This window comes from Haliotis asinina, chromosome 1 (assembly GCF_037392515.1).
Source record: "Haliotis asinina isolate JCU_RB_2024 chromosome 1, JCU_Hal_asi_v2, whole genome shotgun sequence".
Lineage (NCBI taxonomy): Eukaryota > Metazoa > Mollusca > Gastropoda > Lepetellida > Haliotidae > Haliotis > Haliotis asinina.
In genome coordinates, this window is record NC_090280.1 from 73,322,876 (window position 1) to 73,391,503 (window position 68,628).

A 68,628-nucleotide genomic window follows, 5' to 3' on the forward strand; every position below is an offset into this window, starting at 1 on the left:
GTCATACACAATGTTTAAAGACGCTTGGACAGGTGCTTATACAGTAATGCACTATGTTTGAAGGTGTTCCACTAGTTATATATCTTGTCATATACAATGTTTGAAAATGTTTGGCTAGCTATGTATCCAGTCACACACAACGTTTGAAGGCGTTGTCCAGCTGGACGTCCAGTGAGACGTAGCGTCTTTGAGTCAAAGGATTTACCAGTACAATCGCTGATCGCCATTGTGAGTTAAGCAGCGAGATGGTTTCAAAGAAAACACCCTGCTGAAATATCGTCTGTGCTTGGTGAGACAAACCTTATCCCTGACCTTCATATATGTGACATAAAAGCTTTAGTATGTGTTTTCGTATCATTTTTCGTGATTTGCGTCATTTAAAAGATTACTTTCATATCAGAATTCCCTGTCTTTGTCGCACATAAACAGCTTAGGTGACAAAACCCACACAAGACAGTGGATCAAATGTTCAAAAATGTTATCCGAACGAAAATCAAAACGCTCTAGCTGTTTACAACCTGGCGTCGCTAAAGTTATCCCCCCTTATCGCGTTTGAAATCACGAAGATGGAAGTCTCGCGTTGATTTACGTCTTGATTTAAAGAGCTCTGTTCCACCTCCTATCGATGACTTGACTCTACAGTAGAGGGTCGTAACCTTTGAAACTAACAACCAATCAGATAATTACTGCGATCCCTAGAGGGCGCCCCTTCAGGCCCAACTGCGCACGTCCGGACTAATTACGGAAGTCCGTTGGCGATACAACACACGATTCTTTTTGTTGGTCATCATTAGGGATAATGTCTGACTAACGTAAATCATCAGACATACTCTGTGTTATTTATCACAGGCGGCTTCATGAAGTAATCATATTGGGTGTTACAAAAAGTATCCCTGCCTGTCGATAAAAACGGAACAAAGGATGCGAATAGTTGTAATGTTAAATGCTGATAGACTGATGCCGCGCGGACGTATAATTATGTATCTATTAGATTAGATTATCATCGATCTATTAAATTATATGGATGATGAGCAGCGTGCGGTGATTAAAAAAATGAAGCGGAAAATTATCTTCGTTCGTCATCAACAACAACTGACACTGCAACAGCGGAGACCATATACAGCGACATGCTACCAGCCACAGCCTCGATAAATGGGATGTGCGTAGTTGGATTACAAAAGCTGCCCGTAAAAATGGTCGCTTCTTTTCTTGTATTTCGTCTCTTATGGTTTCACGTTCGTTAATATCGTTGATGTTATGACGAATTGGGTGTAGTCATGTATGATGAATTTCATCTCGAAATATAGATTAATTGTCGCAGTTTGTATTATCCGACCACGCTGTATGCTACTTAGCATGCTGTATGCGATCTTTTTAATCAGAAACTTTATATTTTCCCAGATTTTACGCGACAAATAACTTTGTATCATAGCTGTCTATGTGAAACAAGCAACTTTCTGTTATAGCCAACTGAACGTTACAATCGAGTTTCTGCTGTAGCCAAAGACACGTTACTGCCAGTTTCATGTTGTATCCGACTATATGTAACGAGCAACTTTATGTCTCAACTAGCTGTTTGTATCAAGCAGCATAAAGTTTTTGTAAACGTACTGCTTTTCGCTTGGTGCAAAGTTGTAGACTGCATCATTCGCGCAATCAGTAATTGTCGGAACAGACACCTCTATGTTATGTAAAACTAAGTAACTATAATTTATTCGACTACACGTTACGAACAGCCTAATGTTATATCCAACTATACGTGACAAAAACTTTATGTTATAACTGAAAAACGTCTTTTTATGGCATTACTGACTCTAAGTTACAAGCAGTTTCATGCTGTATCAGACTATATGTTACAAGCAACTTTACGCCATATCAGACTATATGTTACAAGCAACTTTACGTTATATAAGACTACATGTTACAAGCATCTTTACGCTACATCAGACTCTACGTTACAAGCAGTTTCATGCTGTATCAGACTATATGTTACAAGCAACTTTACGCTATATCAGACTATATGTTACAAGCAACTTTATGCTGCATCAGAATACATGTCACAAGCAACTTTACGCTATATCAGACTACATGTCACAAGCAACTTTATGCTGTATCAGAATACATGTCACAAGCAACTTTACGCTATATCAGACTACATGTTACAAGCACCTTTACGTTATATCAGACTACATGTTACAAGCACCTTTACGCTATATTACATGCTACAAGCAACTTTACGCTACATCAGACTATATGTTACAAGCACCTTTACGCTATATCAGACTATATGTTACAAGCAACTTTACGCTATATCAGACTATATCTTACAAGCACCTTTACGCTATATCAGACTACATGTTACAAGCACCTTTACGCTATATCAGACTATATGTTACAACCAAATTTACGCTATATCAGACTATATTTTACAAGCACCTTTACGCTATATCAGACTACTTGTCACAAGCAACATCAGTCTGTTTGTTACAAGCAGCTATGTGCTACATCAGACAACTCGTTTCAATCAACTTTAAGCTATATCAGACTATATTCGAGCAACTCTATGCTATACAAGCACTATGTTACAAGCAACTTTACACTATGCTAAACACTGCGTTATAAGTACCTTTAGCTAAAAGCATTAGGTCTTGTTAAAAATGAAAGCAAAATGTCACTTTAAAAAATGTAAAACAACGAAATCAGATCCAACACGATAATTAAGAATCTATTTAATTGACGTCAGCCTTGGTTATGATCTATTACTGTCGTGAATATTGGTTTATTAATCACAATGCAATCCTCCTACACTACATTTGTGAAAATGACAATATCTAGCTCATTCTAGTCACCCCGAACCAAGTATTAGTACAATATATTAAGCAGAACACGACCAGTCGGTATGCAGAACATGTGATCTGTGTCATAATTACCATAAAGGTGTGGGATGAATTTATTTATCTGGGACAGCTTTTCACATTCATAAAACACTGATAAATCAGTGCACATAGCCAGCTAGATGCACTAACGCGTGACCTCCAACACTGAAACTGTTTTCTTGACATGTTTACGTACCAATTTTTCATCGGCAACAAGAGAGAGAGAGAGAGAGAGAGAGAGAGAGAGAGAGAGAAAGAGAGAGAGGGAGAGAGAGAGCGAGAGAGAGAGAGAAAGAGAGAGAGAGAGAGAAAGAGAGATATCACCAATAATTACGAATAAAGGAATACACGCACGTCCTTACTCCTTTGATGCTGGGGACTAGCTACATTGGTTTAAGTGAGTTAAATGCACCGCATATCGACTGTATGCCGTAAACCTACAAATTAATTTAATTAGAACAACAGCAATTAGAATTAGAAGCGACAAGAATTGTAACAGTTTTACCTAAATATACTCATCATAAACGTCTGTATTATAAAAATGGTTAGGAATCCTTAGCAGAGACGTTGGATACTCTTCGATAAAGCGCGATGGTGACGTTGAGCGCGATGGTGACGTTGAGCGCGATGGTGACGTTGAGCGCGATGGTGACGTTGAGCGCGATGGTGACAACGTAGCACGACACCGACGTCGGGTTTCCTGGTTCTCAGACCAATCTCTTTTAACCTGTTACGAATAGTTTGACCGGATATCCTCTGAAGTCCAGGCACTCTGGTTACAGTGTTTTCACCCGTTTCAGTACGATCACGCAAATGTAGTACCCGGGCGTACCGATCTTGAGCTGCAGTGGTTTGCCTGTACTGGGGCGGTCATGTGTTATTCCTGTTTGGTTGCATCGAGCTGCAAGCCATGATATCTTGCTCAGATAACAGACGCCTGGCAACAGAAGATTGGTAATCTCCAGCATGCATTCTTTCAATGGCGAAGTTCCTTGTAGCAGAATCGAGACGTGACGTAGTGATTTGACCTTGAAACTCCTTCAAAATGAATGCCACTTTCTGAAAGTAATCTGGATTTTTATTGCTGGACAGTGGAAGGTGGAACTGGAAGGTAATATCTGTTGCGTTATGGCGATGCCTTTCTAATCCTTGTAAGAAATCTCATCAAAATCAACATTTTCAGATAAAATCGATGTTTTACTTGTGCAAATGTGTAAGCTCATGTTATCAAGACATTTGTTATCTATTTGGGCGATTGTTTGAAGACGATAGATAATAAAAATGAATAGATTTTTAAAAATACAAACAACCTATGCGTTTCTTTGTCGGGATAGTATGTTTAAAATTGTTCAAACATATACTTGTCAGTCAAAAGATTTTCTTGTTCCACTCTTTCCCATCTTCCTGTTGTTGTCCCCCAGCGCTGGGGGGAAAACTGGTTTCAACAGTTGTGCTGCGCTGCGTCCATAACGCATGCGCAGTGAATAGGTTCGCGGACCTTGAAACAGTATGCATGCCCAGCGTCTGAGGTCGTGAGCAGTAGTCTAGTCTTGGTTGTGTACACAAACAAGTACATAATCTACTCGTTACGTAAAACAACTTGTTGATTGTGGTAAGCAGTCTCTGTCACAGAGAAAGCTCAGTGTCTGGTTTATTCACACCTATAAGCCTGTCTGCTAAAGACAACATGCAATACACAGCTTCAATCATTGACCACGTGCAATTTGGACTTAACACCTATCAGACTATACGACATAAAGAAAATATGATGATTTATGGCTCGTGCACCCGAGTCCCGTGTCTCCCACATTATGTAATTAGGCACGTGTGATATCCATGACATTTTTTTATATCTGTGGGTTGCAAACAAACTACATTCATTTTTTTCGGATGACTGGATCTGACGGAAACTGGTGCAAACTCTTGTCAGATTCAAGTCCTGTTTTGTACTTGGACGAATGACATATTCCAGCCACGCAGTAGTTTACCATCTCTACTGACATGATTTTTTACTGGATCGAGCGCAAATTCAGAGAACATGTATTTTCCAAACCCAACACCTCTATATACATTCTTCATGGATAACGACTTCTTTTCGTGTATATGATTTTGCTTGACAACAGTATATGAATCCATATTGAAACGACGCATCAAGACTGGCTATACTTCTAAAATGCCCATCAAACAGATCATCTTTCTGTACACACAATGAACCCTCAGCATGTCAGCAAATGGAACAGCCAATCGGAAGCCGTCGTTACACTTGAGTGCATATCTACCCGCTATGACTGGGTTCGGTCTCCCGAGGGCTTCGCTTCGGGGGAAGTAAGCCCAAGTACAAAATATTGCACTTTTGAATCGCGATTGTACGCTTATAATTGTGTTTATTTGTTTGTTTAAAAGCAGCAATGTATATTATATGTCATGAATAAGTGATAAATGTGTTTTAATTATGTTTGATTTTTTGGTTGCATGTGACCTTTAAGTTGTATAACCTGTACCCAATCCTTTTCTCATGAGAGAGAGAGAGAGAGAGAGAGAGAGACAGAGAGAGAGAGACACACACACACACACAGAGAGAGAGAGAGAGAGAGAGAGACAGAGAGACTTTATTCAGTGTCGGAGGCCATGTGGCCTAGAGTACAAATGCAAGCCATAAGCAAGATATTTTTTATTTATCGATCTTCCCATCGACACATCTATTTACATCTATCTATATCTACAAACATTGATATATATCCCTCTGTCACTCTTATATATATCTTCACTCTTTCGTTGCTGTTAGCAATATATCAGCAATATCACAAAGGGGCACACCAGAAATGGACTTCACGCGTAGTACCCATGTGTAAAATCGAACTCAGATCTGCGACGTGACGAGCGAACGCCTTAACCACTAGACTACCCCACCACACCCGATGATCTTGTAAACTGCAATTAGATGAAAACGATCTGCATAAGGTTACGTATACTTGCCGATACATACTGATATTGATCCCAGATAAGTGAACGTATTTTTACTTGCGACGAACATGTACTTTCATTTTGAATGTATAATTTGGAGTCAGACAATGAAACACTGACATATGGCAGATGTCAAAATGTTTTCCATGAATACAATTATCTTCTTCTGCTGCCTTGCTTAAATATTCACAAGTGGCAACCTACGAGCGTGTACTGTGATGGCATTTTTACATTATATTTTAATTGATATTTCCTCGATTTTAACACCATGTACCCACCACCAAGCTGATCAACAAAACTCGCATTGCGTAAACGAACAGTTGAAATGAGATTTACACTAAAAATTGGATTCGATGAAAATACAAACATTATCAGAAAGTTACTTGTCTAAGAACAGTCGCTAAATCATTGCTTAAGTTTCAACACGTATCTGTGATACTCGCTTCAAGCACCACTATTACATCCATGAAGACACGGGTTAGAACTGATCTCCAGCAGCCCACTTTGGCTTGAGTGGCACCCATGGGTCATGCCCGATGGTGTGGTTGACACATGTCATTGTATCCCAATTGCTTAGATCGATGTTCATGCCGAGTCCGGCTTTAAAAAACAAACAAACAAACAAACAAACAAACACCATTGGGTTTTTAAGTCACCATCAACCATGGATGTACAGGTTCTTTTGTCCGGTAGTGTAGTTGAGTCACAAGATGTTATCGGAGAATTATTAAAAAACAAAAGCACGCTCGATATGCACACTGTAAGTGTTGAACAGTGCACAGCACTCTGTTCAGAAATAGATTTAATGTGCATCGCCGTAGTTCTACATGTTAAATTCGTTGCTGTAGTGCTATTTGTGTTTACAACGTGAATGCGAACATTGCCTATTCCCCAATACCCCATCCGACAGGAAATGACGACAAAGTCATTCAGATGTTCTAAAAACCTGAGAATCCAATATCACATCCATATAGTTCCCCTGGATTTTTCAGCAGCATGCGATATAGCAGAGAAAGACAGTCGGAAGTTGTTGCTGTCAGCATTGATATTAAACCAAGTCTTTCAAATTACTGAGGGCTAAAAAATCTAATTTTAATTTGTAATGATTTCAACGAAGTATGATGTCATAATGAGGAGAAAAGAAACATACGAGCTCAGCTACATTTTGCATGTGGGGTTTGGGAGAAGACATGTACGCTGACAAATATGTCTTTTGAAAGAACCTCATACAGGACTAAACTTATTATTTACATAAAATGGACTATGTGCATTAGAACTAAACTAATTCTAGTCTGAAGAGGAATTTATTCATATTTATTTAGAAAATAGAAGGACCCATGTGCATCGTGAAAGTGGTGACGTCAAATTTACACTTTATAAGTCATCGGAACTGATGCGGCCACCTTGAAAAGCAGAATGGAACCTCTTGAACCGAGTTAGATGTCATCATGTGTGATAAGTAGCAAGCTCATTGGCTCGGGGAGAAGATGTTTAGGGAGGACAATCGTAGTGGATACAACATTACTTAAATGAAACTCAGGCGAATTACAACTATTTAAATGGTATTTAGTATCTTTGATCTCAGTGAAATGACACAAACACATGTCAATAGAATGCTACGCTCATATGCCTATACAGTCATACAAACATGTGACAATGCAATGTTACACATATATGGCAATACAATAATACATTCATATGCTGATACAATAATGCTAACACAATAACACGCGCACATATTCCAGTGCAGTAATACACATATATGACAATACAATAATAACACACACATAATTATATGCCAACACAATAATATATACATATGCCAATATAATAATAACACATGCCAATACAATAGTTAATTTACGTGTCAGTACACTAATATACACATATGGCAATATAATGTTGTACACCTATACACCAATACAATGTAACACACATATAACAAGACAATGTTGCACACATATGCAAACACAAAATACAGACACATGCCTATGCAATTTTACACTTGTATACCAATACATTGTTACACACATTTGCCAATACAATAACACACATGGCGATATAACATGTAGGTAGATACCATAGCGCACAGTAACAGCAAGAAGTGTCAGTTACGCACGTTTTCCTTAGTCTAACTCCAGTATAACATTGTCATGTGAGGTCGAGAGGTCGCCAAGAGTCGTGAACTGACTAGAAATGGAGATCGCTGCAGTTCTGCACGAGACTTTGAGAACGAAACCTGACTGATAGAAATAAGCACTCCAGATATATAAGCGTGGATGAGTTGACTTTATCTGTTCGCAGTGTTCACTCTCAGGACTTGTGAACACCGGTGATGGCTCAGACATTCGGAACATCGAACACCTTGGACACATGGAACTGTTCATATCAACGTCCATTTGACACCTGAACAACAACACCTGGTGGGCGTATTTTTTCTTTAATCCAATTCAAAATGGCTGAAAGCAAAAACTCCTAAAACTCTTGAAATACATTTTCCGTTTTGCAAATATTACAGTAAGATAGATAAAATTATTTTAGCCTATAAAGAAAGGTTTACACCCCTCCTTTCTCAATGCGTGTGTTTGTAGGAGTGTTTGTATCCTTGTATTGTATTTCTTTTAGCAAACGAAAACAATTTAAAGGAACATGCAAGTTGTATGGATAGCCATTGCAATACAGAAGATGACTATCGCTTGCTGATAACTGTGTCAGCAACCACACCGAAAGGTCGCGCCCATTGCAGTGACGAAGCTGATCATCCATAGACCGTGGGTTTTGCTTAACCTATACAACTTCTCAAAATACCTCTAGAATAAGGAACATAATGTAGTAACTAACCAGTATTATATAACCATTTAAGAGATTTGTAACATAGTGACACCATTAGTTAGTTATATATTTAATCATATTTGAATCAGGTTCTCACTGGTGTACTGCATGGCGCCAGTATAGATCCATGCTTGTTCTGGAATGCAAACGTTAACCGTTATACGTGACGGGTGATTCTATACATTACTCGTATTGCACCTTAATGACATCAGAGTGGACTGACGCTATATACACTTTGGAAATTTCAATACTGGCTCTGTATGTGTATCTGGCAGGAATTTTAAATTTTCACAGAACGCAGTGGACATTGAATTACCCGTTTCTTTTGAAGTATTTATTTATTAACTACAGAATCAGTGTCAATAACAATGCAACGCGAATAAATGGTACCCTGCTTTTTGATAATTAATAACGTATATGATTGTGTATACACAGTTAATGTTATCAACCAATATAAATATATCCATACCCACAGGTGATTCTAGAAACTCTAATGGCCGAACCTTAATAAAAACAAATCGTTTGTAGCTTTGAGACAAATAAAAAAAAAATAACAATCAATGTCTTGTAATTCATTTTTGTCGGCTACGTTTTTTCCCGACAAGCATGTATTCAAAACCTGTTTCTTTTATAAATAACTGTGACATTTCAGATACATCCACAATGCGATTGATGCCACTCGCTGAAGTGTTTTTCTGTTGAGGAACTATTTGAAAAATGTTAGCGATGGTAGTCACAATGATGTTGCACTTTCTTTTAACAAACCTCATGAGCCTGTCTAAACAAGCCCGCAGAATAGGAGTTGAGTTGTAGATACTTGTGTCATACTTGTAAAGCCTCTTAGGTTGCACTTATGTTTTCAGTGATGATGAGTATTCTGATTATCTCAGATTCTTTAATTATTTTGAATATTTTGTGTTTTTAATGCGTAATTGATTCTACATAACAGTGACAATTCGGATGCGTTTACTAGGTGTGAATGACACGCAACGGAAAACCACATACCTGGGTCATTTGCCTTGTATTCACATGCTTCCCGCAAGAAATAACTTTTAAATCAAAATGAGTTCTTAAAACCAAGCAAAATGAACTAAGTCATTAATCCTGATTCATCTTGTCCTGAGAATAAGTTCGGGGGATTTCCAAAGAATAAAATGATCGCCATTTGTATAATTGTGATGAGAATTAAAGACACAAACGACATCAATAGTACTGGTACAATTTTATAATTAACTATTCATCCAAGCTTCTAGCCAGATGGCTAGAAGAAGGAGAGTGCAGTGAATCAGCGACCGTTGCGTGTATGCGATGTTATTTATTATTGATTTAATATCACTTAAGTCTAGGGTAAGAAATCTCCGAGAGCGAACTTTCTCACCTTGGAGTAAAAAAGCTAAAATCGCCATTCCTGGGCAAAACGAGATGATTAATTTATCAAGCCATGGATCCAGAATGACGAACTGTTCTCAAGTCATTGTCGCAGCCCCCGTTAAAAGGTAGCACACAACACGCGCTTTGTAATCGAATATTGGATACGGTGGGGCTGTCACGTGACTATTCACAATAGGTTTGACCCGATGAAGCTCCACGGATCCTTATAGATGAGGAGCCTGTGCTTGATAATGCCGCTAAATTTGATGGGCGGGGTGAAGCGAGCTGTTTGTATACTGAATTGAGTGCGTGTCCCGAAACAGTCTTTTAACCATCGCTCGTCCATGTTGATTCTTAATTCCTTCAATAGATGCCGAGCGCGGAGTACTTGAAACTAATTTCTCGAGTTTATCTTCGGCGGTTGTTATTGATGCAGTCATTCGGAGGGGGAGGGGCTGCGGACTGGCTTGACATGGGGAAAACACTCATGCCTTGAGGCGCATTATGCGAGGAGTACTGATACACAGCTGAAGGGCTCTTATCGCACCAGGTTGTTAAACACGCCCAGCTCTTCTCAACGTATTTCAGTCGGCTGTGCGGTTCCGCCAATCACGAGCTTATGCGATAACAGAGTGCGGCGTGAAGAAGCGACATCAGTAAGACCTCATCAACGACGCCGAGGCTACGGCATTCCTTACCGCCGTTACACTCTACAACGTCAGAAGTTGACGACATATGAAGCGCACAAACTAATATTCGCGAGATAGGACTGAAAACGACCCTCGGATTTGGGGTATCTCGTAACACAAGTGTCTCGATGTTGACGCATGTAAAGACAGTGCTGCCTTTTAGTGCGGTTTAATTCGGTGGTTAAAGACAGCTTTCAAATATGGCATTCAATCCGTTTTTCCTACATCGTTCCATGGATTATTCCGTGGGGTCCCTCCTCGGACAGCACCCCCTGCTGCCGGGACTCTCCCCCCTTCACCACCCAGGAATATCAGCATCCATGGTGCCCAAACTACAGCAATCAATGGGTAGGTCCCCATTCATCCCTGGTGACTTTCTCCCCCACCCCCAACCGTTCCGTCCCCTCAGGAGTTTAGAACCCCCGGAACCCGAGGTTCAAGACGATCCTAAAGTTGAACTGGAGGGAAAGGAATTATGGGAAACTTTTCACAAGCTGGGAACGGAGATGGTGATTACCAAATCTGGACGGTGAGTTGAGAACTAAATTTATTTCAGAGTTACCCTGAATGTCTGTTTAGTCGTTGCAACAAAACACCTGTCATAGCATATATTATATAAGACGAATTTTAGGTATTTTATATAATTACCAGTTTCGCCCAAAACAAGATAATGAACAAATTATTTGACATAATAAGTCAAACGAGAATTTGTACATGCTGGCAATACTTATAGTCGTTTGTTTTTACAGAACCATTGCGTGGATATTCCATGACATTTCCGTGCTGAATATGGTAACATGTATAAATATGACTACACAGTTTTATCACACGGAAATGCATAGGATATACAGTGTCATAATCTACAATTTTACGTATGACAGATTATTTATTTAAACTTCTGTCAACGATAACTCGAGTTATGACAAAAACTGTACGAACAACACATACTTCTTGAAACGTAATGACCATAGATGAATAATTGTTGAAACGTAAGGCCGTTGATAAAATTCCCTGATCTGAAAATTAGCACCGAGAAATTATAGGCGACTGTGGATAAAATTATTATTAATTTATCATAACGGCGTGATTTTGGTTACGGAGAAATCAACACGACATGGGCTTCAAGGTTTGCGACAGAAATGTGATTTAATGTCTTCCGTAATGGTGATATGCGACTTTATCGGCCCATGGATTTGAATTCATGAGCCAAAAAACAGATATTAGGGCCATACTTTTGTAATATTAATATTCTTATGGTAGTCCGTGCAGCGTTCTCCACAGCTGTGTACAATATCTGTACTACCATACGTGACATTCATGTAAATAGGTGGCACGTGCTGGTTGTGTCCATTGAAAAGCGGAGTACACGAGCGGAATACTGGATTATAATAACCTCATTTCATATTTTAACTTTGAAAGGTGTCGATTGTATGTGGAACGAATTTCCTAAATATCTGTCACAATGGACTAAACCTAACCGAATATTTATCTCGGCTAACACAACCCTTTGCGCCTGAAATCATATTTCACGACTTTTGAACGTATTTTGATTTTATAATACGACTGTTCTTCGTGGAAAATTATTCATTGACGACAGGACTTCGGTAGAACGTCTTATATCTGCTCAGAAATACGCTTTACTTTCGTTAAGACATGGTAAAATCCGGTTGAGATTTTGGTTTTGATTGACAGGGTAAATATCAAATTCTTGTGTCACTGCTATTATTTACTATTTAACAGAATGATTCAAGATAGTCACTTAATATATTAACTGACAATTAACCTTTCACATTAGCCTTGCCGTAATGGTGAATTATCAATTTCAATATTCAAGCATGGAAAAAACACATCCAATAAATAATTCGCTATCTGTAATGTATTGCGCCAATTTACGATGCATTTCACATCCATAAAATAAAACTCTGCATTATGTTATATCTAAATTCAGGTTATGGTGTTTCTGTTATAAAGCTGTGGATGATACTGATGTGTACCACAGGGCTCAGGCTCGTCGTTGAGATATCAACTGAGCCCATAAACACGAGGTGGTCTGTTGGTGATATCGATATCATCTTTCATGAAATTTACATGTGCATTGTTGAAATAGACACTTGTCAATGTATGACATACGATCCGATAAAACGTAGTTTAATGTTCTACCCTTTGCTATGAGGACAGTCACTGAAACATAGGGAGAACCCACCCTCGTTCTGTATCATCACATGCCTTGTTCACCTTTAGTGTGCTATGATAATGATAATTGAATAATTGTTTATATACATGTTGTGAAATTATTCTGATGATATGAAAATGGTTACTTCATTATATTTAAAAATAACAACATATTAACTCATATATTCATGGTGTCGATTGCTTTTATAATCTTGAACATTTCTAAATTAATTCATGTCATCAAATATGATTTGGTAACATTTGTACAAATATTTACCTGTGATCAAGGTATGAAAACTTTGACATATTCTTATTCCTAATTGTAATCTTTTCTTTCAATAAGCACTCCAGAACTGGGACTCAATGAAAATAAATAAACAAAAGTGATGTATTAAAAATTGTATACAACAAATCAGTATCTCAAGAGAAACATACAATGCATTTTTGGAGAACAACAGTGACAACAGCCCTTCGTATACGAGGACTCGAACGGCAAACATAAGACCTATGGATAAAAAACAACGAACACACAAAACACATATATTTTAACTCGTATAGTGTTTCCAGGTGTAGTCAAAGGACATCAGATTGACGTTAAGTCGACTCTTATGGGTCCCTAACACAAATCGCGTGGACCCTTTCCCAGCCGTGAGATCGCATCTTTTGTCAATGTATTTATCCGCGCGGTATAGTCGGCATTCAGAAATTGACAACCGTCAATGACATTGAGTCTGTCAAGGATGACAGCATGATAGGGGGTCGCATTAACCGGGTAAAGTTTCTCAAGCTTTCAAATATGTATGTCAAAGTTGAATGGTCAACAAGAAGAATATAATGTGGTATTTAGGTCCGTGCTTTCATGCCGTACACTATAATCGGTGATAAAACAAACACGTGTATATTTCACAAGAAACGACGTGTATTTCCCATACACCCGCGACGATAACGCACGGAAGGAGATTCACTGAGCGATATTACAAACAGTTTAAGATCCTCTTTTGTGCTTGCAATATTTCAGCTGACACAACGACAGTTAAACCATTTTGCCTTCGAAACAGATCACAGTTGTCGGTGTTTTCATATGCATCCATGTATTTGTCAAGATGTGTTTTATAAACATAGTATAAAAAAATGAATACTAGAAAGGTTATAGATTCTCAAGAATTTGTATTTATCCGCGCTTGACCAAATCTCTAGGTAGTGAATTTGAGGAATAGTTTTCTATCTGTAATATTCAGGTCAGAAAATGTAAGTGTCTGGTAAAAATAAATCACAGCTATTGTTTCCCATTCACTGAAATGTTAAAAACTAAACTCAAAGATTTCACCAAACATGCATGATAAAGGGCGCAATTGCTCAAGATGGGTAGAAGAAAAAACACTTATTTATTTTTAAAACACCCAAGGACGCAGTCATAAAAACAACAGGAGTTGGATTGCATTTCACTAAACCAAGAAACAACACAACCAGAACTTCATAGAGGGTTACTACTGTAGTAATCAGAACACAACACAAACTGGCTGAAACGTGATGTGTTTACGTGTTCATAGCGCATTGGTGTCAGTTACACTCAGTAGGTTGTCGATTTCACTTGTTGTCTATTTCATTTGTTTCTTTTTGCACAGAGCACTCAACAATCTAAAGTAACATGGTGTTTTGAAGTCACCTTTTTCTTCCAATTACGAGAATCATTTTAAAAGCTAAAATTATGTTTCCAAAACTCTTCGCAATTCTAAGGAAAATCACGCAGAAATTTATAACCTTGGTCAATTTATAGACAAGTTATGGAGTCTATTTTGATGGGAAAATTCGACAAGAACTAATCTCTTTTGAAGATGCATCCTTATAAATTTTCAGTATCAAATTCTTTCTACATTAATATTGAATTATTGAGGCAAATGGTTAATGCACTCTGAAAAAATGGCGATAAGAAAGGATTTAAAAGACTAATGAATACTATTTGGAACGTGACTTATATTTCATGATAATCGTCACTAGTGATGTGTACTGAAAATTAGGAGTTAATATCCTAACTGACAGGTGAATTGTAAACAATGGTGCGTATGATGCGGTGAAATACTATATACTACTTTCAGATCCAAACTAATGACGTTACCACATTATGAAACGCTCTTCAGGGCTTACAAAGTGAGTTTACTGTAGAACATGGTCTTATGGTGCGAAAGTCATTTGCATTCAACAGAAATTATAGTATTTATCAAAATATGAAAAAAACCCCAATAATTTAGGTGAGTGTTTAGAATAAACTCAATTAGATACATTCCATTCCCCAGTAATGTTTAAAATATACACTATCTGTTTGATGTTTTTTTTTATCAGAGGAGTAAAAAAAATACTGCTATTAATTAGCAGACTGTGCCAGTTTCACACGATGTCTTATAAATTATGCAAACTGTTTTAGTGAATAAAGTGCCACGAGTCCAATGAATATGCCGATTAATGGGACACCTGTTTACTGGTTGATTGGGGAGTCTTCACAGTTGCGGCTTTCTACAAAACTAAATTTTCACAGCATGTAATTTTCAAACGATGTCAAAATTCAACCTTACTGCTTATTGAAAGGTATTTTCGTTATGAGTTTAGGCACTTCTAAAGGAAATACATTTGACTATTGACAGAAATTTCAGCAGTTTGTCATTGTTTCAAACACCTTTCTCATGCAGATTTACTTGAAGACTAACCTTTCAAAAGACAAACATTTATTCATTTATGAATCATGACGACGTTGTAAGCTTTGATATAGTGAAAACACCATGATCTAAATATAACAGAGCAAATAGGTTTTTCGAAATGGGAAAATGCCCAACATCAGTTTCGATGATAAAAGAAGAAATGTTGAAAGGCACGCGTTTCAAAGAACGAAATACACTCATGACATCTGCGGTTGTTAGAGTTGTTTCTCCCCCCACCCCACCCCCACCTCAAAAAAGACATGAGTGCCTTGATACCCTTTGTTTAATTATCTCGTCAAGAAACCAGGGTTATAAAACACAACACAAGGGTCTGTCGGTAAAGTATTATTCAGTGGAGTATTTATTCACAGTTTATTTTATTAGTGATGCAAACTATGCGACTATTTGTCAAATCGGGTGTATTTTAACAGTTTCGGACAAAACGCCCAACGGCTATGGCAAACCTTATTTAATGGTCATGGACGAGATGGTCGAATGGTCGAGATTTCAAGCTATTAGTTCGTATAAACTGTATCAAAATTATTGTATACGACCCCTTTAGACTGTATTAACTGACACGGATAGTGTTTTAAAAATTTTGTGAAAACGGTGATGAAGTTAATATGTCATGGCATGGCTTCATACTACATTTTCTTCACAATGTCAGTTACCGTAAATACTTAATCAACAGTTTTCTTACTGTACATATTTCTTCACCATTTCTGTTACCGTAAATACCTCTTCAATATTTCTGTTGCCACAAATACTTATTCTTCCTCTGTTACCGTCGATATTGGAGATGATTGCATATGAAACATTCAACCCATTATTTGAACACATAAGTAATTAAACATATATTTATTTAAACGTAAGAAATGTTATGATAACGTTACCCGAAGGGATTTTCTTGCGTTTGATATTTTGGCGAAAAACTTTCTCTTTATGCAGCTCCGCGAAGCAGCTGGATTTAAATGGATCGTACGTTAAAATATGCTTAGATAACATCTTAGGTATGGAAGTTCAGATACCTTTGTCCATAGCCACTAGCCCCGATCGAGTATGATTGATGTCCATCCAAACGTAATCGAGAGTTGATAATGGGGGCTGAATCATAAAGTGGGCTGTTGACGGGGCACGTGCCACTCACTTTGTTAAATCAAAGGTCAGAGGTTGTCAGGCTGCCGTGACACAACGTGCCTTCAAAGGGCAATACAATTGAACGAATTGTTATGGTGTGTTTCAATATAATGGCTGCATGTTTATGTATATGTGTAACCTGATAGAACGCTGAGAATCATAGAAAACTACCAGGACTGTATGGAGATGTTGGGAGTTAATTTGTAGCACAGTAGATTTATGCTTCCAACGCATTGTCATGGTGATTTATTTTGAAAAAAAAGTTTTGGATAACGCTTAAGATGTGTTCATGTTAAGTTCAGTTACAATTACAAATTATAATTTAAAACTGAATATTCTTGGAGGATCACATTGTGTAATTGCATAGCTCACCTGAATAAAAACTAACAGGGGCTCTTGATAATCAAGACTACAAGGAGCATTACATGCCAACATTATACATTTAAAAAAACTTCAATATGTCGTTTGGAGGAGATATGTCGTAGTCACTACATATATAAAAGTCATTTGTAATTAACAGTAATTAAAAGTAAACGTATGAACAAATCCAAGCGAAACAAAGGATACTGACGGCCAGTGCGCGAAATAGTTTCCGAATTTTGCTGGCGAGTCGGTCTAGCTGTGTCTGAAAGCTAATAGCCAACAAAATAGTTCACTAGCCCGAAATCTGAATGTAGACACTGGTTTCATCATTTATATAACCTACTAACATTTTATCCGACCATAATCATGCTTGATCTAAGTGTATTATAACTTATGAGTGGTCTGTTTACAAAACTACATATGAAAATTCATTATCCAGTCAGACTTGCGACTGGGGTTATTTACTGGCCTGACTGAATTTTTACTAGCCACCGACTAGCGGGCCAGTGGCTATCTCGCACACTGCTGATGGTTACATGTAGCAGGCAGCATCTGCAGCCGTGTGATGGGGAACGAAAGTGGTGTTTCAAAGCGGCATTGGAATAAGTATAAGCAGACAATACCCGGCTGTCAGTTCTAGTACAACCATTTAATACAGAGCCAAACAGTGCATCTTTGTGTGTTCAGTCAATGGGAATATTTGCACTCTCGCAAAAGGTTACAACAACTGCCTGAAACGTGCATGAAAGCCGCATCAATATCTGTGTAATGCCACGCTCTGATTAAGTATGATTATAAACTAATATTTGTTCGGCCCTTTATGAAAAAAACCAACAACTCCGTTTGAAACTCGATAGAAAAAGGAAATGAGGGATGTGAAGGGAGGGGTTGATGGGTGGTATGTGGAATATCCAAGTGAGTGAGATCAGTTTTACGCTGCTCTATGCCAGCAATATCAGGCGGGGGGACACCAGAAATGGGAAACATTTTACCTGTGGGGAATTGAACCCGGGTCTCCGATGTGACGAGCGAAAGCTTTATTCACAACGCTACCCCGCTGCGGATAACTCAAACAGGGGAGATAACTATTACGAAATATTACAAAAAGTAAATTACATATTTCATAACAATTACAGGACAACTCACTCTATTTCAATCATTGTCGGAAGTAAATTACAACATTGTATTGTTTATTTTACACACTTGAAGCAAACAGCCAAAATGTTGAAGATGAAACGCGATATTCACATTGGTCAAACGCACACATACACGCAACGCAGTTTGCAAAACTCTCTGCTTATTCCGACTGGAAAAAACGATATTATTGATGGCGGGATTGTCATCGTGTTGTGGCCGACACGTCGTGTGTACTGCGCATGTTTCATCATAGGTTATGAAATACTGTCTTTTAAGAATAACAGGCGATGAAACTATTTTTGTACACATTTTTCCTTGAAATGAATTGATGTTTCCGGGAAGGTTTCATTGTTGTATGGTCGCTTTTAGAACGTGACCTCCTTTATGTTGAAATTACAAGACAGTAATATTTTCAGTCATCAAAATTAAACTACACAAGCCTTGAGCAAGGCGCATTGTGGAGCACCTGGGGGCTTGAGGGTGACGTCATTCTAGGGAGTCGGTGTGTGTTTCTTTTTCAGAGAGTATTGCTAAATTTACTGTCGATAGAATTGAAACAGGCTTTTCTCATTGTTTTAGGCTGTATAAAAATTTAAATGTTTCTCGGGCACATTCTTTTTCAAAAGTGACAAGGGAGGTAGGACTTTTTAAACATTTATTATAGAAAAAATGGTGACGAGGGAGAAACATGTTTTTTTTTCACAGAAATATAGCTTGGAAAGTTAAGCACGTGCTACAATTGTAAATTGTAGATTCAGTCACACTCGTTCTTACAGACACCCATTCTTACAGTGGACAAATGGATTATCGGGACTCGGTAAAGTCAAAAATATTTTCTTCAAACGGCAATAAAAAATTGTTACGCGCACAAATAAAAGTGACGCACCGATGCCCGAGAAACATTTCACTTTTTTTGTGTAGCCCTAGGTTGTATTATTTGAATTTGCTTGTGCCTTTTACTATCAGTTTCAGGATTTGGTAATACTGACGCAAAGCATGAACACTCAGCACTGGAAATGATCGATTCTTTCGTAAATATTAAAATTCTAAAAATACATCTTTGTAAAATAAATTTCTTTTATGCGACAATTTTCCAAATGACCTTTTTTTCTCAAAAACCTCGTCGGACGGCTCTTTCAGCTGCTTCTGCCACTTTCATATGTTTTCATGTATAATTTAGGTTTCACTTTTCATATATGTATAAGGAGTCAGTTTCATTCGTATTTGCTTGAACATTTCCATAGAAAACCTTATCAATATACATATTTTCGATGCATCCTGATAACACGGTATAGAAAAAACAAGACATATCATGATACCAATATAAGTTTGTCGTATTTGGAATCGTAATGACTAATAATTGTTAACATTCTTAATACAAGTGCTCAATTGAGTGCCACACTGCAAACACAGAAGCGATCACATTGTCAATAATTACATTTCTACTTTGAATTTTATATGAAAACACCGTAAACTTTGCTGTCACCATAAATATTTACCGAAAGCTTTCGTCTTCTATGTTGACATGAACTTACAATATCGTATGGCGATACATCAAAATAATCTCACAACAATCTTCACATGACATTAAGGGGCCTATATAGGCTTTGTTTTATATGCTCGGCTGAAATCGATTACTGTGTTTATGCTGATATGACAATCGATGTCATTACCGGAACTGTCAATCACAAAGAATGTCAATATCACTGACGGCCGGCTATAAACAGCGGCTTGTGTATGCCGACACCAGATTATATGAAGACCCCAGTGCTTTCCTGAAGATGCAGGCAATATGGTTATAGATACCTTTATGTATATAAATGTATTAATATACATAAATTGTTTCACTTGTACTTAACATGCTGTGCAATGTCAGTGATTTATTATAGTTACCATCCGTGTAAGTTTAGGTGTGCATTGAAGGATTTACTTGCTTGGATAAATTTAATATTACGTAAAAACCTAACGTATTATATGCTTTTTGTTTGATAAACAATAACAAAATAAACAACACCAATACAACAATAAACAATCACGTTGTGATATTGACATTACTACTTACTACTACTACTACTACTACTACTACTACTACTACTACTACTACTACTACTACTACTACTACTATGCAGGTATCCAATATTTTGTTCAGGGTTACACTTTCAATACGTATATTTCAATTTGGGCGCATATGGAATACCAACAAAATAAAATCTGATAGTATGTAGGTGTGTTAAAAGGTTGTAGAATCTCTACACGCCAAATTCCTTCAATTTGACTGGCAACAAACACCCCTACTTTTGGCGTCGAAATGTACACCATAAGATTTCGATTCGAATTGAGAAATAACGTGAAGCAAATCACTTTAACGATTTTATCGTGCAAACATAAACATCAGCCCGATCATGGGGAGTTTATGTCGATGTTATCTGATAACAATTAACAAATGATTAGGTAATTAATAACGACCATGATATGTTCGTGTCATGCACACCCGCAGGTGATGAAATGAGACAGGTGACATTGATCCGTGTACATTGCATGCGTTTATCATATAGATTACAGGGATCACCTGTCAGCGACTTGACATGCACTGTCGTGGCTGGTTAAAGACAGTTGGTAATGTATTACTTCAATAAGCGGAACACACAGTAGGGTGTATCTTCCACCAGTAATACAATAGTATTTACTTCATCTTGTTTACACAGACATGTTAAGAAAATGACTTCTGGCGCTTTTATTTATAAGAGCTCATTTATGTAGATCAACTCGGGACAATGTAAATAAACATTTTTATTTTATAAATCGGGACAATGAAAATGAACATAGTTCCATTTTCCAAGCCTATCAATACATCTTTCAGTTCATTTTAAGACTTTTTCGTCAGTTTATATCGTATGGTTAATTTATTCTTCCGGGAAGTAATGACATGTCCTGTTGAAAAAATTTACAATACTTCTACAGATTTCTCTGTCTTCAGATCCGCTCTACCGTTTGTTTAATATGGTAAACTGACGATCTACAAGTTTGGTTTTTCCTTTTACCAAGAACTGACTGTAATTTGCTTCAAGAGATCAAATATTCCCCACCCCATATTTTATCCGACATGCGTACCAGACTCAAACTATAGTTCAGCTTCAGTACAACTTCAGAAATTGATCTTCAGGTTTAAACGATTAGCAAAGGCTTATTGAAGTATGTGTATATATGTTCTCATCCCTCATTTTGTCGTGTCATGTACCAGTAAATTATGTACTTATTGCTAGAATTATATCACATATTTGTATTTATTGCTAGACATGCATGGATAGTTAAACATGATATTTACAATAATTATCTAACACTTATTCTAAGATTATTTACTGACAGTAGGGTCATTGAAGATCGACATGGATAATCTTTTTTCAATATTTTATTTATGAACTTTCTTGTATGTAAGAAATGTAAATCTTAAAACATAAACATACCTTAACATTCAGATTTCACAAAATGAACATACGTAATGATATGCCCCTGTAAACATTAAACATGCATATGTAAGGTCAGATACATGTCATTACAAACAATAGCATCACCACTAGACTAAACCTCATTTTTGATCCATTATTTTACAACATGTTTTAGTTACTTACACCAGGCCACAAAATCTGTTAAATCAATAAAAGACAATCGTGGACACAGATAGTATTTAAAATGTACTGCATAACATCTTGTTATCTACAAATCATATCTAAATTACTTAGCACATAGATAATGGCGACACGAGTTTAGTCATAAGCGTTACCCCCGTGGTCCTATGACATAATCTCCAGAAGGTGATTAGTGTGTATGCTGCTGTTAGCTTCAAAGAACACAGACTGAGATTAAACCACAGTATATTTTCTTTCTTTCCAAAACATTCAGCGTGACAGATTCTTAAGTGGTATTGCCGTTTTCGTTTCTTGAAGAACAACGTTTTTAGTGAGATTTGTTAACAAGGAACATCGTTGATGTCTTGACTCTTGACCCAAACCTTTAGAATACAAACTGAACTCCAAAAATATTTTTGTGTTCTGTCTTCGATTGTATTCAATATCTGTAGACTATCGACGGGTTTATAACACTTTTTAGCATTTAAATCAGATACACTTTAGAAAGTCTGTTCATCATTTTATCTAGTCGCAAAGTGGCGAATATATGTTCCCTATCTCACTCCCTTCTTGTCTTACCCGACCACTGTCTCTCCACAAGATGAAATAGTATGTTTAACAATTGATTTCAAATGTAATGTACATAAATTCAATTTTGTACTTCCTACATGTCGTTTCCAATGTGCTGCTGACTTTTTTACGGTAAGGTTGTACATTACTGAACGCTTGGAACAAAGGTCCTATTATTCTTGTCAGAGACTATATCATGTGTATTTCAAGTTGTTGATTGCTGCCGTGTGTTGCATGCGACACACACGAGGAGGCAGGAAGACTACAATAATTCCTTACTTATATTCATTACCATTAATGATATTTGGAAACAATCAGAGTTACATTGTTGATCTGCTGTAAGTTTATCAATAACAAGGTGCATTGTGAGGAAATGTGTTTAATGACAGCGTCGTTTCAATAGGAAACTCATAACAGTATGTTGGGGTCATTGGCCAGAATGTGTCCCTCATGTTCTGACAGGTTGTGTGTTTGTTTGTTTGTTTGATGTTTACTGCTACACACTGTACTTTTCCTGGGCTTAGATTTTCGAAGCTCTCTTAGCTCTAAGACAGTCGTAATTCAATACCAATGCATGACACTTACTACTATCTTAACGCTAAGAGAGCTTCGAAAATTTAGGCCCAGGTATATGGCGGAGACAGGTACTGTTTAATGAACACATGTCGCCACAAAGGGTTGTGTGAGATCTGTTTTCACGAAGTCAGAGACTGTAGGATCCAATGGCATAGAAGGCTGTTTTCCGTCACTCTTCGTCGTCGTCATCGTCATCGTCATCGTCATCATCATCATCATCATCATCGTCAGCCCTCCCCAATCAGCATAATTATCAAAGTCATCAAGGCGTTCGAGTAGTTAATCAAGTTAACATTTTGTAACTCAGTCGTCACGTGATGCTGTCCTTAACGCGATGTATCTAAGAGGAAGTGTTACTATGGCTAACGTCAGTTCTCCGTAATTCAACTCTCGGTCAAAAACAGCCGCCTTTTTTCCCGTTTGGAGATTTCATTTCTGAGTAGGTCCATTGTCCGAGGCAGCCATGGTCAGCTCTCATGTTCCTAACATTGCGACTGTTGTCTGTTTAGTAATATGGCGGCGGTCGGCGATGCATCGTTTCTGATAACATTCATCTCCCGTTTAAAATTTAATATTTAATAACTACTCTCAACCAGGGGGCTCGTATTAGTCACGTGACCGTTTCTCCATTACTAACTATTGTCGGTGTCATGCAATTCTCTTTAATGAGAAATTTCAATCGTGTAATGTGATATTCAGTCATAATTTTAAACTTTAAGAGTTTAAATCAATTAATCATAAGAACTTACATCGCTTATAATCATGAAGATATGGAGAGGAATTAATTTTCGCGAAAGAAAACGACGTCATTTGACCAGGCTGATTGACAAAATTTAAACCGTCGCTAAAGGGGGGTTCTCCTGTCTCTGTCCAGTTTCATACGCACTACTACCGAGTTGTTAATGTCAAGCCGGCCGAGATCAGTGTTGCATTGTGGGAACTGACTGGTCACGTAAAATATTGCTGTGACACACGTCAGGGCAGTGATACTTCGTCATTTCCGTATAAAACTGAACAATCAGAAACAGGCTTAATTTTGGAAGTTCCGGGTTAAAAACTGGTGTTCACCAACCCATGCGCGTCGTTTAACGACAGCTAGCGGGGTCAGAAACGTTGACTTGGCCGCTGTATTTTACCATTTCCTTGCTGCGTAGATCGATACATGTGAACCAATCATTGAATTGTCTGGTCAAGACTCGACTACATAGTGCGGCGTTAAAGAACAAAAAAGGAAAAAGAAGCATACCTAACGTAACGTTTGTTCCAATGTGTATAACTATATACAGCGATATCAACAAATCAGTGGCGTGAGTGAGTTTAGTTTTATGCCACACTCAGCAATCAGTCTACGTAAACACCACTGAGTCTAACAAAACCTAGTATGTTTAAGTTTACCTCTGTACACCCAGCAGAAAATGGGTACCAGGTGGGATAACTTTCTGGCGCCTCGGAGGCAGCTTGGGTTATTCAGGGTAAAAATAAATCAGACTGTAGCGCTTCGAGCGTGGCCCTCCGTGGTGCGGATTTCAGCGCAATACAGACGCCCTGTTATTGACTGCTCGAAGGTATATGCTTACCGCGAAAAAATGCATCAAAACAAATGCAAATATATATTCAAGAAGTGTCTCAAACCAACGCGGTCTCCTAGCACTGATCCAGAATAAACTGTTGTTTTAGCATCCAAAACAACACGGATAGAGTGAGTGTATACGCGTTCATGTTCATGTGAGTGAGTGAGTGAGTATGGTTTTATGCCAAATTTAACAATATACCAACAATATCACACCGGGGGACACCAGAAATGGGCACATATGTTCAAGAGTATCATTTAGCGTAAAACATATTAGAAAAGGAGATGGAAATTTATCGTGAACACATTACAAGGGAACGCTCGTGTTATGTTCCTCATGATTTGTGATTTCAGTTACAGCCATTCTACACTAATCATCAAATGATTGTGACATAGTGTTAGACTGAATTTATCTATTTTCTATATAGTCTCAAATTCGCCACGGGGATCATCTGGAGGATACATAAACAAACAGTAACTGTTTCATCATCTCATGTTCGGAGAGGTATCGGATTTATAAGCTCATCCATTTCCAGCTCCTTGGACAAAATTGACACGTCTTGCTTTCAAATAGAACATAGATGTGTTTGGTCACTGTCACTTAACACGAGATTCTTCTAATAGTATCCAAGGCTGAAATATTTATCACACATAGGTGAGTAATTCTAGAGTCAAATATTATATCGCCGTCACCAGATTGTGTTCGTGAAAATGAGTTTTTGTAAAAATGACACTTTTCTGATAATGTAGAACACTATCCCACATTTCCGTCTCATCAACGATGTTGTTTGTGAAGCGAAACATATGAAATCTTATTTGAACTTTGCTTTTATTCTCAATTTAAATGAGAAATCTTTCTGAATGTCATTCGCTCGCATCTGCACTGATCGGCATCGAACACGTTCTTGTTCATTGCTTGTTAATTTCACTCTGCTTTTCACGGCTGAATAAAAGCAGTGTCCGTTTTAACAATGTTCGTATGAAAAAGAACAAGAACTATTTAGAAGACACGGGAGAAAAATGAACGCTATGCGTCTCATTTCATACGAAGCCGCGACGGCCGTAGCCAAGGACGTTCTTTCACCCCTAGTCAACTTGTCAATTTCATATGAAATGTAGTACAGCGTGAAATTGACATCGATTTCTTGTAAGACGAATTCGGATTGAATTTGACTACTTATTTTTATTCCGCACAGGTGATCCAATAAAAAGCTAGCCTCCGGTGCTGCTTAAATGTCCCGTGATTGAATATGAAACTTTAACTAGGATTTCAAAGGCATTAGTATCGGTTGTTATCAAGTTTGTTTTTCACCCCAAGGAAAATGAAAACAATTTATTCTTTCCTTTGTGATATTATTGATGGACAGTGTTCTTGGAACAGCTATGACAGTTAACGTCAAGCCGTTGTCTTATTCGCATAACCCTTGAAGCAAAAAAGGGAAGATTTATATTCCGGCTCTAATTCTGGGCAGTATGGATGGATATTTTGCTGGGGATTTGGATTCAAGGAAATAAACGGTCAGATTTAATCATGTTCCTGGAACGATTGAAGTAAGGAAATTAATAGAAATTACAGATGTTTATATGAAAGTGACAAATTATGATTCGGAAGGATCATACGAGTGACGAATTCGCTGATCACCAGAATTGATAGTTCGCTGATCACGTGGCTGAGTAACATTCAATGATCACATCTATGAGATGAATTTATTCAATCATTCCAATGAGACAAGCATGAATGAAAACATACCGAATGGGAAGTTGAGATTGCCTTTTTGTTGTCAGTGGAAACTGCTTCCACAGTCTTTGCAGGTGAATTTGTAGTAATAGCCATATACCGCGGAGACCTGTGAAGTTCCGGGTTAGAATTGGTCTCAAGAACCAAGGCTTGTCGTAACAGGCAACTAACGGGATGCATGGTCAGGAGCGTTGACTTGGCAGATGTATTTTCGGGTATCCCAGTTATGCTGGTCGCGAGGTGTCACTCACCTGATTGTCGTGTCCAGACCCGATTATTTACTGACCATAGTCAAACTACTGGAGAATTACGGAGTGCGGCGTTTACAACAAACGACCGTTAAATAGCTGAGAGCGACTCCCCGAACGTGCGTAATCGAAAAATGCAAAATATCAGCAAAAAGAAACACAAAAACATTAAGAACAAAAAAATCCCAAACCCCCAGAACAATCCAAAATACCCGGTATGTAAACGCACAAATTACAAAAGGAAAACCAAACAAAAAGGACAACAACAAACAAACAGCCAAAGAAAAGCCTAAATAAGTTTTTTCATCTTTTGTTTTGCCAAACATAGAAAATATCCACTGACGGAAAGACTGCTTAGTTAAATTTCGATGTAAAACGCTAGAGTACAGAGACGTAATCTGTCTGATTGACAAGACAGATATACGCTGTCCCCGAATAGCTTATAGAAATTGAAAATAAATGTTGAAGTTGTTCCATGCTAACAAGATATTCGATCTTTTATAGAGATTTCAATGTTCAATAACTGTTTTAATTATTACTTAGGGCCAATAAGAGGAAATTCTGACATTTGATTACGCGGAAACACGATGATGAAAATACTATTTTGGTTGCTTAAAAAGCTATTTCATTTGTTACCGTCAAGAAGATGGTGCTAGGTTCGTTATGATACCTGATAATGTTTGCTTTAATACGTCCAGGCTACGTAAACAAATTGCCTTTTTTTCGGGGGAAAATAGCTTTCGTTGTTGTAAATCAGTGATGACAAACGGCAAAACATTTTCTTCACAATTCATAACATGACTCTAAACACGATATAATTTCGTAAACAGGTTCACTGCTTCAAATTCTTTCTCGTCAACCTGTTTTTGTCCATACTGGATTAGGGCGGACGTTGGACTCGTCTTGAGATTGGCTCTTGGCATACTGTAGTTCATAAACCGTTTTCCCAACCGAGATGTTTTGAAAGAGCGCTTAAGTACATCAGACAGTACGTACTGCAGTTCTTGCATCTTCTGTCGAGGGCTACACCCTTCGTTTGGGACAAAGTCTAACCGACTAAAACTCTCGAAAGTATATATCTGGCTATTCCGCTTATCCTTGAAAGAGTCCGCCTTGGTCACGTGATGACTGTCAGTAAATAATAGAGTCTGAACCAGGCAACACCGTGATTAACATTCTCAGCGTTGATATACACATTTGAAATACGACCGACCAATTCTTCTTAGAGCAAGCACTGGGTGATTTCTGATCCAGATCTTAACGCGTCTCCGAACCTTAAGCACATTAACCTTGGGTCAAACGAATAGCACATATATATTGACAGCGGGTGTTGAAGCCAGTGAGAATGTAAGCAAGCCAGTAAGGACATGGGTTGTGAGGGGTTATCAAAAGAATGGAACCATATCCAGGGAGGAATAGGGGCAATAATCGAACTCAAATCCATCGGATGAATACATGGGCAGGAAAAGGACAACGCATTTATGTATGTTGTCTTGTTTGTAGTTTATTGTTTGCGAGAGCAGATTTAATTTATGTACTGGTCGTCAAGATACGAAAGAAGTTAGTATCAACATGAACGGCATTAAATAACCGTTGTTTCCCCTGTTCCTTACCTTAAGTTGGTAATCCCATTTATTCCTGAACGTCAGGACAGTAACTGCGTATTGGCCCTTCCGTTGATTTATACAAGAGAAAATATCACCATTTATTATTATGACGCCAGAATCTGGTTAAAAACGTTGTTTGGTTGGAACCAATTTGTTGAACTTGGCCCGGTCCATATGCTAGAAGTAACAAAACCTGTGAAAAGATTTTCGAACTAGCCCTGATCTCACTCATTAGTCGTTGGTAGCGCCCCATTTGTCGCACGTTTACGTTAAATTCGAAGACTTAAGACAGTTGCAACGCAAAAACATCTTCCTGGAACTAACCCATGACCCAATTCCTTAACACGATCGTATGTGCCAGTATATGGGAGTTACGACAGAATTAGCGCTAAGATGTAGTCTGGAATAGGCCCACAGTTCTGAAGACGAAACGATCCGTTTTCAGCTCTCAGACACCTTTTCCCTTTCTCCACCCAAACCCTTGACGCCGGAGATCAGGAATATCAAACAATCACCTCCTTACCCCCACCTTGTTCTTTGAATCACCCTCACGTATCCATGTATCTGGGGGCACTAATGGAAAACGGCGACCCATCACGACCCGAGCCACCTCGACTCAATGCCCCGTTTGAAGTTGGCCCCGGAGTGATCCAAACTCCTCTGCACCGTGTTCCCGACCCAGACAAAAAGGGTGTCCTTCCTCCGTAGCTATCGTACCACGTTCCGGCTATTTACACTTCCGAGTCATTAAAATCCGGACAGGCGGTTCTCTGTGACCCGGATTGGCCTCCGGGCTGCTTGTTGAGAGGATTATAGATCGTTGTTGCAGTGTTGACGAGCGATTGCCACAAGAGACGAAATATTGACTAGACAGCCTATGTACAAGTCTACTGAAGACTGGCGAGTAAGGAATGCGTATAGCTTCGTCTCACCGATTAAGCCCTCACGAAGACCTCGCGGTCTCTATCAGCACAAATAGGCCATCAAATTCCCATAAAGGTATTTAAGTGGTAATAGCGTCTCTACCGTTGAAAGCCGGGGAGTTTTCAGCGAAGATAACGCACTGTTATCATATGGCAATGCTGGATGAGTCTGTTATCGTTAATACTGGTTTTGTATACGATATAATATCACTGAGAAAGCGAATGAAACGAGATTAGTGAAGTCTGATATATATCATGTCTGCACTTGTAATGTGTGAATGGATGGGTAGGCATTGTATTCGAAACAAATTGGCTCCGACCAAAGTACGTTTTCAACCAGATTCTGATAATGTTTAAAGATGACATTTTCTCTTGTATCTTTGACAATGATTGGTTTATTCATTTCAGCGAGGACAATAGTTTTTAAAAATATAAATTACATATTGTATGGAGCTTTTGGAACTGATCCTTTCTTTGCAGCGGGCGAAATCGGGATTACTTGTGAACACTGAATTGAATATAAAGTGACATCTCTGATGTGTTACTGATGTGTCATATTAGATGATTTGTTGGGAGAGAGCGAGTTGAGTGAAGACTCCGTTGGAGTGAGTGAGTGAGTTGAATTAAACCCGATTAGGAAAACGGTTGTTGGGGTGAGGGATCGGGATGGGAACTCTACGTACAGATTGGGAAAATGGTTGTTGGGGTGAGTGGGTTGGGTGAGAACCCTACGTACAGATTTGTTGGGGGTGAGTTGGTTAAGTGAGAACTCTACGTACAGACTGGGAACATGTTTGTTTGGGGTGACTGGGTTGGGTGAGAACTCTGTGTCCAGGTGTGGAGTGAGTAAGAGAGTAAAGACCACAGATATGGTCACTGTTTGCGAAGGTCTCCCCAAAGTTGCTAGTCCTGCTATTTTCAACAGAGATCAGTGACGATATGTCTCCATTTCGCCATGCTGACTTAACTGGAATATTTACTCGGTTTTTCATCGTTTAACACTCCGTACAGTTTAAGAAGAGTTGAAAACGGGCGTATAACACTGCACAAGAGTTAAATGTTTTCCAGTTTCTGTAGGTTTCAGCCTTACGTTTGAAACGACAGATACAAGCAAAGGGTCGCTTCTGCTCACAGTACTACAGAGAGCATGATTATGTCACATGTCGTCTACACTTCCGCTATTATATCGACAGAACATTGCTAAACAGGCGTCAAACCATTATCACTCCCTCTGGACATCACGTCTATCAAATCTGTACATCAGTGATCTACTGCTTTCCGAGAATTCTTTACAGCACTGTACGGGCGGTAGGGTAGTCTAGTGGTTAAAGTGTTCGCTCGTCTCACTGAAGATCCGGGTTTGAGTAACTACGTGGATACTGTGAGTGAAGCCCATTCCTGGTGTGTCTTGCCCGGCTGTGATATTGCTGGTATATTGCTAAAAGCGGCGTAAAACTAAACGCATTCACTAAAAGATCTTTATAGAAGAATATGTATACACTGGTGGTTAAAAGGCTCGCTAATTACAGGATGAATGAATGAGTTTAGTTTTACGCCACACTCAGCAATATTCCAGCTGTGTGGCGGAATTACAGATGAGAAACCGGACAACCGGACAACCGGACATAGATAAACTGTCTCCTGCCCAGTCTCTACTCCAATCTAACATAATACAATCTAAGCTTGAAAACAGCGTGCACGTAGAGTATCTGACCATATTCTGTTTTCTGTGGCATTTTAGAAGGTTCAGTATGTTTATGGATCTGTAGCGACCCGTGACATCGCCTGAATGAAGAAGTTGTTCAACAATAAAGTTATCCTTTTAAAAAATTACATATATGTTACATTTTATAATTTCAGTTACCCTCTGTGACTGCTATGTGTTTTCTGTAAATCTAAATGCCAGACAAATATCTAAATATCACTTCATGGGCATCCAAAGCCGCTAATATGTTTTGCCAAATATATCTTTCAATGTTATTTTGTTTGGTATTGTACAAATACGATAGATCGGCGGCCATACAGATACGACAGATCGGTCATAAGGCTCTACCAAAGGCGTACGGCAGGTGGTTGTGTTCTACAGGCTCTCGAATGTCTTTGTATGGATGGGGTGACAATCAGTCGTATGCAGATCAAATGCACAAATACCGAGACAAGAAACAGCTGAAACATTAACGTTTCTTTAAACCAATAACACTGACGGTGCTGTGGTGACACTTTCTATTTTAACAACGAAATATAATTGTCAGTTTCATCATCATCATCATCATCATCATCATCATCATCATCATCATCACAGCCATATGAAACAAGCGCAACATATTACAGACAAGTAACTGTTCTGATGGTTTAGTCGTGTGAACGATAATATCAGAATTGAACAGATATACAATTAAGATCAACACTGATAACAGAAAGCAATAGAAAAAGAAATTGAAATTTCGAAAACAGCACTACTGAAATAGAACCAATGGTGGGGGAGATTTATTCAGAGATATGATAATAATGTTAGACACATTTAGCTCCACATGAAACGTAACGGCTTCTTGTTTCGTGTCAACGCACGCCATTCTCCTGTTACTTACATCAATATTTTATAATGTTCCTAGAGTTAACACAAACCGTGCTGTGATTAACGACAGTTTTTGCTTTTTACTGAGGTAGATTGACTGTTTTGTGGGAAGTTTTGTGCAGTTGTAACTGTAAGAAAAGACACATTACTGCTATTTCTCTCTGACAGAGGTTAGTAATTGATCAATTATTATTACGTTACATGAAGATATTGTCTCCGTATCTGTAGGTATCGTCAGATTTTACAGAATAAAGTGCTACTCAATCCTTCGGATTGAATTTCGTTTTCGCAAACTTCATGAGAATGTGACATGAAATTGAAGAAGCGTCAAGGAAGAGATGCGACGACCACGTAGTGGGTCCTTTTACAAAGGCATAGAAACCAGATCTTGGTCGAAATGTACAATGCGAGAAACTGGCGAAGCGAGATCTGATAACGTTCGGGATATTACGAAAAAAACATATTGATGACATTTATTTGTGACAATATATGATCCAACCAAATATTCACATTATTTGAAATACCAAATAATTTCTATAACCGATTTTTTTTTACCTACAATTGGATATAGAGTCACATGACACCATCATCTCTTGAACAGCCGTATTTTTTCATCGACATATGGGCACGTTGTTGGAGGATTTCATTTTTATTCGACGAAGATTAAATCTCAGGAAAGTGTCGCAGTTTATGTTGAACGTGTGTTGTTTCTGACGGAAGTGGCTACATTGGCTAAGCATTGACGTGAGAACGCTATTAAACATATGGTTTTAACAAGCGACGATAGATCCGATTCTGATCGGTAATGTACGACAGCGTTTCTTATACATGATCAAATCAGTGTTGAAAGAGATCATGACTGAGTTTGTTTGTTGTGGGAAGATGAGTGCTAGTTTGACGTCGCTGGACACGAAAGACTCACGAAGCACGTTTCGTCTAGATTTCGTCCTAATGTAAATATATCATTTTGGTATCCGTTCTCAACGCGTGTATGAACTGACGGTGTACTAACGTCGTACAGAAAGGGATATCAAATGTGACGTAGAAAAACGTCGTTTACGTCAAAAGTAGTGCTGTACGTCAACCTAACTGAGTGCAATAATACACTTGGAAAGACTTCCAAATGCCAGTCAGATTCATAATATGTATCCACTGTACATTCGTGGGAGAAAGTATTTTTAAGATCATTATAAATTGTTAAGCACGGAGCCATTTGTGTTTTGCGGCGAAACTTTCTTATGCTCTTGATAATGTTGTTCCTTTTACGCCTCTGGAAAACCGTTTCGGAAGAGCTTTGGGTTTGTCTGCTATGTTCTGTCAGCAAAGCTTCTTCATGTAACGGGATAGTGGGATAGCCTGGAGGTTAAGGCTGAAGACCCGGGTTCGACTCCCCACATGGATACAATGTGTGAAGTCCATTTCTAGGGCCCCTTACCCTTACTATATTGCTGGAACGTAAACGTATACCCACTCTTCCTGCAATATCTTCACCTGATGATTAGTCGAATATGGGCAACCGAACCCGGAGTCTGTGAGCGAAGAGGGACCGCTTGAACTACTGGCCTAACCCAGCTCCTCTAGCAGTATTTCCCATTCCCAGACCTTCCTTATAATAGATAACGGTAATTTATACTTTTATATAATTTACAATGAACAGGACAACTCGGGTGGCTTAATGGTTTTAGTGTTCACTAATTACATGAGAGACATAAGCTCAAATCAGGACTTCGGTAAATTCTGTATGGCTATCCACTCACGCCTGTTGGTGTGAGACAGCGTGTTGCTCTGCACTGCATTAAAGTCGTAGGTTTGTAATTTGTGATTCTGAATAAACGTAAATTTAAAAGTTCATCTAAAAATGTTACATGTTAAATCTAAATGCATTAATTACCCCTCTCGTATTTTGAATTTTTGATGGTAGCACAGGAAACGTGCACACACACGCGCGCGCGAATTCCCCTCCTACGCATTTCAACATCGCCCCCTTTTTTTAAATACATGTAGTTAACAAACCTTGATAAAGATATCTATACGTCAAGAAGCTGCATATTATCCTCCGCAAGCTCCATCTTCAATTCATAAATAAAACTGATTGTAAAATGCCATCACATTCCAAATGTGTTTTCTTTCTCGAATGAAACGAACATAATGTCAGTGTTTTAATGTTGGGCCAATGTTGCTTGTATTTTGATAAAATAAGAGCGATCGCCACACGAGATGAAAGGGTTTATTGATACTTGTTAACGTTGAAGGTTATATTATATTATTGATAAAGTATGAAAATCTTGGTTAACACTGCAATTGCTACTACAGTCAGACCATTTGGGACACAGAGGAAGTTAAACGAGAAACAAATAGCAGTTCTGAGAGCATAAAACTGTCCGCAACAGGTATAGTGAGAGGCGTTATTTAATATCCCCGCGAATGTAATGTTAGCTATATGGGAAACTTGAGTAATAACGAACCATTTCAGTTTCGTATAAATATTTTCGTACAAAACACGACTCTCTCTGAGTAATTAACACATTAAGCGAGAAATCTATTGCCTATTTCGGTGCTGAAGTTAGATGTGAAAATGTAGTTGAGTTTATTGGGAACCATTTTTCCTTTTTTATTTGTATTTCCTGGGAAGAAATGATCTATTTTTATCGAAACGTATCATGTCATACACTATGTAAAGGCTTACCCTTTTAAGACAAATCTGGGGATGTGAATACCGAAATGCTTGCGTACAGGTACAGAATATCGGTGAGTGTTTGCATTTTGGATGCTAATTGAGGAATAGATACCAAATTAAGCAATGATATATCTTTGGTATTTTGGAGGGTCATTGAAGGAGAGACAATCACGTTACCAAGGTAACCAATGACAATCCTTGGAATTTGGAAGGTTACTACGGGAGAGGGGGGTCAGATTACCATGGTATCCAATGATATATCTTTGGAATTTGTAGGGTTATTGAGGGTGGGAGAATCAGTTTGCCAAGGTAAGCAATGATAACCCTTTGGGATTTGGAGGGTTGTTGGTGGAGAGCGATTCAGGTTACCAAGGTATCCAATTAATAATAACAGCAAAGGTTAAGGGTATGTTGGTGTAGAGTTTCAAGCATAAAGAACATAAATTATAATGTTTATCTCCTGAAACCATCTGTAAAAAATCCCGATGTTTATAAATTTCAGTTAATCAGATAACTGTATTCCATTATCAGTGTATATTTATATATTTCCAGACGAATATTCCCGGCATACAAAACCAAAGTGTCAGGCCTCGACAAAAAATCCAAGTACATTCTCTTGATGGACATCGTTGCCGTAGACGACTGCCGTTACAAGTTCCACAACGGTAAATGGATGGTAGCCGGAAAAGCTGACCCCGAGATGCCCAAGAGGATGTACATCCACCCCGACTCTCCCAGCACCGGGGAACAATGGATGCAGAAAGTTGTCTCCTTTCACAAGCTGAAACTCACAAACAACATTTCCGATAAACACGGATTTGTGAGTACTTTCGTAAGTTGGAGTCAACAATTACACACCTGTCTACATGTATTTTGTATTATTGGACTTGCAGTCCATTCTGGACTAGTGTCCAGCGTTCGAAAACTCGAAGGTCCGAAGCTGACTGAAAACCACTCGGACCCACAGGTCCATATGGCAGACAGCTTTTTCGTCAGTATTTTTTCCATATTAAAATAAAGAACATACACATTTTGAACAGGACCCCAAACCTCGTATATGTAATTCTGGGTCGTTAGGTTCTACAGCTTTTCTGGGTTGCGGATGGCTGATATGTGTAGTATTGCCGCAACGTCTTCAACTATTAACCTATCAAACACCAATACCAGATAGACAATGATGATAAATGGCTAGCTAAAATCGACAATGACCATCATCATATTTAGTTTTAGTATCTTCCCCTAGCGAAAATTTGTCATCGAGTCCAATGTTCGAAAATAAAACCCGCACGAATCATACGCTATCGCATATACTCACATCATAAAATGAAGCAACGTTATCAGCTTATATCTGACTTTAGTAAATATTCTGCCATTATGTCCAGTGGTCGCGCCCAAAGAATCGTTACACTGAGTACTGCATTCGCGGCTTTCTTCATGGCTTTATAAATTCCCTACAATGTCGAAGGCATCGCGGTTCTCAGTTGTGCATGTACAAGGCACTGTAACGAGGTTAGATTTTGGTGAATGATAACCCGACTAGATTAAAGTAAACGACCACTAAAATGTATCTCCATCAAGTTTACATAATCACTTCAACCTGTAAAATTCAGTTTGAGGACACATAGACTTTTTAAATCGTATTAGTCCTGCTCAAACAATGCTATTGTGCCAAGATAATTAAATACAGATTTTCTTGTCTCATGCTCTGATCCTTTAAATGTTGTTAAAATTCGCTCATGAGAATTCAAAAAGAAAAATCCAAATTTCCAAATATATTCTTTTTTCAAGCAGCATTGAAACGGGACATCTGTCCCTTTTTGTAAGTCAGCAAGCAAAACGATTCCAAAGGATGCACTCTCTGAGCCATTACGCGTTTTACTTAGTTTTAATATTCTTTCAAATGTGTTTTAATATGATTTTTATCCAAAGTCAGGATTTAACCCATGGTAGAAACATAATCATTTTCTTTTCTAAAGCTTCCTTTTTGTTCCGATCCGACAGGGCGAATGTCTCAGTCAGCTTAAACCTTTGATACTTTCACTCCGTAGATTTTGCTGCGGTACTGTCATTGTTTTCATTCGGCTCCACTTCGGCTATTTTCGTATGTCATCGGAGCATGACCAACCGACTGTACAGATCGTGCATTTGAATTACTTTAGCGTCCCAAGCCTTTCACAGAAAATTTTAATTCGTTTGAAATCAATTGAAACTTGGCCGTATGATGAGTTCACTTGGTTTAAGTTTAACCATTAATGATAGTGTTACGGGTATTGACGTTTTTTGGGCGAAACGTTCATGGCGCCTAGTAATAACAGGTACTTGAACGTGTTTTTAATAATGATAATTAGTACGGTTATATAGCTACTTTCTAGACATTGTCGAATTCACTTTATGCTTTGCGGAGATTCAGAATCGTCATAGCTCTTAAACATTATTCGTTGTTGCCGCATGGTCAGACACACGCATTTATGTGTCGCCATTTTGAATGGATATTAACGTATACCATATAAGGCGTTTTCTGTACTTTATGGTTGCACGTGTGCAATGTGTATCCGTGTGGTAATTGGGATATGGACATGCAACTACACACATAAGAATGCAAATACAATTTGGCAGTATGAATACTGACTGGACAGATGAATCGACGTCAATGGGGGTTTTGTTGTAGGGGCGACAAAGAACTTCCACATATTGGAATGTTGGTTGATAGGTAGTGTATGAATCGATGGTATGTATGATTGTCTGTCCTTTCGTAGAAGGGCGCGTCACTCATGTGTAGGAAACGCACGTGTTTGTTTAACCAATCGTTGACTTTTCGTGGGTCACAGCCTTTGCTTGAAGATTCTGCCGAAAACAGAATGCGTGTGTGTGTGTGTGTTTTGTGTGTGTGTGTGTGTGTGTGTGTGTGTGAGAGAGAGAGAGAGAGAGAGAGAGTGGGGGGGGGGGGGGGTATGAGAGAATGGTATGAGAAAGTGCGAGAATGAGTATAAGTGCAAATAGGTTTGTGCTTGTGATCACGTAGGGCGAGTGCCTGTTTGTTGGTGGCAGGAGGGTGGTGGTGTGGTAGCTGTTGCTGTTGGTGGTGGTGGTGCTGGCGTTGAGTTGAGGGTTACATAATGTTTTGGTAATATTGGGGTATGGTAGTATTGGCAAGGAAGAACAGGTTCTGTGGACAGTCACCTTTCTTTATTGCAATGAGTGCAACGTCTCGGTGTATCATTTGCTTGAAAACGGTGTTAGTACCTACGCCGAAACGTTGCGCTCATTGCAATAAAGAATTTGACTATCTATAGAACTTAGTTTTCCTTCATCTTTCTAACTACTAAAATGCCTATCAAGGAAGTTAGGTATGGCCAACAAATGGACATCAATGCGATATCTGTTGTGACCGCGAAACTCGCATATTCCATCAGTGCTACTGTCAGTTACCCCCGTTGTTATACTGTAGGCGCCGCAACAGAACATGCAACTTTAAAAGAATGTACATGGATGTAACTGTCGACACATACCGCATGGCCAGTCACACGTCAATCAGTGCAGCTGTCATGAACACGCATATTTGATCATGAACATTACCCTTCACTGAGGATCAAAGGTATGTGCCGCTGTAGCAGCCTGTCGCCTTCTTACAGAAGATAACCATATGGACTTTGATATACTTGATGGAAGTGTGTATTCACTTTTTGTGAAGATATCTTGCCAGAATGGAAGTTTGATAAACAGGTTGTTCGCAATTGGCACAGCAATGTCACAAATTGTGAACAACCGTGAGCTCCATCGAACTCCGTATTGTTTTTAGAGTACGGAGAAACGTTATTTAGAAATAACTCGATTCTACAAAGAATCATTATCGTAACATCGAATCTGTAATAAGCGTTGTAATGCTAATCTCCCAAAATATGTTCCTGTGACTCCGATCAACCCTTTTTGCTGTATAGGAATAACAGGAAAATGAATAACAATTTCGTGTCTCAGAAGACAAATGAGAATTGTTCCCCAATATAAATATCAGTATTAAAGCCATGATTAAAATCTGTTTGCAATTATGAATTAATTTGTCCAAATCGCTCATTTATAAGGCTTGTTTGCGAAGAGTATGTTTGACGATGATATGTTGCAAGACAAACAAACAGCTGAGTTATCCGCCATAATTAATGATTCTGAATAGCACTAATTTTTCACTCGAGAGTAAATCGAATATGCTAATGAGGCACTTTGCATTCATTCGTAATATGGTGAAGCGATTTACATTTACAATACCGACTACATGTTATAAATGACTAGCGTTTGTGTTTGATTATGTCGACCTTTATTCCATCTCAAACAAAGGTAATTATTATTACACAATAAAAATTTCACGATAACAAATGTTTTATGCAACGAATCGTTAAATTGGGAACACAAATCGGGTCCAATAAGAACCGACGTCTCTCAGGCTCCACACAAGTCCGTGAACATTGTAACGATCGGTTGTAAAGATTAATGATATTCACAATTTAAATATTCATTAGATTCACTCCTTTGAACCTGGCATGATTCGGAAAGGAAAAAGGAAGAAAAATGATCGCATAAAAGGAAATGAGTATTGGTTCTTACAGGTCAACGGACATACTCAATACTGTGATATACTTAGTACTCAGTACCTGTCGCACATACGTTCATCACTAATCACAGTATACATGTAGCGCATGGGATTTTTGTAACAAATTGTTTTAAAACCTGAAATGCAACAAAAACACAATATATATGGATGCATGTTTATAATATTTATCAGCTTTTATTGAGTCTGGCGTTTGATCTCAAGGTGAATCAGTCTGAGTTGCTTTGTCTCATCTCGGATAAATTAAAGCCTCGGTTTTGTGTCTGAACATGATGTATGTCAGATACAATAAAGTTGAAGGCGTTTCTATTAGATTGGGGGCAAAACAAAGTACTTGGAGTCGAGTCACATTTCACTTTTGGAATTACTTTCAGGGTCATTGTTCGACCTCAGGGGATGATAGTCAAGAGGTTCATTTAGAAAATCAATATGTACCATATTTTACCTGTATTTTCTTCTTCTTTGAAACAATGCGTTGTGCTATCACACGGTCAGTAAACTTAAACCTGTTCGAATTACAAACAATGTTGTACAAAAAGTGCATCTTGGATCTTGATCTTGGAATATTGCAACCTGCTGTGTCATGGCCCAGTGGGCATCACTGTTCCTCGACGCAAGAACTGCAGCAAGTAGGAATATTAATTCTGCAATTAAAACACGACACCGTTTTCTTAACGCAAGTTCGTTTGATGTGTCTATTATGAAACACAAGATCTCTATAAGGCATTGTGTAGTTAGATTTCGGTGAATTAATTCTCCTTCGGATGATATTGTTAAGAGGCTTTGAGAAAGTAGAAATATGGCATTTCGGTTTTCCCTTGGATGGGAAGAGTGTTTTGGTTTTCATAAAGGAAGAGTGTTTTGGTTTTCATAAATGACGATAGTGGCTTTTCTTAAATGCAAACTGAAAACTCGGTCACAGCATGAGGACATGGATGTGGATGTGCATCAGGGTGAGGATGAGGATAGTATTTGGATCAGAGAAGGATAGGATATGGATGTGGATATGGATGTGGATGTGGATGTGGACGTGGGTGTGGATGAGGATAAGGACGATGGTAAGGGTGGGGACAGAACAGGATTAGGTTGATATAAGGATAGGATGTAAATTGTAGACGACGATATGGATAAGGATTAGGATGTGGATAGGATGTATATACTGATGATGGTGAGAACGAAAGTAAGGATGAGAATGTTGCTGAAGATATGGATTGGATTAGAACCATAGAATGTGGCTGTGAGAGCCATGGGCGGAGAATTTGATATCAGTCTAATGAATTCTAAAGGTCCAATTCTACGGGGTGAAAGGTGCACTGGGCAATGGCGTGTTGTCATTAAATTAAATACGAGATGAAAATTCCCGATCACTAATTAAATTGAGTACAGTTCCAGATACTACCCTTTAAGCTGTTTTGTTAATAAACCTTAGGCCTTAGGACACCAGCCGAATACCCATCTTCATGAATAACCTACAAAAATATGGACAAAAGTGATAAAATTAATAATGTTGTAATACGCGCAATTGTCATTCTCAAATTCTGGATTTCGTTCCGACAGCTTAATTTCAATCTTCGGAACAAAGTGGTCGTCAAAGAGGGTTTAACAGAAGTTTTAAAAAAAACCCCACAATCCTCGTTTTAACACCAATGTTAACAGTGAGTGGGTTTAGTTTTAGGAATACTCCAGCAATATCACGCCAAGGAACACCAGAAATGCGCTCGACACAATGCACCCATGCGGGGAAACGAACCCGAGCCTTTAGCGTGACGAGTGAACGCTTTAACCACTAGGCTACCCCACCGCATCGGCAGTGCTCGTGAAAGTGTAGTTAACATTTTTTTTTGCTGTGTCTGTATACCACCAAGGTTGAGTATATCAATCGATATATCATCCTTCAGCACCAATAGTCATATTAGTAAAACGGTCTCCCGTGAAGTTCAATTATATGTATCATATTAACCAATGATGTTTCACAATTTCGCTCAGTAACCGTGAAATTGAGCGAAAATATAGATATGCCTCACACTTTTTTAATTATGGTAAATAAATATCAGATGTTACACGCTGGGGTTTAGATAGTGCATAGGTTGACACAATACATTGTGTGATGGTACGAAGCCCTTGGTACATGAAGCTAGTACAACACAAACTGATACACTTATTTGTTTATGGACACAAAGTTCAGTCTTATGGACAGTGAACATGTCAATAATTTCCACATGGTTGATTAAATGAACAATATTATGAAATTTCACAAAGAGAAGATGTAAATGTAGGGACGAGGACGAAACGCGGTGGGACTAGATGAGGGTTGTGGTTGCCGGCACGGTAACCGTCTTCCAGTGAGTGAGTGAGTGAGTGAGTGGGTCTGTGGGTGAGTGGATGAGTATGGTTTTAGGGCGCTTTTGGCAATATTCCAGCAAAACCGCGGCGGCGGGGGCCGTGTGGTGTAGCTACCCCACCGCTCCTGTTTTCCTTTAAATACAACCAAACAAAACAATACGCCATGTTATGACAAGGAGTAATCAATGTGGTTCCTCGGTCAAGGGTGCCGAAGCTTTAACTTGATCGAGTCTGTACCGGACAAACCAATGGTTGATAGCGGGAGCACATATCGAAAGATAACAACCAATAAGCAAAGTAATACCTAGCAGCCCCACAATCACTTTTTGTCGACTCTTACGACGCACATATGACACAGGGTGACTTTTTTTACGGAAACAAACGAAAGTGTCATTACGTCATGAATAAACAGACAATGCTACGAAATAAATTAACAATACATACAGGTGGTTGTTTACAAGGGTCAGGTATCAACGTAATGAACGCATTACGTATTTATTGTCATGCAAGATGAGTCAGAACAAGGCATGTCTTGTGCACTGATGTGATCGATCACAGGCTCACACACAGGAGACTACATACTTACATTGTTCTGCAACACTTTGTGTCACCATTGGAATAAGGAAATATCTTCAGAACATTGCAAGTCAAGAAATTTGAAATTTAAAATTTCCACGCAATAAATGCTAACGGAAAGATTCTATTTATAAAATTAAAACATGCGGTAGCAATGAATTAATGAACGTTGTAAATCAACATTGCACTTAGAAGGCTTGAGACATATGTCATTTTTGACTGCTGTTATCATGATGACATCCAAGTATAACTTGGTGAAAATTTGAAGGTAATGAATATTAATGACGAATGGGTGCGATATGCCTGCTGCCACGCTGCCGTGTTTTCTATTCAGGGTACGTGTGTTGCATTGAAGATACCCGTGAAGATCCGGATTAGAATTGGTCTTCAGTAACCCTTCAGTCGCTTTGTCCTAGGAGGCGATTAACTAGATCGGGTGGTCAGGCTCGTTGATTTGGTTGACACATGTTATCGTGTCCCAACTGCGTAGACAGATGCTCACTCTGTTGATCACTGGATTGTCTGGTCTACACGCGATTATTTACATGCCGACGTCATACTGCTGGATGCGGCATTAAACAACACCCAATCAAATAGCACATGACTTCCGGGCATTGATTTCAAGTCAGATCGCAACATTTTCAACCAATCAGATTGTGACACTGGCCCCTTTGATTACATTTCATGATCTCGGCGTTTCAAACTGTAATGTAACATTGTAATACCATGGATTGATTGTAATGATGTTTGATTTGCCCCACTGTATGTCTCCATACTAAGTTGAACTCACATTCAGAATGCTGTGTTATATATCATCTAAATTTGGAAAGTTTCAAGTTTCCACAGTCATACCCGTTACATAGCGCTCCGTCAGGGATAAGTGTGTGAGCGATGTATATTGCACTCTATTGCACTGTCAATCAATAAGACGATGCGGATTGGGTAACAGATCATACAAAGTAAAGACATAACCCCGCCTGGTTCACTCGGCTATGGCAATATATACATACGTAATTCAGACAGAATTACACAAAATGTAGGGTGGATTGGTTCATAAGCGGGAAGACAAGGTACAACCAGTAATAGTTTGTCGATGTATTTGATAATTTAACAAGTTAATGCGGTTCGTTCGTAAATATGCTCACTGGTACACGTTGTGATATTTGAAAAATGTAACTGAGTATTTTGACTGTCTGACATTATCGAATGATAGATATGCTTGTTCTATACACCAAAGCCCCTAACCAACGACCAACAGATTAGGTTTCTGGCTTTGTATTCGTATTGCTGTAAAAATATAGTCACACCTCAATTTCTCCTTCCATTGTCTCTTGTAGATAGATCTTAGTGCGGAATTAAAAGACAATCTGACATAGCGCATGATGAAAAACAGTATTTGAATTATAAATATATCAAACATGATTTTTTTAAAACATGGAGATCGCCTTGAGCAATATTAGCATTCGTTTAGCTTAAATCTTCAATGAAAGAAGATAATTTTTATAGTTTTTCTCTTCGCAAGAATGTGAATACGATATGAAATTCTGGAAATCTTTTATCGTACAAATTTCAAATATTATCATAACAAAATTAGACGTGTTTTGGTATGTTTCGTTTATACGTGCATGTGTACATGATTGTACGAGGTTACTTTAATCAACATGCGCTTTATAATTAAAACTTCATTTTTCCATGTTCTACCATCGAATTACTTTTTCTTATATATTGTGTACAGAAATGCTGTAAAGAGCGGCTGGAAAACTGCTTTGAATGTGCTTTTTCAGTTATATCTGTAATCCATCGACAGAAAATCTGGTTCAGTCCAGACCAACGCTATACTATTTCATTGTAAGAAAGATGCAATGCTTAAAATTCTTTTTACTGAGATTAACATATATTAACTTGAATTTTATAATGATTTCGTATGCACTCAGCATATTTGTTTTAACAGTGTGTGTGAATTATGAAACACGTGGCGGTGGTGGGTCAGACACAAATTACAGTTTCCTTGTGGTTGTTCGTAAATATAAGGACAGACATTTGTGGTTTAGTAATATTGATGAATTTTTATTGCTGGATACGTATGGATTATGAAAGATTCATATATTTATGCATACATTAAACATTTCAGGGTCAAATCTAGTCAATGTGCTAGAGGATATGATGCTAATAATGGAATATTTAGCCTCTGCTTTCCGCGCAGAAAGTACACATATATATGTGTGTAAACAAGAAATTCCTAATATAATGTAATTAACATCATAGCATAGATATCACTTTCTGATAAATTCAAATGATATCTGCAGTGACACTTATAAGTTTCATGTACATATTATAAACATTCCTTGCGTAAAAGGTTTGGATTAATTGCCGTGAGCCCTAGCCACACTATAGGGAATGCATTCTTCCTCTTAATAACAAACCAGTGTTATTTCTCAACTTGTCGCTGTCCGCGAAATTGATGCGTTTTTCGTGTCGACATACGTTCACATATCAACCTGTTGGTTCAACTGAAGGAACACATTTACTCCGAGAATAGTGTGAGGGGGCCCTTGTCCCGTTTCATGAAATTTACCACCTTTGCGTTAAATATCCCTTTGTGAGAGACCAATTGGATTTAACAGCTGATGAAATTGACAAAGCCGATATGTCACCGCTGATGTCACGATGTGTATATTGACGACGATGAATATGTTTATTTCCTTGTCTAAGCGGGAGTTGTCTGTTTGACCGATATCTTTCGCTTAATAATATTCACGACTGGCTATTGTTCTTGACTCATGATCGTGTTTGATACAAACACTGAAAGCTCACGCAAACATTTCAACAACTACTAAATACTTTTTTGTCTGAAACATAAGCATGGGTAAAGTGAAATGAAAATATCTCTGCATGAACATTTTTTCTCAAACTTAAGCGGGAGTCAGGTGTAATCGTTTCATCAAACTGGTTTTCGAAAAAATCAAATCCGATGCATCAAGGCATTTATAATTCTGAAGGGGCCGTTTATACTTCCACAGCATGTAAACTATCAGAACTGTGCCATTATTGTAAATGTCCTTAAAACAATGAATTACTTACTATGTGCAATATCCATTCCTTTATCTAGTAATCCCAACCACTGCCTTCGCAAACACCAACATGACTAATACTACGTTATCAAACAATATAAAAGCTGATTGAAATTGAACTTGAAACATAAGTGAGTATATTAATTCACAAATGTGTATTCATGTGAAAGTTCATGTGTGCAATACTGATGTTAATACGAATACAGGATGTATTGCAAAGTCCTTCAAGTTAATAGTATCTCTCCTAACCAACAACGATGGAGACACATGCACGTATAAACACACATATATCAATCAATTTCAACGTTTACCTTTGTGTATACAAGAAACAGCTGACCGCCCTTGAAATGTACATGACAGTGACATTTACACGATAGATTAACGAGATGACAAACGATTAAGATGACTATTACGAGAAATGTGACAAGGGTCAGGTTGCAGGCACTGGTCAGCTACGCGTGTAAGGGGAAGCAGGGGTATTGTCCTTAAGATTGATAGCGCTTTACGATACAGAGCCGATGGACCAAAGATGGCCGCCGCATCTATCTGTAAAGTGATGCAACGCAATCTATGACTACAGTTAATGGTGAACTTGTTTTATCTTGATCGTTCCTGCACATATGGTGCATATACATGAGGATAATGAGATTGAAGATATCGAATGTAATTGATTAATGATGTGTAATTTCGAACACTTTCTTTTGTCATATTTAATTATATAGAAGTTGTTTTAGAAGATAACAGTTATGAAATTTACACTTATATGATTAGAAACAATTCAACCAAAACTGATGTGCCCTTCTCAACAAAGACCACGAAATATATACGTCTGTCATTTACGGGGACATGTATCTACATGTAAGCTTATCTATGTTTATTAATGCACTGGACACAGTTCTTGTTGATTAAAACAACTTTCTCTGTTTTTACATGCGAATATTAATATTCAATTTTCGTAATCATGTTATAAATCAAATTGAAAACAGCAGGCTTCGGGAATGTAGCAATTACATATATTTTTGATAAAAATTAAAACTGCAGCTGTCAGGTTTGCATAATATTAATACCGTGGACATTATCCCATTGCCCACGTAGAACAGGAACGAAATGAACATTTACAGAATTTGTGACCATTTTCTTTTGATGTAGCTGGAGACGGTAGAATTATTGTTCTACAAGCAATAGAGAAAACGAGGCGTTTTCTGCTAATTATAAACAGTCATTTTATCATCGATGTCAATACCTACAGTCACAATTTAATGAAACAGTTTAAAATATATTTAAATGCCTTCATCTAATACTGTTATTTATTTCATGTATGCAAAATTTAAAAAATACATAAAAAAGGGAAGAAATGGTGAATAGTCACTTTTGACGATTTGATCCTGTAAATAATATTATAGAACGCGTTTTGTGAAACTTCATTTACCATAATAGAAATATGTCTCAGGGAATATTACAATAATTTTATAATATTATCCAAAGATTATATCAGCAACAAGCGTGTTTTCGCATACATAATTAGGCATGTGTTAAATCAACTTTGATATCACGAAGATATACTGTACTTGAAATGACCGAAATTGTACGGTGTGTTGTACATGTTATAATTTGTTGTCCTTATTTTTTCAGACCATTCTAAATTCGATGCACAAATATCAACCTCGTTTTCATCTTGTGCGTACGGATGACATTCTGAAACTACCATACAGTGCGTTTCGAACCTACGTCTTTAAAGAAACGGAGTTTATCGCAGTTACTGCTTATCAGAACGAAAAGGTAATCCTCAGAAAATAATGAAACATGATATAATTTATGAAATACATGTAATAATAATAGTTATCATATTTTGTGACAAGCAAAATATTTAAAATTGTCTTTCGAATTCCTTCAATGTGGTCCTTCCTTGTGTGCGTTATGTGTTTCGTTTTATTCGCAGTAATTGAAAAAATACAATTACATTCATTTCATTAAAACAATTCCAACAGCTGCCACGCACGAGAGCACATGATGATGTGTTATTCTTATAAACATGTCATCAAGTACAAAGGTGACGGTTTAAAAATACAATAAATAATTTTTAATGTTATATCTAAAATGTACATCTGTCAAATATACGGTTAACTTACTATGGCGTGACGCCTCAGTTACTGCCTAATTCCACGGCAGCTCTCACAAAAATGAGGCTTTTACAAAGGTTTCCACAATGTCGTTCAATGATGTAAAGTGTATAATATGGTCGCATTTCTTCCTTGTAGATTACTCAACTTAAAATCGACCACAACCCCTTCGCCAAAGGATTCCGTGACACAGGAGGAGGAAAACGAGAGAAAAAGTAATTATACTCTTAAATAATATCTTTTGAATATTTGGGGGGCATTTGTATCGCAAAGTACGTTTCTGAGATATACCATTACGTTATTAAAACAACAATTTCTCTTTGTTGTCTTGTCAAAGAAACACTCACTTACCACCATTTCTGATGAAATTGCACCAAAGGTCTTTTGGGGGTTTAAAAGTTCTGTCTTTTCGAGTCAGTGAACAAAAGAGTGTCCTTGAATGTCTGTATAAATTCCCAGTAGTGTGTGATTTCAAATATCATAATAGCCCTCAGCATAACATTGGTGTTAAGGGTTCGTTAGAACAAAATTGAAGTCTTCCTTTGATTCGTAAAGCATTCATTGATTCGATCTATATATGAAATGTGGACGCCCGGGCTATAGCCAAGATGGTGTCTATTATGTGGTTGATTGGCCATTGTCAACGTGGACATGTTCTAACGTCTGAAGGACGTAATGTTTCATTTAAACCAGTTTTAACGTAATGACCTATATACATTAATGCTAAAAACTTTACCGCTTTAATTTGGGTTCTCCATGAATGGAAACTCCGAATAAAAAATGAAGCGTACACTTGTTAATTGGACTTTGTTGGAAAAGACTCAATCTTTATCAAAACGTTTCCCAAACACAGTTTTCCAAAGATAGTTTAGCAAACACGTGAGGTATAAAGTCTGACAATGATATGATTATTATGTTAAATATACATCACAGATGAAATTTCATTTCTTTCAAGATTCATTTATAGCCACGACCTAAGACAGGTGCATACTTTCTTTTCCAGATAATTAAGTTAGCCTTATATCTTATATTGAAAGGGCTAGATCTTAGTTATCCGGTACAGACAATCACGAATTAAGCATGCTTAACTGTTTATACGTTGAGAGCCTGTTTATACGTTGAGAGCCTGTTTATACGTTGAGAGCCTGTTAATGCAGACGATGCGTTTTCAGTTTGAATTGTGTGGATTATCAACGAATTCTTACTTCTTGACGTCGATTCAACTAAACGATGTTCCTAACATTGAGCGGATTATAGAGCGTCTCTCCATAGTTCCTGGTTTACGGGTGACGGTGATACATATGCATGCTCTGACATCGCTTATTCAGTTCTCGTTACAAGAAAAAGTGGCTCGGGTTTAACGCCGCATTGTACAGTGTGCCAATTATTTCATTGCGTTCGTCTATTATAGAGGAAAGTGCAGATCACTCGAAAATCAGTGCGAAATTAAATGAATCACATCAGGGAGACAAAAGATAATAAACAAACATAACCCCTCCCATAAAAGAAACAGTAATAACTACAAGAAAAGAAAAAAAGAGAACCACAAAACAAAGATTCTGTATCATGGCTGACCTGTTTAGCGGTTATCTTAGTCCTGTTCACTACCAAAAGGTCTGTCCTGTCATAGATTTCTGTCGAATCCGAGTTAGAAGCATCAATAATTATGGAACTTTCTTTTGAGCACATAGATTAAATATGTCCTGGCGTTGATGAATGAGTAAGTGAGTTTAGGTTTACGCCACACTCGGCAATATCCCAGCTATATTCCTGCGGTCTGTAAATAATCGAGCCTGGACCAGGCAAACCAGTGATCAACAGCATGAACATCGATATAAGCAACCGGGAACTGATGACTACCTGACCACCCGATCCCGCTAGTCACCTGTTACGGCAAGCAGGGGTTACCGAAAGCCAATATTCTAACCCTGACCTTGAAAGGTCCGTTGATAAATATTCTTTCTTTATTCGTTTTATATTATATAATTTACAATCGAAAATTTTCATAAAATGAATGTTCATAAAGTGAATTTAATTACTAGACGGCTAATGATTGAATCCAGTGCTGCCAGTTCCACACAACGGGCGCCCGATAGTACGAGTCTTCCACTTGAAGGGGGACCGCACGACATGGATGGCGATAGGGATGAGGAGATATGTGTTGTCGAGGCAGATGACGAGGAAAAGTATGGAGAAGAAGAGGAGAAGTATGGAGAAGACGATCATACTAGCAAACCTACAGGTACCCATATATAACCAACTATACCGCGCTATGCAGTAAACATATGTAAAACACACAGGCTTATCTGGGGCTACAAATAAGGTACTCATATGCTCATCTGAGGATTCGAAATTATACGGTACTCCCATGTAAACATGCCGGCTTATCTAAGGTTACTTACAAATGATTTTCGCTAGATAAATGGTGCCCGTATTGATAACCTGTTTAAATACCTACGGATATCAGTATTGAAATTTGTTCCTCATTTTAACTATTTGTATTTAAAAAATACAAAAAATGTGAAATCGGGTATCAGTTTGAACAGTTTTCCTACAATACTGACAAAGCGATTGCGATTGTTGAGAAGTCCCAGTGTTCTGATGATATCTCGTCAGACGATTCATTGACCTCCAGATTTATGTTTACGAACATTGGTTTTAGACACGATTGTATATAAGCAGCAACAGCAACAAACACTAGTAATCACTGCCTATTCACTGCTGTAAAACGTTCTTGTCTGCAAACGTTCTTATCTGATTTTCCTAAATTAGAAATTCGATAATATTTTAGCTAATTGCTTAAAGCAATGTATATGGAGCGCACGACCGTTTGGATATTCCTGGTTTGGAAATTATTTATAGCGCATTTTTCTTTTTGGTGTCCCCAAACCCTAGGGAATGACATCCATGTTAGGTCAGTGAAATAACGAGCACGAGTGAAATAACGTCTTTATGGATTATGTATTTACATGTATGTATTTTAGAAAATGTGAAAAAAAATATTCCTATGAGTTTTTAATGTCTCTCGTCTTCAGATTTATCGACAAAGAGGGAACCGCTTGACAACGATCAAGAGGATGATGTCCTGAGCGATGATGACCTTGACCTTCACTCCAGCAGTGACGACCTCGGAAGCAGATTCGCAAACATTAGTGGCTCCGTGTGCAGTCGGGAGATAAAGAGAGAGGTGTTTGAGTGTGATAAGCTGTGTAAGACCCAAATTGAAAAAGACACAAGTGAAAGCAGCTCCCCCGAGCAAGATCAGAAATATGCTGAGCACATCCGGAAGCATGACCTTGACCGGAAGTCGGACGATCACGACAGGAAGTTGGACAGTCTTAGCCGGAAGTGTGACAATCTCGGCCGTAGTTGTAACGATCGCGATCGAAAGTTCGACAGCGATTCGACATCTTGTCAAAGTGTCTCTCCCCACTCAACGTCCTCTGGGTCGAAGGAAGGCACCTCCCCAACCTCAGCTCCAACACTGTCCTTTCCTGTTAGTGCAATGCTCTCGTCTAGCCCAAGTTCTACCTCGTTAATGAGTAGTGGTCACCTACCAATGCAGTATTTAACCGCGAATGGTCAAATGGACCTTGGCCATTTGGCCACAGCGCAACTTCACTCAGCTATGAACCCTGCAGCCACATCTCTCTTCAGCAGTCAGCTTGCCTTGTTGAATCCACACTTCTTCCAACATGGCTACGGTGCGTTAGCCATGCAGAGGGATGGACTTACAGGCTGTCCCCCAAATTTCGGACAATTCTTGTTTTCAAGGTCAGGAGGGACGCGTTTTTCTCCTTACGTAATACCGTCATCAAGAACCTCTCCATCACGACAGTGTGTGTCTCCTCGAGAACTGTCTGACTCACCTGCGCATGAGCAGCACCGACCTAGGTCTCGTGATCTTTTAAACCACAGCAGACGACAAACAGAACTTCCTGTTCGCCGAATGTCCCCTGCCGAGGGTTCCGGCCAAGGATGTGAAATCAGGCGAATTGAAAAAATGTTAACAGGTCTACAAAAAAACAATGGCTCCAAGTCTTCATCAGTTCAAACGAGCTCTTTAAACTGATGGGGATGCTACGTTTATCATTCCGTGATCTCGGTATATATCTAGTCATTTTAAGCTGAAATGTGTGCTTTCTTTTCATGCAAAGAATGTGTCATTCACTGTAGAAATAGCCAATAGAATCTCAGAGTCGGATCATATTCGTTTGATATTCAGAAACATCTTTCATTTTGAACTGTACACGCCTCATCGTGAGGTGGTGTGTTCAGACACTTATGTGTTCAGGCGTTTGTGTTGATTTCATTATGAAATATACATCATCTGATGCAGTATGTGTCCTAACAGCCGGAAGCACGACGTTTCACAGTGAAATGTACATGTGAAATAACAGTTCTGAGCCTGACAGACTTGAAACGTCCAAGGAATATCTAACAGTCCTAACACTCCAATAAGATGAAATACACACCAGGAATCAATGTATCATAGATGGCACCTCCTTTGCTTCGTCTTCTTGCCAAAACGCGTCACTGTCCATGTCATTAACAATGTCATTTACAATATCGATATGTTGTCTGTAGCCATGGTAACATATTGTAATACTGTACTTGTATGTATATTTATGTATAGTCTGTATTGAGGGAAATAAAATGCACCTCATAAAATGACTATAAACGTGTATTATTAATGTACGTCACACTGCATGACACTGTAACTTACAGCCAAACCATTTATGAACCATTTGAACCTCTACATGCTAACCTTTTTGTCTGAACCTGTTAAGCCTAGTCTTCCAACATTTTCAACCACAGCTGAATCTCCACCTATAAACACACACATCAGCCTCTGTGTGCCAACAACGTTTACCATATGTGAAGCTAAAAAACGTTTGCAGTGTTTACCTTATGTCCTGTATTCAACGATCCCTGCGACTCATATTCTTAGTTTTCAGCGTTCCTTGACTACAAAATGGCGGTCCCAGACACTTAAAATGTTATTACTAATATTATTATATTGTTGTAAATGAGTTGTTGTTATTGCGTAGTGTATGATCACTACAGTAATTCAGCCTAAGTAAACTTAGACCACTGAGTCTAACAAAACCTAGGAAAAGGTCGCGTCAGGTAAACTTTGAGCGACCAATCACCGTCCAATCAAACGCGTGAAGGTTAAATAGATTTAACCAATCAGACAACGGCTACTATTTAGGGATCGGAGGGACTTTCAAAATATTCAGGTCACTGACACAGATCTCTCCACAAACAAATCCGTATATAACACAATTATTTGACCTGCTGTATATACGCTTTTGGGTTCCTGTTGACATGGTTACCATTAGCTAATATTGCCACAAGATGACATCTTTGAATAATGCCGAAAACACCATTTTCAGCGACTGTTTACTCACCGTTGTCATGGTTGTACGTACGCCGTGGCAACACCTGGAAGCGAGCGTACGCTATATATCATTCGGAATCGTTCGGTTACGAACCTTTTCGAGATAAAATGTTCAAAAGGTATGTGGGAATGTCCACTTTCACGATTTGGTAAGCTGTGTTCTGATTGGTCAGTCTCAAAGGTTACCTGACGCGACCTCCGATAAGGTTTCGTCAGACTCAGTAGTGGAGAGTAACGAAAAGTACTGAGGATAAGTTTACTTAGACTGCACAGTAATTAAACTGCAAATAATATCATAATTCAGCTAGTAGAAGACTCAGTGATAACTTATAGTTACTTGAGCACAAATTAAGACTTTTTCTGTCGCGCTAATCTATTTCGTTGCATCGATTGTCAATTTCTGTGCGCACAGGACGCAAGAATGATAACCACCTTTAGAAACGCATCTTAACCTCCATATATGAATGTCTTGGAACTATGTTTCAACTCCTATATACCAACCGCCACTGGACCACACATATGTACCAACTACCATTAGGATCTCTCGGTAGAGGATCCTGAAGGTAGACATGAATAATGTGATTAGGGTGGATCATGTGGGTAGAGGTGGATCATGAGGTAGGAATAGATCATGTGGGTACATTTTGATCATGTGGATACTGCTGGATGATAAGGGTAGAGATGGGTCATGAAGCTAGTGGGTGTATCATGGAGGTAGGTGATAGAGTGGTAGTGGTAGAGCTGGATCCTGTGGATGTAGTTGGATCATGAGAGTAGAGGTGAATCATGTGGGTAGCCTTGGATCATGACAATTGAGGTGGATCACATGGGTAGAATTGGATCAAGAGAGAAAGGATGTGCCATGTATCATGTAAGTGTGAACTTGTGAGTAGAGGTGATTAGGAGTCTGTCATGCTGGTATACTTGGATCATGAGGGTAGAGGTGGATCACATGATTAGGGGTGTATCAAGAGGGTAGAGGTGGATCATATGATTAGGGGTGTATCTTGTGTGTATAGTTAGGTCATGAGGATAGAGGTGCATCATGTGCGTGTATTTGGAGCATGGATCAAGAGGGTAAAGATGGATCATGTGGGTAGAGTGGATCCTACGGGGAGAGGTGGATAATGAAGGTTGAGGTGGATCCTGTAGTGGAGATGAATCGTGTGGGTAGAGGTGGATCATGAACATAGAGGTGGATCATGTAGGTAGAGGTCGATCCTGTAGTGGAGATGGATCATGTGGTTAGAGGTGGATCATGTGATACAGGTGGATCATGTGGGTAGAGGTGGGGCATGTAGGTAGAGGTGGATTTTGAAGGTAGAGGTGATCATGAAAGTAGAGGTGTAGAGGTGGATGATGCAGGTAGAGGTGGAGCATGTGGGTAGAGGTGGAACATGTAGGTAGATCATGTGGTTGAGTTAGATCATCTGGTAGAGGTGGATCATCTGATTTAGAGTCAATCATTTGGGTAGAAGTGGATCGTGAGGGTACAGGTGTATCATGTGGGTAGAGGTGGAGCATGGAGGTGGCGGTGGATCATGACAGTAGAGATTGAACATGTGGTAGAGTTGGATCATGAAGGTAAAGGTGCAGCATGTAGGTAGAGGTAGGTAGAGGTGGGTCATGAAGGTAGAGGTGGATCATGAAGGTAGAGGTGGATCAGAAAGGTGGAGGTTGAACATGTGGTACAGGTGGATCATGTGGGTAGAAGTGGAGCATGTATGTAGAGGTGGATCAGGAAGGTAAAGGTGGATCAGGAAGGTAAAGGTGGATCATGTGGTAAAGGTGGATCAGGAAGGTATAGGTGGATCAGGAAGGTAGAGGTTGATCAAGAAGGTAGAGGTGGATCAGCAAGGTAGAGGTGGATCAGGAAGGTAGAGGTGGATCAGGAAGGTAGAGGTGGATCAGGAAGGTAAAGGTGGATCGTGTGGTAGAGGTGGATCGGGAAGGTAGAGGTTGATCAGGAAGGTAGAGGTGGATCATGTGGTAGAGGTGGATCAGGAAGGTAGAGGTGGATCAGGAAGGTAGAGGTGGATCAGGAAGGTAGAGGTGGATCGTGTGGTAGAGGTGGATCAGGAAGGTAAAGGTGGATCAGGAAGGTAAAGGTGGATCATGTGGTAGAGGTGGATCAGTAAGGTAGAGGTGGATCAGGAAGGTAGAGGTTGATCAAGAAGGTAGAAGTGGATCAGTAAGGTAGAGGTGGATCATGTGGTAGAGGTGGATCAGGAAGGTAGAGGTTGATCAGGAAGGTAGAGGTGGATCATGTGGTAGAGGTGGATCAGGAAGGTAGAGGTGGATCAGGAAGGTAGAGGTGGATCAGGAAGGTAAAGGTGGATCGTGTGGTAGAGGTGGATCAGGAAGGTAGAGGTGGATCAGGAAGGTAAAGGTGGATCGTGTGGTAGAGGTGGATCAGGATGGTAGAGGTGGATCAGGAAGGTAAAGGTGGATCATGTGGTATAGGTGGATCAGGAAGGTATAGGTGGATCAGTAAGGTAGAGGTGGATCAGTAAGGTACAGGTGGATCAGGAAGGTAGAGGTGGATCGTGTGGTAGAGGTGGATCAGGATGGTAGAGGTGGATCAGGAATTTAGAGGTGGATCAGGAAGGTAGAGGTTGATCAGGAATTCAGATGTGGATCAGGGAGGTAGAGGTTGATCAGGAATTTAGAGGTGGATCAGGAATTTAGGGTTTGATCAGGAATTTAGAGGTGGATCAGGAATTTAGAGGTGGATCAGGAAGGTAGAGGTTGATGAGGAAGGTAGAGGTGGATCAGGAAGGTAGAGGTTGATCAGGAATTTAGATGTGGATCAGGAAGGTAGAGGTTGATCAGGAAGGTAGAGGTGGATCAGGAAGGTAGAGGTGGATCATGTGGTAGAGGTGGATCAGGAAGGTAGAGGTGGATCATGTGGTAGAGGTGGATCAGGAAGGTATAGGTGGATCATGTGGTAGAGGTGGATCAGGAAGGTAGAGGTGGATCAGGAAGGTAGAGGTGGATCAGTAAGGTAGAGGTGGATCAGGAAGGTAGAGGTGGATCGTGTGGTAGAGGTGGATCAGGATGGTAGAGGTGGATCAGGAAGGTAGAGGTTGATCAGGAAGGTAGAGGTGGATCAGGAATTTAGAGGTGGATCAGGAAGGTAGAGGTTGATCAGGAATTCAGATGTGGATCAGGGAGGTAGAGGTTGATCAGGAATTTAGATGTGGATCAGGAATTTAGGGGTTGATCAGGAATTTAGAGGTGGATCAGGAATTTAGGGGTTGATCAGGAATTTAGAGGTGGATCAGGAATTTAGAGGTGGATCAGGAAGGTAGAGGTTGATCAGGAATTTAGATGTGGATCAGGAAGGTAGAGGTTGATCAGGAAGGTAGAGGTGGATCAGGAAGGTAGAGGTGGATCATGTGGTAGAGGTGGATCAGGAAGGTAGAGGTGGATCATGTGGTAGAGGTGGATCAGGAAGGTATAGGTGGATCATGTGGTAGAGGTGGATCAGGAAGGTAGAGGTGGATCAGTAAGGTAGAGGTGGATCAGTAAGGTAGAGGTTGATCAGGAAGGTAGAGGTGGATCAGGAATCTAGAGGTGGATCAGGGAGGTAGAGGTTGATCAGGAATTCAGATGTGGATCAGGGAGGTAGAGGTTGATCAGGAATTTAGAGGTGGATCAGGAATTTAGGGTTTGATCAGGAATTTAGAGGTGGATCAGGAATTTAGAGGTGGATCAGGAAGGTAGAGGTTGATGAGGAAGGTAGAGGTGGATCAGGAAGGTAGAGGTTGATCAGGAATTTAGATGTGGATCAGGAAGGTAGAGGTTGATCAGGAAGGTAGAGGTGGATCAGGAAGGTAGAGGTGGATCATGTGGTAGAGGTGGATCAGGAAGGTAGAGGTGGATCATGTGGTAGAGGTGGATCAGGAAGGTATAGGTGGATCATGTGGTAGAGGTGGATCAGGAAGGTAGAGGTGGATCAGGAATTTAGAGGTGGATCAGGAAGGTAGAGGTTGATCAGGAATTCAGATGTAGATCAGGGAGGTAGAGGTTGATCAGGAATTTAGAGGTGGATCAGGAATTTAGGGGTTGATCAGGAATTTAGAGGTGGATCAGGAATTTAGGGGTTGATCAGGAATTTAGAGGTGGATCAGGAATTTAGAGGTGGATCAGGAAGGTAGAGGTTGATCAGGAATTTAGATGTGGATCAGGAAGGTAGAGGTTGATCAGGAAGGTAGAGGTGGATCAGGAAGGTAGAGGTGGATCATGTGGTAGAGGTGGATCAGGAAGGTAGAGGTGGATCATGTGGTAGAGGTGGATCAGGAAGGTATAGGTGGATCATGTGGTAGAGGTGGATCAGGAAGGTAGAGGTGGATCAGGAAGGTAGAGGTGGATCAGTAAGGTAGAGGTGGATCAGTAAGGTAGAGGTGGATCAGGAAGGTAGAGGTGGATCGTGTGGTAGAGGTGGATCAGGATGGTAGAGGTGGATCAGGAAGGTAGAGGTTGATCAGGAAGGTAGAGGTGGATCAGGAATTTAGAGGTGGATCAGGAAGGTAGAGGTTGATCAGGAATTCAGATGTGGATCAGGGAGGTAGAGGTTGATCAGGAATTTAGAGGTGGATCAGGAATTTAGGGGTTGATCAGGAATTTAGAGGTGGATCAGGAATTTAGAGGTGGATCAGGAAGGTAGAGGTTGATGAGGAAGGTAGAGGTGGATCAGGAAGGTAGAGGTTGATCAGGAATTTAGATGTGGATCAGGAAGGTAGAGGTTGATCAGGAAGGTAGAGGTGGATCAGGAAGGTAGAGGTGGATCATGTGGTAGAGGTGGATCAGGAAGGTAGAGGTGGATCATGTGGTAGAGGTGGATCAGGAAGGTATAGGTGGATCATGTGGTAGAGGTGGATCAGGAAGGTAGAGGTGGATCAGGAAGGTAGAGGTGGAGTATGTGGATATAAGTAGATGATGAGGGTGGAGGTGGATGATATTATTTAGGTGGATCGTTTGGGTAGAGGTGGATCATATAGTCTACGAGACTTAGTTAACTGACTTAACCATTTGACATGGAGTGAGTGATTGGTGCTTTACGCCAGAGTCAGCAAAATGTCAAAACCGTAACAAATTAATTGTGGAACAGATTCAACCAATTTGTTCCCTGGACTTGCTGAATGCCTCAATAGCAATTGTTAGGTCCCCGTGTAAATACTCCAGTCTTTTAATTTCCAATGGGAATAGTCAGGACTATGCGGGGAGAATATATTGCATTCGGTTGGAATGTGAATGGGTAAACCTATGAGAGGGTAATCACTTGCAAACACTCACTACGCTATGGCAAAAGGGAGAGCTCAAGAAGGGAAAACATCTTAGGGTCACCCCGCTTCAATATGAATAGGGAGGCCAAAAGACAGGAGAATATCATGATGTCACTAATCTGCAGTGTGAATAGGGAGGACGCTATCAGTATAAATCTCCCCTTGCCAGGCGATCTGCTAACACAAACTGAACGCTAAAGAAATTGTATCAGTGACCAGTACGAACATCTGAAGCTCACGCCAGACACAGAGACTGATCAGAGCCTCTTGTTGTAGAGGAAGCAACAGTTTGGGGACAATGTTCACCCCGTCGCTATCTTTGATGGATCAGCTTTCAGAACGGGTGACATTCAACGTATTCAGCAAATACTACACCAGGCTGACCCAGGTGATGTACTTGCCGAGAGGGGTCAGGGGGACAGGTAATACAGGTAGTACAGAGTTTTAAAAAAAAATGAAAGAAAATAACCCTGAGCGAATTGGCCTGTTTCTAGGTCACGATTCTGTTTGGTGTCCGGATTAGACAGGTGGAGCTGGGACACACACAGCTGATACACAGTTATACGTAGAATTGATTATCGTTTCATGACTTCAGCGTGATGTATAACCTGTTTTGCTTGTTTGGTTGTTGTTTTACGCCGCAATCAGCCATACTCCAGCAGTATGCGGCGGTATGCGGATCAGACAATCCAGTGATCAACAGCAAGGCATCGATCTACGCAAATGGTATACAATGTGTGGTGAGGCCTAAATACAACTGCTACATCAGCATATAACACAAACCTCGAAATAACGTTACAAGTTTCATGTATATCCACAATCAAATGGTTAGCCTGTCTCACAGCTCTCGGAGCGCATTATTTTCCCTTCCATAGTGTACACGTACACAGAATCTCATGCCTATTAAAAGAGTCGCCCGGTAGATTCCAAGGTACAATCCTAGAATCCAGTACTAGTTGAAAGAGCAGCCCCTTAGGATGCCAAGGTAAAATGAACATACCCAGAGAATAAAATGCTTGGTGAACTACCAGTGTCAAATACCATTCCAAGACCAAAAAAGCCCCTCGTACCCCAATCCTGTCGCCAAAGCCGGTATACCGATAGAAGAACAGAAACGGACCCGAATACGATTCCAATTCAGATTACACCCCGATGTGTATACAAAGTAGAATACATACCGGATATTCCAAGCTTGATGAGATTGGTGCCCGATAGGAATACAAAGTAGAATACACCCCGAGCATTCCAAGCTTGATGAGATTGGTGCCCGATAGGAATACAAAGTAGAATACACCCCAAGTATTCCAAGCTTGATGAGATTGGTGCCCGATAGGAATACAAAGTAGAATACACCCCGAGCATTCCAAGCTTGATGAGATTGGTGCCCGATAGGAATACAAAGTAGAATACATACCGAGCATTCCAAGCTTGATGAGATTGGTGCCCGATAGGAATACAAAGTAGAATACACCCCAAGTATTCCAAGCTTGATGAGATTGGTGCCCGATAGGAATACAAAGTAGAATACACCCCGAGCATTCCAAGCTTGATGAGATTGGTGCCCGATAGGAATACAAAGTAGAATACACCCCAAGTATTCCAAGCTTGATGAGATTGGTGCCCGATAGGAATACAAAGTAGAATACATACCGGATATTCCAAGCTTGATGAGATTGGTGCCCGATAGGAATACAAAGTAGAATACACCCCGAGCATTCCAAGCTTGATGAGATTGGTGCCCGATAGGAATACAAAGTAGAATACACCCCAAGTATTCCAAGCTTGATGAGATTGGTGCCCGATAGGAATACAAAGTAGAATACACCCCAAGTATTCCAAGCTTGATGAGATTGGTGCCCCATAGGAATACAAAGTAGAATACATACCGGATATTCCAAGCTTGATGAGATTGGTGCCCCATAGGAATACAAAGTAGAATACACCCCAAGTATTCCAAGCTTGATGAGATTGGTGCCCGATAGGAATACAAAGTAGAATACACCCCAAGTATTCCAAGTTGATGAGATTGGTGCCCGATAGGAATACAAAGTAGAATACACCCCAAGTATTCCAAGCTTGATGAGATTGGTGCCCGATAGGAATACAAAGTAGAATACACCCCGAGCATTCCAAGCTTGATGAGATTGGTGCCCGATAGGAATACAAAGTAGAATACACCCCAAGTATTCCAAGCTTGATGAGATTGGTGCCCGATAGGAAGACAAAGTAGAATACACCCCAAGTATTCCAAGCTTGATGAGATTGGTGCCCCATAGGAATACAAAGTAGAATACATACCGGATATTCCAAGCTTGATGAGATTGGTGCCCCATAGGAATACAAAGTAGAATACACCCCGAGCATTCCAAGCTTGATGAGATTGGTGCCCGATAGGAATACAAAGTAGAATACACCCCGAGCATTCCAAGCTTGATGAGATTGGTGCCCGATAGGAATACAAAGTAGAATACACCCCAAGTATTCCAAGCTTGATGAGATTGGTGCCCGATAGGAAGACAAAGTAGAATACACCCCAAGTATTCCAAGCTTGATGAGATTGGTGCCCCATAGGAATACAAAGTAGAATACATACCGGATATTCCAAGCTTGATGAGATTGGTGCCCCATAGGAATACAAAGTAGAATACACCCCGAGCATTCCAAGCTTGATGAGATTGGTGCCCGATAGGAATACAAAGTAGAATACACCCCGAGCATTCCAAGCTTGATGAGATTGGTGCCCGATAGGAATACAAAGCAGAATACACCCCAAGTATTCCAAGCTTGATGAGATTGGTGCCCCATAGGAATACAAAGTAGAATACACCCCGAGCATTCCAAGCTTGATGAGATTGGTGCCCGATAGGAATACAAAGTAGAATACACCCCGAGCATTCCAAGCTTGATGAGACTGGTGCCCGATAGGAATACAAAGTAGAATACACCCCGAGTATTCCAAGCTTGATGAGATTGGTGCCCCATAGGAATACAAAGTAGAATACACCCCGAGCATTCCAAGCTTGATGAGATTGGTGCCCGATAGGAATACAAAGTAGAATACACCCCAAGTATTCCAAGCTTGATGAGATTGGTGCCCGATAGGAATACAAAGTAGAATACACCCCGAGCATTCCAAGCTTGATGAGATTGGCGCCCGATAGGAATACAAAGTAGAATACACCCCGAGCATTCCAAGCTTGATGAGATTGGTGCCCGATAGGAATACAAAGTAGAATACACCCCAAGTATTCCAAGCTTGATGAGATTGGTGCCCGATAGGAATACAAAGTAGAATACACCCCAAGTATTCCAAGCTTGATGAGATTGGTGCCCGATAGGAATACAAAGTAGAATACACCCCAAGTATTCCAAGCTTGATGAGATTGGTGCCCCATAGGAATACAAAGTAGAATACACCCCGAGCATTCCAAGCTTGATGAGATTGGCGCCCGATAGGAATACAAAGTAGAATACACCCCAAGTATTCCAAGCTTGATGAGATTGGTGCCCGATAGGAATACAAAGTAGAATACACCCCAAGTATTCCAAGCTTGATGAGATTGGTGCCCCATAGGAATACAAAGTAGAATACATACCGGATATTCCAAGCTTGATGAGATTGGTGCGCCATAGGAATACAAAGTAGAATACACCCCGAGCATTCCAAGCTTGATGAGATTGGTGCCCCATAGGAATACAAAGTAGAATACATACCGGATATTCCAAGCTTGATGAGATTGGTGCCCCATAGGAATACAAAGTAGAATGCACCCCGAGTATTCCACTGTGGTAAGAAACAATTTGTTTTAAAGCCATCTGTTTTACACTTTGCTGTAATGTATCAAAAGAAACGAACTACTGATATATCGAATACACAGGTTGGTTGGTTTCCCGTTTAATGCCGCACTCAGCAATAATCCAACTATATGTCTGTACTTATTCGAATCTGGACCAAACAATGCAGTGAACAACAGCATGAGCATAGACCCACGATACGAGTCAACACAGTCAACGAGTCTGACCACCCGATCCAGTTAATCGCCCCTTATGACAAGGAATTCCAACCCGGATAGTCAGGAAATATAAAGAGTTTTAACCGATATAAATGACCGAAGCTAAAACCTACCCGAACAGATCATCTCCACGCTGCATAGCCACAAGGACAAATTAGTCCATCTTTCATATCAAATATCTTCCCTTTCACTACCAGACACGAAGATTCAACCTGACAAAAACAATTTCCGTTGATGATGACGTTGAAGAGGTCAGCGCCAGACAACTGACCGCTGGTCGGACCCGTCACTCCAGAGCAGGTACACGAGTGTAAGTCTTGTACGATGACACTGATGTCATCATGTCATTTGTCCAGACTTCAGTAACTATGATGACCGATGTCCACTTGATGTCTGTAATGATGGAAGGATTCCTGTTTGGTCACAACAGTCATGTCGAGGGCGTCTCTTCTTTGCCCGGGGTGTTACGAAGATTTGAAAGAGGAATGCCCCTCAAGGACACATAGAAGAGTTTTTATTCTTCTAATTGTGAAGGTGGTAGAAAACTGATCCAAAACTCACAGCAGGATCCAAGCCACAAACGGGCTGTAGCCAGTCGACTATTGTAAGGACACGTTCAGGTATTTTGGTAGGCGATAACAGTACTTTAACGCTTAATCACTAGTGAGTGGTTATGGTTTTACGTCGCTTTAAGCAATGTTTCAGCGTTATCACGGCTGGGGAGGCTAGAGTGGATTCGTCTCTGGCGTGACAAGCGAATGATTTAACCACTGTGCTACCCTTCTGTCCTTTCCTCGGTATTACAGTAATTATACATTGAGTAAATGATATACGATGCTTCTGCGGAGGGCTTTTATTTTTTCCATCTTGACTGGAACAGGTTCTGTTCACGGAAAGGAATTTGATCATATTATGTCCTGGATCAAATGTTTCCTTTGCTATAAGTGTCTCTGTTGATGATACAGCATGCGTGAGTGAGTATGGTTTTACGCCGCCTTTAGCAATATCGTGGCGAGGGACACCAGAAATGGGCTTCACACATTGTACCCGCGTGGGAAATCGAACGCTGGTCAGATGTTCGTCCAGCGCGACTAGCGAACACCCTAGCCACTAGGCTACCCCGCCACCACGATGAGAAAGGGATTGATCATAGCAGATGTACTGCTATGATTGTCATTATTTTTAGCATTACTGGATATTAATAAAGCGCACATGCTTAAGGAGCTGGTATTATTAATAGGATTCAGTTTTACTCCCTTTGAGATTCTTTTTGATGAAAGACAATTTGGTCAAAGTGTATTTCGATTCAGTGTAACTTCGATCTATCTAACAGAGACTCTCCTGATCTCCTCTCCTGCTGATGGTAATACAGATGCGATGACAAAGTATTAACGAGACAATCGTCTCTTTTGCAACACGTTACTTGTTTTGATGTGAAAAGGCTGTCAGACACCTAATGCAGATCAAATTAATTTGTCACATGTATTTCTCATTTATTTTTTTTTAAATGAAACTTCTTTTTTTGTACTATTGAGAACTATCACCCTCGTCGGATCCATATTGATGTCAGTTTTCAAACCACGTCTTTCAGTCATACACACTCGAATCAATGCAAGAGTTATCACTACACTCATACAGCGAATGATTTGACTGACCAGTGACCACGAGGATGACCATCCACTGTACTCGACATGCTCTCCCGAGAGGTCAGACAAGTACGAACAGTAATGGCGAAGAGTTGTCAAAAACGGCGCCGGAAAAGTTTATCTAGCTTAAAAAATGTCAAAAGTGCCCCAAATGTCGGTGACACGTTGTGCTGTACATACAGCCGTTTACACCCTTTTTGCAAATAGTGTGTTTATCATCATCCAAATATATACATCATATGTCAAGACAAGCACCGATTGCCCGTGTATCTTGGGTCTAGCATCACGCTCCGTGAGCTCATCAGCCAGGTTTGTACCTGTGGGTGTGAACGAAATATTTGTATTACAAGGAAATATTAACATAAACAACTAAAAAGTCGAAATGTATGAAGGAAGTTAACGTTTGAATTACATAATATATGCAACATAAAAGCTACATTAGTTTACGACGCACATGTAATTCTGAAATTAGGTTGTAGAGTGTTCAGGTGATTTTTTTGTTAACACAGCGATGATTCTTACAAATTCGTGTTTGTGTACGACATAGGTTCACATGTATGTTGTATGTTGCAAATCGGCAAAAAATATCATTGCACTACCTCAACACTACAATAACACTACAAGAATGAAATCTCAAATATTTCCTGACAATGATAGTTTCGTATTGTCTGAACACCGGGGCTTAATTTCATGTGATGGCGTTTAAAACCCCGAAGCATGTTGACGAAAGAACACAATGTCGTGTTGTTAAAATCAATATGGCGCACGATCTTCAATTTTGAAACGATATCTGACATCTCAAATATTCAAAAATTTATAACAGAAAAAATAACAAAAGGCAAGATGTGCTCTAATCAGTGTACTGAACCATCTCCATAACATTTAGGTTTCGCAAATTAGACTCTGCTGTCCTGGGGCGAAATGTCCACATTTCGGAGTCGTACTCCGAGAGTTTTCGCGATCTAATAGTTTTCATTGCTGGTGTTAATCTAAATATGCCAATTTATTGCTTCCAAATAAACAAACTCAGTTCACAGGCGCATGGTGAATGATTAGAGATTTCAAAACAAGAAACTAATGTAAGATGATGAAAACTGCTCTGAAGTTAATGGCAATGGTTTTCTATTACAAATGTCACATTCCATATTCAATTCCACAATACACGAGCGTCTTTTTCGTATCTGCACATGAACAGATATTGTTTCATCAGTTACTAACATGTTACTTTCAGTATCCTGAGTAAGTGAGGGTGAGTGAAGGGATTGTGTGGCCGTTCGAACGATACAAAATTGTTTTCTCTGTCTTGACGTCCAACGTTCTTACATTTTGGGATCTCGTATTGCTTAAAGCTGAGAAGTCTTCTTCCTAAGCTAATAGTATGCAATCACAGGTTTAACGTGACAAGAGCTTTACTTTACATAAGTTTATAACAGTCCTAATGCTATACTCGCTTTATGGAACTGGGCCCATGCGTACTAGTGACAGAAACTGTCGGAAATACAAATCTGACTACCCGGTCGAGAACACTGGTAACGAACAAGGGTGATAATAACCCTTAACACAAATACAGGCTACAAAAAGACGATGACAAAAATTAACACGAACACATGCAACAGAAAGACGTTGACAGCCCTTAACACGAATACAGGTAACAGAAAGACGTTGATTATTTATTATTTTGTACAATGTCTAGCCTTACCTGAAATGTCAAAGCCTTAAATGAAACCGCCTGCGCCAAAAATGACAATTTGGAAAGTTCCAAACAAAATCGATTCCAAACACGTGTTCCCTTGGCAAAATTAATGGTTCGAGGCCTATGACTGGAACAAAATCAAACCGTACGGGACAGAGCAGACACACCACTAACATGTTCAGCTGAAATCAGACATTAAACAGTTTTCGTGACATAATGTTGTCATAAGCATAAGACTAATAATTTGCCTTGGGGAGCATTTATTCCTAACAATATCGTTTGTGTTTGGAATCGGTTTTGTTTAAAACTTTCCATATTGTCATTATTGGCATAAACAAACATTGTTGTGTTACGAAAAGCAGGTTCTGTGACATTATCTGTTTGTAAATAGTAATGTAATGAGTATATATCTTTTGTTGTTTTGTTTTTAAAGAAACTCATTTTGAACTAATTTCTCGTCTGGCTGGAATAATGCCATGTGACGTAAAGTCCAGCTCAACTCAACGCAACTCAGCTCATGAAAAACATGGGTGAACACTGCTGATGACCAGATGAAAAAAATACATCCAGCATGTCACCTCAGGGAGCATCATAGCATGGCTGCAACGCATTAACAAAGGCAGAAGCCTGTCTTAACCCAAGCTCAAATACCAAAAACGTTAGAAATAAAGGAAACTTAGCCATAATCTCGCCTCATTCTCCCCATATTGTTGCCCGCATTGGGAAAGCCAAATGATCACCAGCTTCTCCGACAATTACATCTCATTGAGTGTGGAAAGGTTCAGTGTGGCCCCTGACGGTGAACAGCTTGAAACGGGAGATGCCAAGGTGGGCTACTTGCTCTCTAGATTTCCCTTTGTTGTCCCTTATGAACATCTCCTACTTTAGCACAGCGGGACCGTGTGCAGGACACGATTTGCCGCAATTATCGCAGTGCTCGCGAGCCGTGCGCAGCTCAGTGCGGTCATTTCCGGTGTACTTGGACTGAGGGTCTGTTGGGTGGCATGTGAAATATGAAAACTATTGTGTTAAATTCTGAGAACTGAAGTCCCACAGTTGACATTTAGTGGACTTTTCGAGCGTTAATGAAAAGGGCAAGAGGCAGGGAGGTTGGGATGATGATAACATGTCGCCTTAGCTGTAGCCATCAATAGTTTGGTTGTTTGATTTTATGTGCACGGCAGTGGGATATTTACTCGGATAAACTGTTTGTTTTGCACGATAAGTTAAATGGAGGTGCACGGCGGAAAGGCATTTCAATTGTTGCGTTTTAAGCCACGTGTTACCTAAAGGCCTTCCAGCATTACTAGATGACTACTTTTAAGTATGAAAATCTGTCGACTCGCTTCTGTGCAATTTTGGTTGTTTTCAGGAGTACTTTCGTGAATGGTTAATCGGTTCTACACAAGAGATAATTGCAGTTATGGCGTTATCAATCATTTCACTTATAACTGTTAAGTTATCATTCCACAGACGTCGGGCTTTATCCAGGTGGTACACCGAGAGTCAATGGTGCGTCTCAGCCTTTACGTGGGCCCTAATGACAGTTATCAAAACGAATTAAACCGTTTACCTGGTCGAGTTGATGTTAGAGAGTATTAAATGGGCTTCCGTAAAATATAATCTAGCACGTCCCGCCCGCACGATTTGGACAATCAGTGATAATCAACCCAAGGAGAAGATTTTGTTTCAACTGGAAAAAGAATTATCTTATACACTTTTTAGTTCGAATTTGAAGCACTGGAACTTTTTTCGCCTTTCTTAGTCACATATTGATATTGCGTTGGCATGTTTGGTTTATTAGGAGGCATACTGGCGTGAAATATTTCTTATGGTCCGAGTATTTTAATTTGCCTGGGTCTTGGCAGAGGAGGGTGTGGGTTGGTGTGTGGTGGTGCTTGAGAGTGGGTGTGCAGAGCGAATGCTAGGGCGATAGGTTAAATTGCTTAGCATCCACTCAAGTCAAATGACACTGTGTCTTTTTACAAAAGTTAGTAAAAACAGTTTTGCGCACATGCTTTCGATCATTTGATTGTCTTGCCCAGATTATTTACAGAGCGCCGCCATATAGCTGGAATATTGATGATTTCAACAAACATTGCCAATTATATCTTCTCTTTTCATCCATTTTTTTATTTAAAATTTGAAAAAGGAAAATAAACCTGAAGTATGCATGCTCTGCGGTAAGCAAGAATGAGTGAGAAAAGATTGCGGTGGAGAGCCTCACTCAACACACGATGCCAGTATACTCCATGTTCGTCTCCCCTACGTGTGACCATTGAAGGGTATGTGTGCGCAATTAGGAGAACTATGCAATTGTTACGATACTTGTTGATAGCAAACACGTTTCTAGGTCCAATCTAGGATAATTAAGTGTGTCACGTGAAAAGATAATTCATATGACATTCGCAGGGGGTGACGAATATTGGAAAATGCACACGCGCATCCATCTAGTGCGCATGTGCGGAAGTTGTAGTGGAGATTATGAGAGATGAGGACAGGTGTAGAGAGTATGTCGGTGGTATTAGCGCTCTTCCTCTTGAAACACGGGAGCATTTTCAGGGGTCTTAATAACACTATTCAGGGTTCATCATCAATATTAATTAATATATAGGATTACTCGTTAACTCGGAGAAATATATTAGGTAACCCGTGTCCAATTTTCTTTGTTTTGTTAACTGACGTTCATGCCGGTTAATTATTTTGGGGCCATTTATAGGAATATGTCGATACAGGTTCATCACAACGTGGATGGGTACCGACTCAGATGTGGACTGAGGTGGACGTGGGTAGGTAGGGGTAGGTATGTAGGGATTGGATAGGATTTGGTTTTTTTCCGATAGTGTTGTGTATGTAGGGGTAGGATTTGAGTTTTTTTTCCGATAGTGTTGTGTATGTAGAGGTAGGATTTGATGGGTGGAGGTGGTGTTGGGTTGCAAGGGATGCAAGCTTGGGTGTTTGGATGCTGTTGTTTAGGTAGAGATGGGATTTAGGGGGCTGAGCAGATTGGAATGGGAGTTTAGATGTGGTGATGGTGTTAGTGAGCACCATCGGTCTCAAATGAAGTTAAACGTACTGTAGGCTGGGAGGTTTTGGGGATTGGGACGCTTTTCTGTACGTAGGGATATTGCAGATTGTGATGGCGTTCAACCGACTGGGATTGGGTAGGGTTGAACTACTTCTTCTTCTTTTGTCCCAGCTGCTGGCAACAGAGTAAATACCGACATAACTCATGCAGCAACTATTGATTCTTAACCGATTCTTTAACCTGTTAATTTATTGGAAAAATATACCCCGCAAAAATATTTAAAAAAGAACAGTCCGGAAACTATTCAGAATAAGTCAGCATGGGTTTACCTGTAGTCGGCAAGGGATCGAGTTCAATTCAAAGGGAACAAAATGGAGCTATCGTATTAATCCAAAGAAAACCAACACCCTCAGTCAATGGACACATTGCAGAATTTTATCATCAGTTACCACTTTACCCAAGCTAGCAACATTTAGAACAAACGGCATATCTGTTTCGTAGT

General features: G+C 39.5%; 1 protein-coding gene and 1 long non-coding RNA gene across 4 annotated transcripts; both read left to right on the plus strand.

The window, feature by feature from the left end:
• Nucleotides 1-10,269: 10,269 nt before the first annotated feature.
• Nucleotides 10,270-51,729, plus strand: LOC137296927 (T-box transcription factor TBX2-like). 3 transcript variants are annotated; one of them, XM_067828830.1, is made up of 6 exons: nt 10,270-11,261; nt 34,897-35,176; nt 46,567-46,713; nt 47,193-47,269; nt 49,097-49,296; nt 50,090-51,729. In XM_067828830.1, the coding sequence occupies exons 1-6, from the start codon at nt 10,933-10,935 to the stop codon at nt 51,124-51,126; spliced, it is 2,070 nt and encodes a 689-aa protein (XP_067684931.1). In that variant the 5' UTR covers nt 10,270-10,932; the 3' UTR covers nt 51,127-51,729. The 3 variants fall into 3 exon arrangements, with proteins under 3 accessions (XP_067684931.1, XP_067684948.1, XP_067684942.1); XM_067828847.1 differs by having other exon boundaries at nt 10,478-11,261; nt 49,118-49,296; XM_067828841.1 differs by having other exon boundaries at nt 10,478-11,261; nt 34,897-35,164.
• A 2,525-nt stretch (nt 51,730-54,254) lies between these two features.
• LOC137286090 (uncharacterized) lies at nt 54,255-54,888 on the plus strand. The gene is made up of 3 exons (XR_010956980.1): nt 54,255-54,265; nt 54,585-54,622; nt 54,848-54,888. It is a non-coding gene; the product is annotated as an uncharacterized lncRNA (long non-coding RNA).
• Nucleotides 54,889-68,628: the final 13,740 nt, after the last annotated feature.

What these genes read in the sequence shown, in the direction of transcription:
- LOC137296927 (XM_067828830.1), top strand. Translation starts at nt 10,933, where the DNA reads ATGGCATTCAATCCGTTTTTCCTACATCGTTCCATGGATTATTCCGTG. An exon ending in ACGGATTTGTGAGTACTTTC is followed by an intron (nt 35,177 to 46,566) that starts GTAAGTTGGAGT and finishes TTATTTTTTCAG; the next exon opens with ACCATTCTAAATTCGATGCA. An exon ending in TCATACTAGCAAACCTACAG is followed by an intron (nt 49,297 to 50,089) that starts GTACCCATATAT and finishes TCTCGTCTTCAG; the next exon opens with ATTTATCGACAAAGAGGGAA.